The sequence below is a fragment of the Magnolia sinica genome, chromosome 1, assembly GCF_029962835.1.
Source record: "Magnolia sinica isolate HGM2019 chromosome 1, MsV1, whole genome shotgun sequence".
In the NCBI taxonomy this organism is placed as follows: domain Eukaryota; kingdom Viridiplantae; phylum Streptophyta; class Magnoliopsida; order Magnoliales; family Magnoliaceae; genus Magnolia; species Magnolia sinica.
In genome coordinates, this window is record NC_080573.1 from 118,243,188 (window position 1) to 118,315,276 (window position 72,089).

General features: G+C 40.0%; 1 protein-coding gene across 1 annotated transcript; it reads left to right on the top strand.

The window, feature by feature from the left end:
• Positions 1-827: 827 nt before the first annotated feature.
• On the top strand, positions 828-18,698 carry LOC131248667 (uncharacterized). Its single transcript, XM_058249053.1, has 6 exons — positions 828-868; positions 15,582-15,783; positions 17,294-17,338; positions 17,420-17,473; positions 18,503-18,569; positions 18,646-18,698. Exons 1-5 carry the CDS (start codon positions 828-830, stop codon positions 18,512-18,514), a joined length of 354 nt encoding a protein of 117 aa, XP_058105036.1. The 3' UTR covers positions 18,515-18,569; positions 18,646-18,698.
• The last annotated feature ends 53,391 nt before the right edge of the window (positions 18,699-72,089 follow it).

Genomic DNA, 72,089 nt, shown 5'->3' on the forward strand with positions numbered 1-72,089 from the left:
TGAGTGATCGTAAGGAGGTGAGTTGATGGCTTTCTCCTATGTTTCCCACTAATGAACTGAGCGATAAAAGAATTACTGAACTGAGCGAAGAATTGATAGACTTCGGCTTTAGTTGTCTATACCACTTTCGCGCCACTCCTGATAGAGTCAAGGAGAATGCTCGGCACATTACGGAGCCAGATATACTGTAAAGCTCCATCCAAGCCGTGAAAGATTCAAGGTGTTTAGCCGGGTCCCCCGAGTTGGAGTAAGGGGTGATCTAAGGTATTTGGAACCTGGACAAGAGCTGAGACTTCATAATGTTATCAATGAACGGGGTTTCAGCTTCCTCAAGCATGGCTTCTACAGAGGTCGATCCCCAGGCTCGACATGCTTGTTGAAAGTCGCTAAGCTGGCCCCGGATCTCTTTGAGTTCTGCCTCCCTTGGGACCTCTCTCTCCGTGACGTCTACGGGGGCCTTCCCACGCCTCATCTTTTCTAAGGTGTGGCGTAGGTCGAAGTCTGCCACATGGTAATTCCTGTTGTCCACGCGAAGGCCTGACGTATTGCCCTGGTCACTACTTTGCGTATGAGTCGTAAGGTGCATGGAGAGGTCGAGATAATTCAGTTGTTGTAACTTCTTCCACTTCATTACTGCCTCTCCAGTATTGCATTATGCGGTCTACGTTACCGACTAGGGTCTCGACCTGGTTTTCCAAGGAGATGAGTCGACCAGCTCTGTTGCGAGGCCTACCTGAGGCCACCACTGGAACATGGTCGATATGATGTTCTAAAGGCTGTTCCTGGAGATTTTCAGGTTGTCCTTTGGTGCGGGGGTTGGTGTAGCAATGGCGGCCAAAGCCCTCTTCGTTCCTTTAGCCATTACAAGGTACATGGAGATACGATAAGTGATGACTTTACTGTCGTTCCCACAGATAGCGTCAAACCGTTGATACTGAAATCTGGTCGATCATGCCTCACCTCCTACTAGCCAAAGTACCTGCAATGTAATGGAGAACAAGGGAATACACTGGGGGCGTTGGTTAAGGTCAAGGACCCTCCGATGCCTAAGTCAGGCATATGGACTCACAGTAGGCGTAGTAGAATCGGAATATTTGTTGTACCTTGTTTCATGGTGGAGGTGTATTTATAGGCTTTCGAGGCTGTCTCGTATCCGAGTTGATTTGCTAGATATGTTGGAGGTGACGTATTGGAGTCGAACTCTAACTTTAAAAATATATCCGACTTTACCTCAATCGGCGTGATCTTCAGCGGAGATCTCGGTAGGTAATTCCACCCATATACGGAGATGATTCTTTTCTCTCTCCCGAGGTTGACCTCGAGGTTGATACCCGAGGTCAAGGTCAGTATTCGAGGCCGTCCTCCGAGGTCGATGTCTATGGTCAAGGCCGACCTCCGAGGTCAAGGTCGTCCCTTGATATTGAGGTCGATACCCGAGGACCAAAGTGACAACTGAGGCCGAGGTAGAAAGTAGCCGACAACAAAGGTCGGGATGATTTTTTTGGCCCACAAGCAATCCATAGTCATCGAATCTGGCTGCTCGGCTAATCTATCTCATATATTTTTTTAGCTTCATTTTACCCATAACAGACCATATATGACCGAGATCTAATAAGATTAGTTTTCTATTTAATTAGCCACTTGCATAGTGTTGTTTAAGATGATCAGGCAATTATTAAAGGGTATGTTTGTCCTCTAAAAATGGTCATACCTCTGCCTTCCCTACGAAAGGACTTTCTTCTCTTTAGTATTTTATATATATATATATATATATATTATAGTCAGTCACAAAAAACAATTGCAAAACACCACTCTAGATACAGAACTTGTTACTCAAATTGAATCTAACATATGAGCATACACTCGAATTATAACCACTTGATTATTGCTACGAATAACACTAAGCAATGTAAATGGTGGATAAAGATAAAGGTTACACTATGTAAATGACAGATAATTGTAAGATAAATTTGGTTTGGTTGGTATGAAACGCCTTCTTCTATTTAATTCATTTACTATATATTTATAGCCTTAAACTGATTATCTGAATATGTCTGATGTTATGATGGATGTTATAATCGTTTCAGACTGACATCCTTGGGCTTTTCCTTCTTAGCTTGCCACTTGTACAGATAATCGCTCCAAGCTTCCTTGCCTACTCAATATGTTATTCTCAGCCACTATTGCTTTATGAATGACGTGGCATCATTTGATAGATGCCAGCTATATCACTGTAAAATCCTCTTCGAATATCTCTGCAGATTTCAAATACACCATGTAACTCTCATAAAATTATGCATGTCCCTTTTTTATTGGCTCTCGTAGGAACGAAAAGAAATAGGGTAGAACAACAATAGTCGAAAAGCCTTTTTAGATTCTTCTCTTTTCTAGATCCTTCTTTTAGTACGTTTCTTCTTCTTAACTGTTCCTCTTCTCTCTACCAAGCTTTGGTTTTTTCTATAATCGATCATCAGTCACACATTGTGTAACATCCAATACTTTTCAATGCTTAGGTGTTATCATGAAGACTTAGTATAAATATAGATCTAGCGTATTTAGACGTTCACCTTCATTCTAGCCCAAAATTTTCCATTATGAGTAATCTTCATCTCAATATTTATGAAGTCTTTGAGTGCCACTTAAATCAAAATTTTAGGGTCACTAGATGGATTACCCTTAAACAAAGGAAAATCTAAATGATCTAAGACTGAATAGCCAGGTCAAGGGAATTTCGGTAGAATTGTCCATGGATTTGAAGAATGGACTATACATCTATATCATAACACCAAAGAACTCAAGAGTGGCTTGATTTACATCTACAGGAGATCTAAATGCTTAATTGAACTTATTATAAACATCCACCTCAAAACAGTAAATGCATAAATAAGTTCAAACTGTTTAAATACTCCTAAACTGTCGGATCAAGATCAACCTATTAAAATGAGTCTTCCAAACCATTCATCCACATGATGGGCCACTTAAAATCATAACCTGTACACATCGAATTCAAATCCAAGACGTCCATCAAATAGTGGATTCAGGGAGGTTATAATTGTAGCATTTTTCTCCATTGGTTCTTGATCCATGGCCGACCTGAGCTTTGGATATGCCTGATCTTTGGCTGGAAGCCCTAATTGGGTCATAAAATTCGATGATCGGAGTGGATTTCTCTAAATATCGTCGTAGAGCCTACTTTAGTCGATGCATGTGAATATCACATGCACAACTATGATGCACTGAACCCGGATTCAGGTCAAACCGGGTTTAACCCGAGACCACCCGAAAAAGAGAGGATTTCTCTCTCTCTCTCTCTCTCCCTTCTTTCCTACTCAAAGCTCAGTTTAAACGAACAATGTCTGTTCGCGTTGGCCGTGGTCCACCATCTGAGATCACGTGCATGATTTGAAATGTTCATCTTGTAAATTGGGAAGATCCGACCAAACCCCAGGTGGTTCCATGCATTGCTGCACACATGTGGTTGCATGAATTTCGACACAAATAGGGGTGGTGTGCAACATTTTTTAGATAATGGAAAATGCCCTTATTACCATGCTAGCGATCCGATTTAGGATTCTCTGCATCATCTCAACCCTCCATTCAAAAGATCTCAGCCCTTCATTCATTCCATTTTAGGGTTTTTGCGGCTACAAAAAGAGGCAAAAATAATCTTATCATTTTGATGCTAGCACAATTCCAGCCATTAATTAACTTCTAGAACATCTCCAGAGCATCCTGAACATAGGATATAGGGCTTCCTAATGCTATCATAGCTTCGATTAGCAGATCTCATACGAGATCTCACCAGTTCGAGAATATTGTGTGGAGCAAGAAAATCTCACACACAAATGAGATTCCGATGATGTTTCTTCAAAAGTTGGGCCCCACAATGATCATTGGATCTATCCATACCATCCATATGTTGTTGATCAAACGATCAACCATTCATTGATGATCCACCATTAATGGATGGATCATATTCTCCATTTTATTAGAAACCCACCATCTTTTAGTGGGCTCCATCTCCTGATAAGGGTCGTCTGTTTAATGGGCCATGATGTCATAAGTCCAGATGTAGTGTTAGTTTAGTGCCATGCAAGCAATCTTGGTCGGATTAGGTCCAAATTAAGGGAAAGATCATTTTGTTGTGCTCGGGTTTAACCTCACTTAGGCGTAACTAATCCCATGGATTAGTTGCTTTTCGAACCATCTAAAATGGGGGTAGAGATGCCTTTATAAGCTTGTCTTTTAGGACTTCTCTTTGTGAAAATAGAAAGCCTGAGAGAGAGAGAGAGAGAGAGAGAGAGAGAGAGACGTCGTTGTGCCGCACTAGGTGGACTTAGTTGAGTCGTGGGTTGAGTCAGTTATACATCTAGCCCAAGTCTAGACAATGCCAGATGATTCGAGTCGACAGAGAGTGATTTTGGGAGAGATTTTTGGGTTAGGTTGCTATGGGGCAACTGTTGCAAGCAATCGAGATCGGGGAGTGGCTCGTGGGTTCGGGCTGCTGCCAAGTCAAGTGGGTTCGGTTCACTAAGTCTGAGTCGAGTCGAGTTTTAGTCTAGATACCTTGATGGACCTGTTTAAGAGACGAAGAAGAAAGGAAAGGAGAAGAAGAAGAAGAAGAAGAAGAAGAAGAAGAAGAGAGAGAGAGAGAGAGAGAGAGAGAGAGAGAGAGAGGGGGGTGAGTTTGAGTTTAGGTCGAGTCAACTGGGTCGAATTGGGCTTGGGTCTGGTCCGAGAACTACTAGAATTCCAATAGAGGGAGAAAGAAAGAAAATAAAAGGAGAAAAGAGAATAAGACGGAGAGAGCTTGGGTCTGGTCTTGGAACTACTTGAAATGTGATCCATCCCGACCACACATCTCGTTTTGTCTAGTTAGGGCATGACCTCAAATTTGGGGTAGATTTTATGATTGGGTGGCCCACAAACGAAGCAGGAAGATGGGGTAAAACCTATCATTGCACTCGGCTCCCTCGCCTAACTGTACCACGTGCAGAAAAATGCTGCCTTAGTTAGTCATTCAAGATAAGTGGGGTCCACTTATGGTGACTTTTCAAGAAATTCATTTCCTTTATCAATTCCCTCATGTCATGTTGGCGCAAGAGCTAAAATATGAGCTCGATCTGAGTTCTAGATAGGCCACACGGTTAGTCGCCATAAGGACGATGCTCACCGTTGAAGCAAGTCCTCTCTCATGCTTATGTTGGTGTTCTAAATAGGTGGGGTCCACTTGTGATGTCCTCCCAAGAAATCCATGCTCATCACCGACTTCAGCATGTTGTGGTGGCTAATGGCCCCAAGTTTAAAATAGATCCAACCTCTGGGTGGGCCAAACGATTCACTGATGCATGGGATGGTGTACACCATAGAACCAAATTCTCGTTCATGTATACGTTATTTGCCATGCACTTGGCACTTGCTATTTACGGATTTGCCATCTGTTTTCTCATCCAAATGTCCCAAATTTTGGCGGGTATCCTTTATTTTTCATGGTCTTTCTATGGGTCAAGTTTGGGCCCCGATCTCCAAAGGATGTCGAAGATGTTCTTTTAAATGGCTAACACACTTCATGCTTCAGAACCGTAGTTGTAAACATCTAGTTAAAACATTACCCGGTGAAATTGTGGTTTAGACCGCTATAGTAGAAGTATGGAATAGGTCAAAGTGTCTTAGAGGGGGTGAATATGACTTTATAAAAAATTATGGCAATTTAAAATCCTACTTTTCTAATCTTGATCTGTCATGTAATTAATCAAGATACAATTATCTTAACTCTAAAGGCTTCTAAGCCAAGTAGAGGATCCAAACAATAGACTATTTAAGATTGAACAAGTTAAACAACTAGTCTATGATGGATCGTGTATATGAGTGTGAGGGATGTGATTCCTATCAGTTCTAATCATTCAAATAATCATGCATCATGTCAAGCATTCAAGATAAACATAATCAAAAGAATGTGCAAATAACAATCCTAAACACAATCATATATAGTGGTTTAACTATGTGCCTACTCCACTCCTAGCAGACGCACTCAACCCTTGAGTGTATCAGATTTCACTAACAGAGGTTTCAAATCAGGTTCACCTCAAACCATTACAACCTACACAAGGTTGACACTAGGACCTACACAAGGTTCCTAAGGATGCCTATACAAGGCAAATCGTCCTTCATAAGGACTTAATAGTTTATGCTCTACACAAGAGCAAAGGTCCTACACAAAGCACCTAGGTTTAGGCCACATAGGCCAAGGTCCTACATAAAGAACCTACGTTTAGGCCACACAGGCCAAGGTCCTACAAAGGGGCCTAGGTTTGGGCTACACCACATAAAGAACCTAGGTTTAGGCCACACAAGCTAAGGTCTTACACAAAGAACCTAAAAGTACTCTCCCGTCGGAGGCCTTCACTGAGGACTTGGTAAGTTTGAGATATAACCTGCGAGCCAATCCTACACAAGGAATGATCTACAGGATTTCTGGACTCTAATGACTTACTTGTAAGTAGATGAGCCCCATTCTGCACTTGATGAAGATGATCTCGCTTGATGGCTGAGATTCTTCAGCTCTCTTGAACCGCAACACTTGAAGATGTGCCAATATAAGTAACCGAGGTTGGGTCAAGGTATATTTTAGAATCTACTCTATCGAATGTCGATCATTTAAGACACACAGAGAGATTCCAGAGTTTCACTACCAAAAAAATGATCAAAGGCTACGGACTATGCTGGCTTTTGGCTACGGATATAAACTGTAGCTACTTTGCTACGGTTTAAAACTGTAGCTAAAAGCTAACTCCGCCAGACGTTCATACAACCTTTGATAGCCCCATAAGAGACTCTATGAGGCTCATTAAAATGTGTGTACTCCATCTAATATGTTTATCCATTTTTAAAGAGCATGTTAGGGCAAGAGCTTAAAAAAGGAAGTAGATCAAAAGCTCAAGTGGACCACACGGTAGGAAAGAGTGGAGATTAATACCTACCATTGATCGATGGTGTGGTTCAATTAGACCTTCGATTTTCCTAGATGTTGGGGTCATTCCTTATAAAAAGAATTACAAAATTAATGGACGGAGTGGATATGTCGATTACATCACGATGGACCCCACAAAGCCCTTGAAAAGGTCATCCGTCTAGAACCCGTGAGATGTGCCAACGTGGAGGGCCTGTTGTGGATGGTGCAATGGCTACGGTCAGGTGGACTTTTAGCTACGGTTTAAAATCGTAGCAGGACCGTAGTAGGCGAAAAACCACACTGCCTTTTTCTTTTCCCCCTATCACGGAACATTTCATTTCCCTCCACTCAACCCCTATTCCCTCTCACATTCGTCCCTTTCTTTCTCTCTCTCTCTCAATCTCCCGTGCCCCTTGTCTCTATCTCTCTCAATCTCTCGTGCCCCTTGTCTCTATCTTTCTCAATCTCCCACGCCCCTTTTATCTCTCTCTGTCTCTCGATCTCCTGCGCCCCTTTTCTCTCTCGCTCCAGAAGACATCTCGGTAGCGAATTCAAAACTTGTTAAGCTTCGAATATGAGCTTTTTTTTACCTTTCAGATTTGTCTATATAGAATGCATCCTTTTACTTCCCCTGCAAACTTAGAATGCAGGGGAAGCCGAAATGTGGAGTTCCGATTGTCGGTGGTCTAGCACTTCACATTGAAAGAATTGCATTCTGACTCACATGAAAGAACGACATTATTGTCTAGGTCATCGGTCTTTGAATATTGTCACGAGTTCATTCCTTTGCTATCTTTTGTGCCGGTCATCAACCAGTTCCTTCAAGAATGATCTAAAGGTGCTCGATGATATTACTTACAGTAAGGAGAATGGTAGACTGGGCACTGATATATGATTACTTCAGCATGATCCTCATGCTGACGGTTGTTGTTTTACAAGCATCCGCATATTTTATTTTTTTTGCTGCCCATTCAGAATCTGATCTGCTGAAGGCATCTGAAGCATTAAAAAGAGTTGTCTGTGCTCTCAGATTAGAGTGACAGGTTCTTGTATGATCTTTCCTAACAACGATTCTTCTATTATTGCAATCCAGGCTATAAACACACACACACACACACACGCACACACACATACATACATATTAACAGCACCTTATTGCCTGCACATTGCCAATGTAGCAAACATGAAACAAGTGAAAGATCTGGAATACTCATCTGGTAGGACCTACTCTTAGGATCCCCTGTCACAGGAATCAGATTGGTGCACTCGTTAAATTTTAGGTACGAAAAAGGACTAATTTTGGGTTTTCTTATCGGTTACAACTCTTTTATAGCAACTAGAGTAGACGAGGTTACTTTAAGTGGACCAATGGATTAGTTTTGGATGGATTTTCGTTATTAAATGGTGATTAATGTACAAGGAAATAAATCCATAGCCATGTATATGAACCATAGACATGTATTATTGATTGAAAATCATGCAGCAAGTACAGCCAGTAATGGGCAGACTATGTTTTTCCCCTCATTTTGCAGGTTTTTGCCTAGTTTGAAGGTCACTAGAGAGTTTTTTAGCTTATTCATCTCAGAGATGTTCTGTGACTTCTGTCTTAGTTAACAAAATCATCTCCTCTGATAAGAAAATGAAAAATAATGCATCAAGTTAACGATTTTACATTTAATCCATAAACATGTTAACAACTTCCATTTAAATTTAAGATATTAACTAGCCATGTTAGCAAAATCATGCAATTTGCGATATGAATTGCACACCACACAATATGAATCGTAGGTTCAAATTGCAAATCCCAAAAAATTGTAACTGAATTATATCAAATCACACGATTATGTATTGACTGCTATGAATCATAAGATAAATGTTGAGTGCATAAATGGGGCCCAAATTTACATAAAATCATTTTCCTTTTCTTTTTTATACATTTTTTCTTCTTGTTTTTTACCCTTTTGCTTTTATAACATGTAAAAAGCCCTCCCTATTAAAAGTCCTCATTTCATTTGAGAGGAGATTTGGGGATTTTAATATTCCAAGACCCAAAACAAAGATCTTACAATATCATTTTATTTGGTCAATAGAATTGAATGCCACTTTTTCCAACATGATTTTACACTTCGAAAGGTAGAATTACTAAAGGACTCTTATATGTTTTTAAGGTAAAGTCTTTTAACACAAAACATAAAGGAAAGACAATAATCCTTTAACATTATCACAAAACTTATAAAAGTTCTCAATTGCCAAAATCATGACACGTATTACTTCTCTTTTTGCACATTGATGGGAAATGGATGATTGATGAGTTCTTTTTTTTTCGATTTATTTAGGGCCTGTTTGGTTTTCCAATTACCACGATAGTTGGGTGTAAAGACAGCATAATTACGTATTTACATGTATTAGCAATGATTGTTTCAATACTTGTATTTTGCTTTCCCACGCATGTTTTTTGGTATTTTTTGGGTGTAATAGACGGAAAATTGGTAGGAATGTGTTTGGATAGACAGTGTAGTAGTCACATCATTCCTTTTTTACTCTTATGGTGTCCACCATTTTAGCACTACAACAACTGTAATCAGTTGTTTGATTTTTACAGTAGTGCTGAATATACAACTTCCCCTTTCAGCAATTTGGTCAACGTCTAGACAAGAGATCGTGGGATCCAATCTTTGCATATGCTTAAATTTTTTATACAGCACTATGTGGTGGACCACATGATGATCTTTGTGATAGATTGTCTAGTCCACAACATATATCGAAATGCACCAAAACGTTGATCAGCACTATGTGGTGGACCTATTTCAAACGGACGTGTCTCAAGGTTGACATTGCAACAACTGAATCTAGATGGCCAGTATATTGGCGGAATAAAAGCGGGTAAATGGGTCCCTTCAAATTTGAATTTTGAAGGATAATGGATGATCGTATACATAATTCAACTGTAACATGGATAAATAGACATAGGATTCAGAAGTAGGCATATAGGGGTCAAGGTGTATATATTACACTTCAAAATTTTAAATTGAAGTATATCAGCGTACTCACATCACTGAAAATCTGGATGCATGTGGGATCAGTAACCCATTGTCAGTAGTAAGCACTTGCTACTAATCCTTACTACGTGAGGAAATATGGGCCCTATTGAAGTATAACTAATCTACTCCTGTAAATGTGACATGTTAGTAATGAATTATGAAAATCACCTAGAAGTTAAACCCATAAATTCCTAAACATCCACACGAGCTATTCAAAGCAAACCACAATCCTCCAAAAATTGTATAATAGTCATATTAAAAAAAACCAACGGCACATCGAAACCTACAAACTAGTGCCACACCATGAGCTGAATGGTGAGGATTAAAAGTAAGCAACCGAAGATAATCCTAAGGAGGGCCTCAATTGACCCTGGCGTTTCTTCAATGACATCTCCTGGTGTGCCGTTGCCAGCACACTTTTCACAGTAGTAGGATGGTCACGGGGAGCGCCTTATATAAAGGTTATTGTAACTGGTAATGCAAGGTCGTTCAGTGTTTAATGTCCTCGTTTGATGGTCGCCCTCGATGTCGGCCACTGGTTCATTATGCTGCGCCGCATACTCGTAGAAAGCAGTCCATTAAGTATATGCCTCCGACGTGGACTTGTATTCTTTGAAGCGGGCCATGGAAAATCCATCCACCTATTGGCGGCACTCCTCCCAGGTATATTACAGTCTGGGTCAACGTCCATTGAAGACGACATACATTTTCCATCTGCAGACTATTGAAATACGAATAAGTACAATTGATATTGATATTAATAATCAAACATGCAACAATTTTTATATACTTTACCTGGACCGATAGATAATTGATAATATAACAAATCTGAGAATTTGAGAGCATACCTGAAGTGATGACTTGTCCAGTAAAAAATTGGATTTTATCCTATCCAAAGCACTACGTGAAAAATGGAAAAAAAGGACGGATGTAGAGACGGTTCTGAACCGTCTCTAAAATTGCTTGGTTTAAAGACGCTTTAGAGACGGCCGTAAACTGTCTCTAAAATTTTAGACGGCCCCTGACTGTCCTTAATATTGTCTTAAAAATTTGAACGTCTACAAATCATTTAAGACGGTCATTGACTGTCTTATATGAGTCATTTGAGACGGTCATTGGCCGTCTACATTAAAGACGGTCCTTGATCGTCTTATATGAGGTCATCTGAGACGGTCATTGGCCGTCTGCATTAGAGACGGTCATTGGCCGTCTTTTACTTGCAATTTGAGACTGTCAAAGACTGTTTCTAATAGAGACGGTCCTTAGCCGTCTTACAACCCTGTAAAAGATCGTCTTTATTAGAGACCATCAAAGACCGTCTTTATTAGAGACCGTCAAGGACTGTCTCTATTAGAGATTGTCAAGGACCGTCTCTATTAGAAATGGTCCTAAACCGTCTTGTAGCCCTGTCAAAGACCGTCTCTATTACAGACTGTCAATGACCGTCTCGACTGTATCTAATGCTCAGGTAAAAAATTAAAAGCCTCAAAAAAATTATGAATTTCGAAAAAAAAATAGTTGAGAAGCTTAGAAAAATAATTAATAATGTTTAAGAAAAATTTAAATTTTCAAAAAAAAAGCTGTAATTTTATAAAAATCTAGATTTTGAAAAAACATTAAGAACTTTGAATAATGTTGATAATTTTGAAAAAAAAAAATCGATAAAAATATGATATTTTGAAGAAGAAAATTTAAAAAATTAAATAAAATTGTAAAAAAAATTGATAAAATGTAAAAAAAAATATTTTTAAAAAAAGAAAACTAGGTTTTGTATTTTGACAACAAAAATTGAAAAGTTATATAACAAAAGTGAGATTAAAAAAATGATATTTTTAAAAAGAAAATTTAAGAAATTAAAAAAAATTGTGAAAAATTTGACAAAACTTGATTTTGATGATGTAAAAAATATATATTTTAAAAAAGAAAAGTAGATTTTGTATTTTGACAAGAAAAATTGAAAAGTTAGATAACAAAAGTGAGATTTTGATGATGTGTTGTATATCCTTGCCGCCCATATGTTTCTCCAACCCATTTTTGGGCCGGGTATAAAAAATTGTGTAGATTTAAATCTGGACAACACCATTGGAGAGAATGATAATATAGTACCTCGCCATTAAAAATTATAAAGAGCCCATCGTAAGGTTTTAGTAATGTTTATTTGCAATTCAACTTGTTGATAATGTAAAGGAGATCTAGATGAAGGTAAACTACAAAGATCAAATTGATCCAAAACTTTTGTGGCCTTTAAAAGGTTTTTAATGGTTATTCATCATTGTTTTGATTGGTATGGCCCACCCGAGATTATTTAGTTCTTGTGATTTGAAATTACATCCTAAAATCTGATGAAAAAATATATGGACCAAGTCCATATACATAAAACATATCAAGGTGGGCCCTACACGGTTAGAGTAACACCCATGGAATTACCTAAATAGTGAAATAGTACTATAAGGTCACCTCATGGGAACTTCCCATGAGGTTAATCTGTGTGGGCCCCATCATGATGTGTGCAGAACATCAACACCATGCATTTGATGTGTCCCCTTTAAGTCCAAAAATCAGTCATATATGAGACTTAGGTGGGCCATGACATCTAAAACTATGTGAAAACATCCCTAAAACATATAAAAGCATTTGGTGGGGCCCACATGAGTTTTGGATGTGTATGAAACTTGGTCTGACTCCTCATCCAAGTGGGACACACATAATGAATGGGCTGGATCTATGAACCACATCTAGGTGGGCCCAATAAATGATTATGAATGTTTTAATGGGAGGGTAACCCTCTCAACTATAGTATGTGGTACTGTGTGGGCCCAACTATGATGTATGTGTTTAATCCATGCCGTCCATCTATTTTTAAAGATCATCGTATGGCATGAGACAAAAAATGAGGCATATCCCAATTTGAAATGGACCACATTACAAGAAATAGTATTGAATGACTATCAACCATTTAAAACATTCTGGGGCCCATAAAAGTTTTGAATTGAGATGATTTTTGTTTTTTCCCTTCATCTAAGCCTGTATGACCTAATAAACAGATTGGATGCCAAATAAAGAGTACAGTGGGCCTTACATAGGATTTTAATGATGGATATCCAATCACTATTGTTTTCATGTGGTGTGGCCCACCTAATATTTATATACCTCTCAATTTTGGGCCCCACCATGATGTATGTTTTATAACCACACCTTCCATCCATTTGGAGAGATCATTTTAGGGTAATATCCAAAGATAAATCTAAAGCTCCACTGGACCCCAGCACAGAAAACAGTGGGGATAGTGACACCCACCATTAAAAACTGTTTAAGGACCACGGAAGTTTTAGATCAAGCTAATATTTATGTTTTACCTTATTTCATGTTTTTTTAAAACTTCTGAACAGGTTGGATTTCAAATAAAATTTATGGTGGGCCTTAGGATAGTTTCAACGGTGGGAATCACTCTCCCCACTACTTTCTGTGGTGAGGTCCACTACATCCTTTTATCTGCCTCATTCTTTAGCTACTATCTAGGATCAAACCTAAAATAAATCTTAGAAATGGATGGACGGAGTGGATCAACAAAATACATTAAGGTGGGCTCCACAATCCCTGAATTTACAGTCAGTCTATGGCTCTGCCCAAACCCGATTTCCTGATAAAGCCTTCCCCATATGTTCAAGCGGTCAAAACCTTTCCAGGTGGGGCCCACCGTGATGTTTGTGAGAAATCCACCCCGTCTATATATTTTGTGAGATAATTTCATCACTTGAAACCAAAAGTGAGAAAGATACAATATTCCAGTGGGCCGCACTAAAGGAAAAGGTGGGTAGGGATATTACTACTGTTAAAATCTTCTTGGGGTTGAAAGTGATGTTTAAATGCCATATATACCATTAATAATGTCATTCCTACTGGGATGAGCCGAAAAAACAAATATTAGCCTGATTCAAAACTCATGTGATCCCATGAATATTTAAATTGTGTACATTTAATCGTCACGTTTTTGGCCCACTCGAGTATTGGATACGGTTCTTTTTTTTTTTTTTTAATTATTACTATCTTAGTACTAAAATGAGCTTACAAAATAGATGGACGGGTGGATTGCTGACAAACACATAGGTGTTCCCCACCTAACTTTCTGCCAAAGGCTATCGCTGGAAATCCGCATCCGCTCCACCCCGCCCGGTTCGTAGGCGGATTGGCTGGTGTACAACGCACCCGGCAACATATTTGCTGTGCTAACGTCACTAGTTCTATGGCTCCCATCATAAGGCATGAGTTATATCTAAACCATTCGTCCACTAGATGAGTTCGTCGTAAGTCTTGAACCAAAAAATAAGACAAATCCAAAAATCAAGTGGACCACACTGTAAAAATCAGCGGGGATTGAACGCCTGCCATTGAAACCTATGTGGGCTCAAAATAATTTTGGATCAATATGATATTTGTTTTTTATCTTCATCTAGGTTTGTGTGACCTTACGAAAAAATTGGATGGAAAGTAAACGTTATGGTGGGCCCTATGAATGTATTTAATGGTGAGAATCATTGTCCCACTGCTATTTGTGGTGTGGTCCACTTTAGATTTGAAAATTACTCATTTTTTGGAACAAGTCCTAGAATGATCTCTCAAAATATATGAACGGTGTAGATATGATAAATAAATCATTATGGGCCATGTAACTTTGATCTCCTTTGAACTGTTCATACAACTCGGATCTCGAAGAGCGTCAGCGCTCGTCTTCCCACGATGGAATAGATGGGCTACTGGGTCCCACCATGATGTATGTGTTTCATCCATGCCGTCTACATATTTTTCTACATAGTTTTATAACATGAGCCCAAAAATAAGATATATCCTAATCTCAAGTGGACCACATTACAGGAAACAATGTTGATTGAATGTAGACCATTAAAAACTGTTTTGGGGCCATAAAAGTTTTGGATCAAAATGATCTTTATTTTTTTTCTGATCCTATGTCTATGTGACATAATCAACAGATTGGATGTCAAATAAACAGTACACTCGGCTTTAGGAGGATTTTAACGGTGGATATCCAATCACTACTATTTTTCTAATGGATTTTAGCCTTAGATAAAGCTACGGATTTTAGCCGTAGCTATAATCCAATAAGCCGTCGGTGAACTCAAGTTTTTAACGGTGGACGTCCAATCACTATTGTTTTTGAATTTTGTGATCTACCCAAGCTTTATTTCAAGCTTAATTTTTTGGATCCGTGTTAAAATTATGTTGAGAAATGGATGGACGGAATGGATGAAACAAATAGATCATGATGGGACCCACAGAGCCATAATAGAACCAAAGCTCTATTTACCGCTTTCATTTTTCTTATTTTTCGCTGTGAGTTTCGTATTTAATGTAAAATAGTGGTGACTTGATCATAATAATAGTGGCTAAGATATAGAGTTATCCAGACCATCCAAATAATCGATCTATTGTAAATGGTAAATATTTATATATTTTTATTATATAATACCATATTAACCATCTAGAAATTGGTCTCATGCATGTACGCCCATAATAGAGTTTAGTGGAAAACTCACAACATACGGATTTCAAAGCCTTATCTTATTTGAAAGAGGATTCCAAAATCCATCGAGCGCCCCTCTTTTCCCACTTTTCCTCTTTTCCCTCTTTCCATCTTCCATCGAGAAATCCTCCATCGAGCGCAAAAATCCGGCCTCTATCACAAAAATCCGGCAGTTAGTCCTACAAGACTCTTTCAGAAATCCAAGAGGGAGGAAAAGATACATTCAGCCCGATACGCGTCCCATCCGACAAGTTCCTCTCTCTCTCTCTCTCTCTCTCTCTCTCCCCCTCTCTCTCAATTGAAGTTTTCATCTACTTTTTTAGAGCGATTATATGGCTATTGAGAGAGTGTAAATATTTAAATTAGATGTTGGTGATGATCGTTCGTGGGTTTTAGTGTTTGATCTTGTATTTTCACCTTATTTTGTGTTATTGGGGGGTTATGAGTCTTCCTCTCTGAGGCTGACGTATTTGAGTTTATCTCTGCAATATATGGCTATGTTGTCACATTAATCTAATACAAACAAATATACAGGTGTGGAAACGAATACGGCTGCTTGTCATTGCATATTATGAATATGTATGGTACTGATACGAAGTGTGTCATTTCAATAGAATTATTTGTACCTTGTTATATATTGAATTCCAATGTCGGCCCAGCATATGATCAGAGCGGGCTGTTAGATAGGTGGATTCACCATAGATTGCTCATGATTCTAAGGATGGAGACTGCCATTTCAGTAAGGAATGCAAAATAGGTGGCCTGACCATTTTACTTCTGCCCTTCATTTTGCAGGTTGGACTGATTATCCAGTCAATCTCTGTAATTTTTGTCCATGTGCGATTACGGTGGGACCCCCGCTGCGATCGTAGGTGAACCATCTTGGGCCCTATGTAGGAATTCATGTGAAGGTACAGGAATTTGAGATGGATCATATAAATATTGGTATGGAAATGAAGAATTTATGGAAGTCTTTGTTCAGTTTGTGGAAGTATGTCGCATCTTTCATAGATCCAGACCGTTGGTCTATTGTTTGCTTTTGAACTACAATTTTTTTTAAATATAATTGACACATTTTATATCGAAATATGATCTATGAAGTAGCATATGCATGCAATACGAAAATGGAAAATGAGGAATGGATGTTAAGGGTTAGGATTGAAGTATTGATGCTAATACGATGAATGATGTAGTTACGGAAGCATGGGTTGCACATGTACAGCAACATGCATGTCAGCAAACTCTCTCTCTCTCTCTCTCTCTCTCTCTCTCTCTCTTTCACCTCTTAAGCATGTTCTACAACACATTTTTTAGGATTTGTGTGTGTGTGTGTGTGTGTGTGTGTGTGTGTGTGTGTGTGTAAGGTATAGGATCTTGTTTATGACAGGAATACCCATATGGTGGTGATAGGATTCAAGGCTAGTTTGGTTTATTAGGGCTTCTTTAGGCCTATACTATGTACACGTAATAGTTATGAGCATTATGATGATTTGGAATAAAATTTCTTAGTTTTGCTATTAATTTGGTTTGTAAGAATATTTGAAAGGTGGTTTGATGGTCTCTAGCATTAAACTAGAGGATTGTTAGGTCCTTTCTACTCTTGGGAATGTTATAGCACAAGTGATGCCATGGTCAAAATATTGGTTCAATTGTTAGTGAGGCAAACAGTAGGGATTTTCATTAGCTTTTCTCGATTGCCTTGCTGGATGGTTGTATTGCCTTTGACATTCAGCTCGTTGATGCTTTATTAATATTTTGTAGGATTCTCCTAAGAACAGGGAATTGTTGGGCGCATTTTGGGATAAGGTATATGTTTTGTTTTGTTCCTTTTACAATTCTCCATAACAAGTTTTACTGGTATTAAGCTTTTCATTTGTGTATTTTCAGCTATCTTTGGATGAGGCAATGGAGATTGCATCATTGAAGAATGCGACACTAGAGGTGATGAGTTTGAGCAACATTTCTCATCTATATGTTATTCTCTTTCATCTTATTTCCTTGCCTTTCAAGCTATAGGGATTTATGGTTTATGATAAATTCTGCCAGTTACACCAACTTCAACCATTTGTTAATAGATATGCATGTGAAAACAGGGTAATCGAATTTTAGGATTTATGGAGTTTTATGACTTCTCATTAGTTGTGTTATTAAAAAAAAATAAATCCCTAGGAGTACGTTATTAAATTCCGCCAGTTACACCAACTTCAACCATTTATTTTTGAATTGGTTATGAACGAGTTCTTTACAAAAAGAGGTCCCCGGGAGTATGTTGTTTGTAGATGACAGTTTTGATTGATGAGACATGTGAGAGGGTAAACTCAAAGACATGTGAAGCTATCTTGAAAACCGACCTTTAAACTGAAAGAAAAGCATGAATAGAGGCAACATTGACAAGTTTATCCCCTTCTCTAGTTCATTGGAAATTTAATTTGAGACTCTTAAGCATGTATTGTTTTTCTAGTTAGATTATCCATCTATTAGTAATAATGTGTAGGTCACTTTTCCTACCTCCAAGTATGGAACCAGATCATAGTTAGCAATTTGTTCATACGTAAAACAAAATTTGGTATGGCAAATGTTTGGGTAATGTCTGAACCACACCTAATTTGACCTTATATATAAACAATCATTAAGGCTTGACCCATTACCTGGCTTACAAAGGAACTATACAATCCTAGACCTGAAGATATTGAATTACACATGGTATCCTCGTGTCCTTAGCTTGTACAGGTGGGCCATGGTCCCTTATCCTTGACCATTGATCTGATGAGCCCCACCTTTGTGGCCTTAAAGTTGTCTGGATTCAAAGATCCCAGCCATCCAAGCCTTTTTAATGTAATTCTATATCGTCCAGCACATTTTGCTTATTGTTTTAGCTAGTGACTTCTTTTTCTTTTCTTTTTTATTTTTTTGATGTATTCTATTTGTATCACTTGTATTCTTACATAATCGTTTGCGATGTATTTTCAGGTGATAGAGTAAGATATGTGGGTCCACTACATTCATCTGGATTTCCTCCTCTTCATGCTTCTCAAAGGTACCTTCTCTTCTTGCATGCGCCTGTGTTGTAAGCTACACAATTTCCTATCACCTGTTCCACTTTGTTTTTGAAGGTTTTGGAAGACTGCCCTGGTGATCTTAGTTTTTGGTATTGTCACATTTCTAAATGTATTCTCAAATCCCTAAACCTAAACCTACACCTAATCCTAATCTCAACTCCCTAACCTAAACCTAAACTTGAAAACCCAAACTTAAACCTGATCTCGAACCCAAACCCGATTTCCTAAACCTAAACCTTAACCTATTCTCAATTCCCTAAACCTATAGCTTATAACCTAAACTTAAACCTAAACCTAAACCTATAACCTATAACCTAAACGTAAACCTAAAACCTAATGTATTTTCAAATCCCTAAACCTAAACCTACACCTAATCCTAATCTCAACTCCCTAACCTAAACCTAAACATAGACTTGAAAACCCAAACCTAAACCCGATCCCGAACCCGAACCCGATTTCCTAAACCTAAACCTTAACCTACTCTCAATTCCCTAAACCTTAACCTATAACCTAACCTAAACCTATAACCTGCACTTGTAACCTAAACCTAAGCCTAAAACTAAAACCGAAATGTATTCTCAAATCCTTAAACCTAAACCTACACCTAATCCTAATCTCAACTCCCTAACCTAAACTTAAACCTAAACTTGAAAACCTAAACCTAAACCCGATCCCAAACCCGGACCCAATTTCCTAAACCTAAACCTTAACCTATTCTCAATTCCCTAAACCTTAACCTATAACCTAACCTAAACGTAAACCTATAACCTGCACTTATAACCTAAACCTAAACCTAAACCTATAACCTATAACCTAAACCTAAAACCTAATGTATTCTCAAATCCCTAAACCTAAACCTACACCTAACCCTAATCTCAACTCCCTAACCTAAACCTAAACTTGAAAACCCAAACCTAAACCTGTTCCTGAACTCGAACTCGATTTCCTAAACCTAAACCTTAACCAATTCTTAATTCCCTAAACCTATAGCTTATAACCTTATCCTAAACCTAAACCTATAACCTATAACCTAAACCTAAACCTAAAACCTAAATGTATTCTCAAATCCCTAAACCTAAACCTAAACCTACACCTAATCCTAATCTTAACTCCCCAACCTAAACTTAAACTTAAACTTGAAAACCCAAACCTAAACCCGATCCTGAACTCGAACCTGATTTCCTAAACCTAAACATTAACCTATTCTCAATTCCTTAAACCTATAGCTTATAACCTAAACCTAAACCTATAAGCTAAACCTTAACCTAAACCTAAACCTATAAGCTAAACCTAAACCTAAACCTAAACCTAAAACTTAAATGTATTCTCAAATCCCTAAACCTAAACTTACACCTAATCCTAATCTCAATTCCCTAACCTAAACCTAAACCTAAACTTGAAAACCCAACCTAAACCCGATCCCGAACCCGAACCCGATTTCCTAAACCTAAACCTTAACCTATTCTCAATTCCCTAAACCTATAGCTTATAACCTAAACCTAAACCTTGACCTAAACCTAAACCTATAACCTATAACCTAAACCAAACCTATAACCTAAACTCGAACCTATTCTCAAATCCCAAGACCTATAACCTAAACCAAAACCTTAACCTAAACCAAAACCTATAACCAAAACCAAAACCAAAACCTATAACCTAAACCCGAACCCGAACCCGAACCCGAATTCCTAAACCTTAACCTAAACATATAACCTATACCTAAACCTAAAACCTTACTTATAACCTAAAACTATTCTCAAATCCTTAAACTTTAACCTATAACCTAACCTAAACCTATACTTATAACATAAAACTATTCCCAAATGCCAAAACCTATAACCTTAACCTAACCTTTCCCTAAACTTATAACCTAAACTCAATTCCCTAAACCTAAACCTATAACTTTAACTCAAATCCCTAAACCTTAACCTATAAACCAACCTAAACCTATACTTAAAACCTAAAACTATTCTCAAATCCCAAAACCTGTAACCTAAACCCGAATCCAAACCCGAATCCGAACCTGAATTCCTAAGCCTTAACCTAAACACATAACCTATAACCTATAACCTAAACCTATAACCTAATCCTACCTATAACCTAAACTCAAATCCCTAAACCTTAACTCAAATCCGTAAACCTTAACCTATAACCCAACCTAAACCTATACTTATAACCTAAAACTATTCTCAAATCCCAAAACCTATAACCTAAACCCGAATCCAAACCCGAACCCGAACCCGAATTCCTAAACCTTAACCTAAACATATAACCTATAACCTAAGCCTATACCTAAACCTAAAACCTAAAGCTAAACCTAAACATATAACTTAAACCTAAACTCAAATCCCTAAACCTTAACCTAAACCTAAACTTATAACCTTAACCTAAACCTATTCTCAAATCCCAAAACCTATAACCTTAACCTAAACTCAATTCCCTAAACCTAAACCTATACATAAAACCTAAACCTACACCTAAACTTGTACTTATAACCTAAACCTATTTTCAAATCCCAAAACCTATAACCAAAACCTAAACCTAAACCTTAACCTAAACTTATAGCCTAAACTCAATTCCCTAAACTTAAACCTATAACCTTAACCTAAACATAAAACCTAAACCTAAACTTATACTTATAACCTAAACCTATTCTTATAACCTAAACCTATTTTCAAATTCCAAAACCTATAACCTAAACCTAAACCTAAACCTTAACCTCTAACTTAAACCTTAACCTAAACTTATAACCTAAACTCAATTCCCTAAACCTAAACCTAAACCTAAACCTATAACCTTAACCTAAACATAAAACCTAAACCTAAACCTAAACCTAAACCTATACTTATAACCTAAACCTATTCTTATAACCTAAACCTGTTTTCAAATCCCAAAACCTATAACCTAAACCTAAACCTAAACCTAAACCTAAACTTATAACTTAAACCTAAACCCAAACTTATAACCTAAACCTAAATCTACACTTACAACCTATAACCTAAACCTAAACCTAAAACCCAAACATAAACCCGATCTTGAACCCGAACCCGATTTCCTAAACCTAAACCTTAACGTATTCTCAAATCCCTAAACCTAAACCTACACCTAATCCTAATCTCAACTCCCTAACCTAAACCTAAACCTAAACTTGAAAACCCAAACCTAAACCCGATCCCGAACCCGAACCCGATTTCCTAAACCTAAACCTTAACCTATAACCTAACCTAACCTAAACCTAAACCTATAACCTACACTTGTAACAGGTGTATATCAAGAAGAATACGATATTGTAACAAGTGTATATTGTTTGTGTTTGGATGAATGTAGTTTATGTTTGGATGGATTTATATAGTTTATGTTTGGATGGATTTATGTAGTTTGGGTTTAGATGGATGGGAATGTGAATATGATGAAATATATTATATAATAGGTGTATATCAGGAAGAATATGATGTTGTAACTGGTGTATATCAGGAAGAATACGATGTTGTAACATGTGTATATCAGGAAGAATATGATGTTGTAACAGGTGTAAATTCAAATATGAGACGGTCGAAAATCGTCCTTTTCAGGGTCATAAGAGAGTTGATAACATCGTTTTTAAGGACGGTCCATGACCGTCCTTTTAAAGGACTGTCCATGACCGTCTTTTAAAGCTTATAAGAGACGGTCCATAGCAGTCCTTTTTAAGGACGGTCCATGACCGTCCTTTAAAGGCTCATACGAGACGATCCATAGCAGTCCTTTTTAAGGACGGTCCATGACCGTCCTTTTAAATAATGGTCCATGGCCGTCCTTTAAAGTCACATAAGAGACGGTCCATAACCGTCCTTTTTAAGGACGGTCCATGACCGTCCTTTTTTCGTCAATAAGAATGACGGTTTTGAACCGTCCTTTAAATAATACGACACGTCAAATTTTGGTGGCCCATGCGACGGTCCATGACCGTCCTTTTTGGTCATTTGAGACGGTTTTGGACCGTCCTTTTTTCGCTGTTTTGGCGTAGTGAAGTGCATATATGAACAAGATAGTCATATAGAAAACAATATATCAAGGAGATTAACATCAGATAATGCAAGATGGGCATCAACAGGTAATGCAAGTTAATACGCATCAACGGTGGGATCATCAAAAACACAAATCAAGATCCAAAAAAAATATATATATCATCCAAAATAAGCAACATTTTTTCAGCTAGTCAACAAAACTAGCCCTGTACCAAAAAAATAAGTTTTGTCTAAAAACCACTTGGCTGACAAGCCAAAGAAAACAGAAACCCATCAACGGTCAGGTGGATGGCAGTGCAATCAGTTAGAAGACTGATCTGCTGCAAGCAGCATCGGCATAAAGTCCAACCTCCTATGCTCAGAGAGTGAAAGGAACGAGGCAGATTGTTGTTCATCTTTAGATAGTATTTTTATGGTGCGCACAATCTTGTGACCCGTGAGGCCTTCAATCTGCTCCAGAGCAAGAACAATTTAGGACATACATACCAAATCCTTCCCTTGGTTAATGGTTATAGCTAGTGACTTGACAGCTTCTATAACATCACTCATTCCTTTGCCATTGATGTCGCAAGGGTGATCCTGTCTGGCTTTCTTCCTAGAATTGGATGTGCTGCCCGTGTTCACTGAGTTTTTCCCATTGACATTCAGACTATGGGTTGTGACATGAGCATCGTCACCACTGTGAAATGACCACTAGATGTTTTGTCCACTGTCCCTTATATCGTCACTCGACAATACGAGTGTATTGTCGTTCAAATCAACCAATGTTGTCGGCGTAATGTCGAAATCACGAGACCTTCCCTTTCGCACAGTACTATGTATACTTCTTGTGGAAGCACACGATCTGGTAGCGTGGTCATTTTCAAATAGAAAGGTGAGGTTATCGTACCTTCGCACTGCCTTCCCTCGAATGTGTTATGCATAGGGATGTGACTATTGACAACAACCAAGAAAACTCTATATTACTAAACAAAAATCGATGAGATATTCTTTAAATAAACATTGTGCTAAAGTAACAGACTGATTCAATATAAAAAAAATAAATCTCACCCGTATATAATCCTCCCAAACATCATCTGGGGCCGTAACTAGCTTATTGTCCTCATCCCAACCAAACCCACTAGCATTGAAGGTGTCCCGAAACTAAAAATACAACTGTTTCAATGTCTAGAGGCGATTACCAACATGCTTTTCCTGTACTAATATCTCTAGGGCACTCCTGACAGTTTTCACGACCGTTTTATAGATCTCCTTCTTAAAACCGTTTGCACTCTTACGGCCATTCGCCACAACATCCATTAAGGTATCAATGAGGCAGTCATCCATTTCATCCGTCCACCACATTACACCACCAGACAACATTTTTATTAAGTGATTTTGATTTATACTTTCGCGGTTTCCTTCATGATGTGACACACTGCTCTTGCCCAGGTTGTTTGGTGGGGGTTAACTGGTTGTTCCGCCCATTTGGAGATATTTTCTCATCACTATTAACTTCAATTATCTACAAATAGTACAATGGACATATTTAGTCTTACAGTACAACATTGCATATAAGTCATGGGAAGGCAATAAATGAAGAAAGCTAAAATTTAATACACAAATACAGAATATAGTATACAAAATAGACGGTGAGGATCATCTTCTTTCAAACTTCCAAAATGATGCTAAGACATGCTTGTAGGTATCGTCGTACAATTATGTGATGTTATAACATACTACAAAATGACAAAATATAATTTGAATATCAAACACCACGACTCATAAGATGAGATTCATTCCACATCCTCAAAGCAATATTGTCTCAATATGTGGCCCATTCATCCTTCTCAAGTTGTGTTACATTAATTGAGCATGGTGATAAGTCTATACTCTCCGTTACATCTGTATATGAGACTTCATCTTCTACCAAACCATCTCCTTCAGATAGATGGATGAAGTTGTGTAACACATAACATGCAATGACCATCTTCACCTGTATTAGAAGGTTGTATGGTGGAGCTGATTTTAGAATTGAAAAGCGAGCTTTCAATACTCTAAATATTCTTTCTATAATGTTTCGTAATTGAGCATACCGGTAGTTGAATAGTTCTTTCATGCTGGTTAGAACGCGGCCCATAAGGTATTCATTGAGGTGGTACCATACACCGCGATAAGTAGCCATAAATCCAGGAGAATGAGTGTAACCAGCATCAACTACGTAATACTTACCTACAAATAATTACGAGTAATTATCAATCTATTTACTCAGAAGTTATGTTATCAAGATGTTCAATCATATAAATATACATGAAATACTCTCGGGGATAGTAAAGCTATCGGTGGAATGTGTCAATGCACTGAGTAAGACACGTGCGTTAGAGGCTGATCCCTCCCATCCAGCGAGCACATATATGAACTTCATGTCAAATGTACATGCACCCATTTCTGAGAGAGGGCCCCTTTCCTGTTACGATAGGTTACACTTTCCAATGCCGGCACATAAGCGGGTACATGGGTCCCATCAATTGCACCAATGCAGTCCTAATTTCACCTTCAATTATTAGGATTAAAAAAATATACTATAAATTTTGGACAGGAGTGAACGTTGCATAATGTGATTACAATTGAGCGTACTTGAAAGTACGTGCTCCATTTAGGATCAGAAAGGATCTCGTTTGGTGTATCTGCACTTGGGAGTGTCGAAAACTCTGGATATATTTCGACAATTACATCCACCGCTTTACTAAAATATCGGCTCACGGTTTCTCTAGACTTATAAACCGATGTCCAATGACAGTTTCTAACATTATGCCCTACTGTGTGAAGGAACATGACAAGTTGTTCCTCCATACTTAAATGTTTTTCATCGAAAAGGAGATTTCTTTTCTTGAGAACCGAGCATGGGTTGAAGAATGTGGCCTTGTTCATTCTGAGTTGTGTTATGCACTCGTTATCACCTGCTCTTATTATCGCATTTATTATCTTATTTCTTTCAACGTCTCCAAATCTTGAGGGTGTCTTAAATAAAATATTTCTGCAATAATCCCCCTACTCCAATAGTAATAGTTGTTGCAGCAAGTGTAGCTGCAAAGGCAGCCATTTCCTCTTTCATCCATCCTTGACCCTCCATATTTTAATTTTCTCTTGTATAACAAACCCAATGAAATGGAGTCAGCACTAACGAGTCTTTATAAAAAACCAGTTTTCATAAGCAAATGTAACAGTAAATACCCTTCGATATATACATTTGTTGGTATTATGTATTGATATATACATTTGCTGGCGATACATATATAGAGAGAGACAAAGGTTGGTGATCATTACTAGGTTCTCCAGAGGTAAAAGGATATCTTAAATGCTGTACTCTGAAATAGTGAAATACTTGGTGATTTTCCGATGGATGTAGTCAGATATTGTCACAAACTACATACATCTTAGGTATTGTTTGGTTATGGCTGCACTTTTTATCTTTTTCATGACTCACCTTTTTTCATTTATTTGGCCATAATAAAATTGAATTATCCTGTTTTCAGATTTTCTTGAGTACCAATTTTTATAACAGATGAGGATGAATTTTCACAACAGATGAAAACTACCATACTAAACAATAATATGAGAGATGAAATGTCATGGCAACTAAGAAATGGAAAATCTCTCAATGGTGCCTTTATTCCATTGAAATCAAACAGAAATAATTCAACCCATTGAAAAAATCAACCAAACAAGAATGAGATTGAAAATTTCCAAGAATTAAAGACATAATCGTTATGTGCTTTTTCATCTAAACCATGAGTGGTGAAAAGCATGTTACTTTACATCTAGCACCCCTTTACCGCAAACAAACCATAAAAATATGGATCCCATTGTAGACGGATCGTACCACCAAAATTCGATTGATTGGAAAGCTCTAACCCCCTATTCATGGATATTCGTTTGTTGAATTTTGAACAGCTGAATTATTTCATTTTAACTATACATTTTATGGCCACCATTTAGAAAAAGACCATTATTTGAACAGATAGGATTGGGGTACAATATGCAATGTATACAACAATGTGTTGTGGCCACATGCCACCAAAGTATTGAAGTTTGCATGTATTTGATATGCTCATGCCATTGATAAACATGCATGACATGACAAGTATGTGCCTTAATCTTAGCCACCTAAATCGTGGGATCTGCTATAATAGCATGACCTCGTATTGATGAAATCAGATGAATTTTAAACAGTTGATTGTTTTGTATTAACCACCTAGTTGATAGACACTTATCGTACAGTTAAAATAATCCTTTCAGTGTTAACTAGTTTTTTTACAAAACTGAATAAGTTATCAGTCTTGTGCATGATAGGCATGCTCAAATAGGAAATTTAATTTTACCAAGCGAGAATTACATATAACAATGTTAATCATTACTACTGTTTATCTGCACAAAGAATTTCTGCATCTAGACCAGTCATCGAATGGGACTGACCAGAGGTGGCCATATACCAATGGACAAACTGATAAATAATAAATTAATATCTACAACTCACAACAGAGAAATAAGATCACAACAGAGATATATGAAAACAATGGCAGTCAAAATTTATTTTCTTTATCTGTAGAGTAATATGCAGATGAGGATAAAAAAAATGATTGAACAATGTGGATTTCATTATAGGACTCATTTGGATTAAAATCGTTGAGTATAATACAAAGCGTCATGCAATACTCATTGATAGCACCACAAAGCTGATTGACACCGTTCTGTCGTGGGTAGGGATTTCTTGTCGTAGACCTGTTTGGACAACAAATTGGGGGGAAAAAAAAGGGGGCCTTGCTTTGAAATCAATTACTGTAACTGTACATTTTTTATTCTTACAAAATAACTGCTTAACAAGTAAAAAATCTAAGATTGCATTCAAATAAAAGGATTGAAAGTTTTGAAGTTGTCATCTGATATTCATGGAAAACACATGCACAAATGTCAGGCCATCTAGCTGCCAACCGATGTAGCAATGTGGTACATCTGTATGAGATGCAAGCCGTTCATCAGATGGGCCCCATCGTTTATATGTATCTACCCAAAAAGCTTATCGACCCCCCCAAAAAATATTCATCTCTCTTCCATGTTTCTGTTTATGTATGAAAATCCGACAGAAGGTAAACAGAGGATTTATAGTAATAACTGTCATAAACATCATGCAAGAAAGAAGTTAAACAGAGGATTTGTAGTAATAACTGTCATATACATCATGCAAGAAAGAAGTTAAACAGAGGATAGACAGAAGGTAAATAGAGGACTTATAATAATAATTGTCATAAACATCATGCAAGAAAGAAGTTAAATAGAGGGTAGACAGAAGGTAAACAGAGGATTTATAGTAATAATTGTCATAAACATCATGCAAGAAAGAAGTTAAATAAAGGGTAGACAAAAGGTAAACAAAGGACTCAACGTTCACTCAGACATTCCACTATACGACTGGTAATGAGTAAACAGAGCACGTAGGACCACCCCATTCTGACATCATATGCCTTTTGCTGTTTATCCAAATGGTCCGCAAAAGGCAAAGTATTTTTAAAAACTTCTTGCCATGCAACCGATCAAAAGCCTCTCCTACTCAAAATTCTAGAGAGGCTTCGACGCAGCTCTAACATTTTATTATACAAAAACATATACAGTAATAACCCAAAATTTTGAAATTCATCAAAAAATCTCAAAAATAATTTTAAAAAACCCTCTCAAGGCTGTAAAATACCAGTAATCGGAGCATACCTGTTTCGATATCGGATGGCTGTTGTGGAAAATCTGATGGTGCATGTATAGACGACTTAATATTTAATGGTCATAGAGGGATGAAGGTAATATAAAAGAAATTTGTGTTCCTAACAGATCATGCAGCGATGAAGGTAGATTAAACGTCATCTACCACCAAGATCTTTCCTTTTCAGACTGTCGAGAAGAGGGAGAGAGAGAGAGAGACGGTTAGCATATACAAACAAGTTTGAAGAAGATACCATGCATGGTAAGCTTCCAACAGGATCCAAGAATGATTTCTAAAAACGTCATCGAATGGAGTGGGATCTTACCACACTGTTGAAATCTTCTTCAGGTGTCGCTGGGAATGAGATGAAGTAAGAAAAGGCGAAGATGAAAATATAAGAACGAGGCAAATGAGACTTCGTAGTTTGGATAGCAGTGGTGTCCCGCGGACCACCATACTGTTTTCAGTCTTACAGACGGGCATCAGAAGCAATCTCATCGAGTACCTGTAATGTGCAGGATTTGGCGACTGAAATACTGCTGAATCCAACCTTCTGCGGATTCGCTTATAAATGCAGCCAATTACTTTAATTTTCAAATGGGTGTGAAAAGTCATTATTACCCTTTTCACTCGAATTGCTGGTATTTGGTAAAACCAAACAAGGCCTTACATTTTTTCCATTTGACTATGAGAAAATCAGGAAAAAAATCTTGGTTTGAAGAAAACAAGCTACAAGTTAGATGAAAAGGTTCCACAAAACTCATTGCAAGCATGATGGGCACAATTTGCCCAGTCCAAGTTTATTGCTCGACAGTCATCATGCGCATGGATTAGCTCATAGATAACAACTTGGTTTACCTCATCTTGGATGTTCATGTGATTGTTGTATACCAATATCTGATACAAAAGTTAAACAATTAAATACCAATTCATTATCCTGGAAATTGATGACTGTCAATTCCCATAGCTACTTTTACAGTACAAACAGCAAAAAACACCATATATACGGAAACCAATTTCATTTCCAACCATATCCAGTTTTCCAAGACATTTAGAACCCTTTTATGTTAACAGATGGAGAAAGGTAGTGGATAACTTGTTTATTCACAATAAGAGAATATGAGATGTAGGAATTTATGGTGTCAACTACCAGTGCATGTGCATGATGACCCTAATTAGGTGTTTGAATGTCATAGATCTAATGATCCATGTTGATAAATTACATTTTAGGTATGAAAAGGGCTTTATGGCTGCTAGTAGTTTTCCAGGACATGTAGAACCTTTTACTTTAACAGATGGTGAAAGGTGATAGATAACTTGTTTGTTTATGGTAGGAACTAAGCATAGTTATCAGTGTCAACATCTTATCCCATTGACAAACTGGCATATTTGTTACCTATCAAAAAATGTATATCTAGTTGCTTTTAATATCTTGTACTATTGAAATAACGTTTTAGGTGCATCATCTAGGTTTTAAGTCTTCAAAGATCTCTTTTCATGGCAACGAAGGAACTTTTGCCTGGGGTAACTTGTTGTGCTCGTATGGATGCTAATAAATGATCTTTTTCATTATTCATTGATATCAACAATGAACCATTTCTGACTAGCATTTTAGCTGAGTATTTCAAAACTCTTTGGTGTTTTAGTTGGTTTCAAATCAAGATCATAGATGCATGTGTTTAGAATTAGATTCGTGAATGGGTGAAAAATACTTATTAATTATTTTTTTGGTAAGGTGCAGGTTCAAAAAGGACCCTTTAGTTAATTGAGTTTCACCTGTAATGGATAGGGAGTGGATAACACTAAGTTTTCCGGACCCACATTTTATTTCTAAAATGAGAAGCTTTTTAAAGTTTGCACGAGATCACCTTCCTGGTAGAGAAACCATTTTTTGTCCATGCACCACTTGCAGATGTGCACGTTTACCAATTTCTTATGATGATTTGGAAATACATCTAATGAAAAATGGATTCGATCCAAGATATAGGGTTTGGAACATGCATGATGAGCATGTATCACCTGAGTGTACTGAATGTGCATCAAGCTCCCAACAGTGCCATAATGTCCCAAACTTAAATGACGTTCACAACACGATTGTTCAAGAGCTCGGTGGTAATAACCTAAATAAAGTTGTCCAGGATAAGCCGAATGTGACCCCTGTAGTCGAAGGCGTATTTGGGGAAAATGAAACTGGTGATTTTGAAGCAAATCTACAAGACGCAATGACTGAGCTATACCCTAGGGCAGAAGATTTCACCGTGCTGACTTTCATTGTACAACTTTTTAAATTAAAGGTGAACCATGGATGGAGTGAAAAAAGCTTTACAGAGCTCCTTCAACTACTAAAGAAGGTGTTGCCTTCTAGTAATAAGGCCCCAACTAATACCTACCAAGTGAAGAAGATCATTACAAAGTTGGGTCTTGATTATGTGAAGATCCATACTTATCTAAATGACTGCATCTTGTACTGGAGAGAGCACGAGACGAAAACTAGTTGTCCAACTTGTAAAGCTTCTAGGTTCAAGACAGAAATGGATGATGAGAAAAAACAATCTCAAGTACCTGTCAAGGTGTTAAGGTATTTTCCATTAACACCAAGGCTAGCTACAAAGAATGTTCTATGTGCCATGGTTGGCGAAAGAAATGTCATGACACTCAACTAGGAAATTACAACATGAAAAGATGGAGCATCCAGCTGATTTTATTGCATGGAGGAATCTCGATGACAAGTATACGGATTTTTCAGTTGAGCCTTGCAATGTTCGATTGGGTTTGGCTATAGATGGGTTTAACCCATTTGGCACTTTTAGCACTTCATATAGTTCATGGCCCGTTATATGTGTGAAGTACAACCTTCCACCAAAGCATTGTATGAAACCTTAATTTACTATATTGATTTTGCTCATTGAGGGACCGCAACAACCGGGAAAAGATATCAACGTTTATTTACAACCATTGATTGATGAACTTCAAGACTTATGGCGGAAAGGGGTTATAACGTTCGACGCATACCATGAAAACAAATTCAATATGCATTCAGTTCTGCTCTGGACATTCCATGACTTTCCAGCATATAGTAACGTTTCCAGTTGTAGAACCAAGGGTAAATATGGTTGTCCTGTATGTAGTCCCAACACAGATTCCTTGCGACTCCAGTATGAAAAGAAACATGTTTATATGGGCCATAGAAGGTGGTTGCCAATGTTAGACCAGGCTAGAAAGGACACAAGTGATGGCACTTACAATAAGAAAGTGGAGATACGACAACAATTGATCCATCTGGATGGGATTGAGGTTGAAAGACAAACTGTGAACCTTAATATGCAGTGGGGGAAGTCTAGGAAGAAGAATATAAGGGGTATTGATGGAGGCCGACAAGAGCTAGCCGATGATGATGAATCACCGTGGTTCTTCAAATGGTCTATTGTAACGCCCTGACTTTTCAGGACCCGAGTACACGACCCGTTTCTCAAAAACCCGAGTGTTAACCTTAAAGGATGGTCAAATTCGAGTATATATTTTTTTTCTTTAATCAGAGTAAGCAAATGAGCGTAGTGTGGACAAATCAACATAAAGAAAAATTTAATTATCATTCAAATATGCCCATAATGACTTATACAAATCAATGTCTCCAAAATTTACAAATACAAGAATTACATGATCTAATACATGAGAAATAATAGAAAGCATATAAATATAAGCCGCAAGATCACATAACTCCTCTAAGCATACAGTCATGCATTCCTGGTAATCGTACCCCGCTCCTTATCAAGTCTGAACATGCAAATCACTTAAGCCACCTGTACTACCTGTACGGTTTTATATTTGATGAATGAGTGGCCAACTCAGTGTGAATTCTCCTCAAGATTACACACCGCCGCATTAGGTAAGAAATAGTATAAAACATACAGACAACTAAAATAGAGTAAATGCAGTCTTGTTAGATGCATGGATGCATGAATGTAATGATCGACCTGGGTAAAACATCCAGACGGGCAATGTCCCAGGAAAAACATCCGGACGGACATTGGGGTCGTCACCCAGGGATAAGACTGGTCATCAGCACAACATTCAGCGTAATCGCAGGGCATGATAATCCGAGTCAATATCATCATCGAATGACTGGTCATAAGCGCAACATTCAGCGTAATCGCAGGGCAGAGTGATCCAAGTCATCGAAATATGCCATGTATGCATGATTAGCCAAGTCATTATTAGTCCATTTACAACCAGTCAATTTAGGTAAGCTCAAAGGTCACTATGGGGAGCACATGGCCCAGCGTAGGCCGATGGCTCGGGCATAGAGTCTCATTGCCACCATCCCCGGCTCATGAGATTGCCACCTTAGGATGTTTAATGGAACCCCATCGACTAGTGGCCAATCACATTACAATATATGGGGCTTACCATCGCATGGTTGCATAGAATAAAACATCGAACCCATATAGGAAAAATACTAGAACAAAGCCACATAGGGCGATATCAAAGTAGGCCACATAGGGCGAGTATCAGAACTGTGCGATAAAAGACCATCCTTGAAAGCCATTGGACACAACAACCCTGGATGGTAGGCCCACATCAATGATCCACCTAGACCATCACTCAATAACCACCAAGTCGAAGGTCCATTACGATCACAACTAGTCAAGTTACATCCCAAGTATGGGTGTACATTCATATGTGAAAATTTCTCACTAATGTACCAGTTTAAGTTCCATAAGCAATCCACAAAAAGAAATCCACAAGCATGAACAATTATACAGGATAATCATAAAGCATGTAATACATCAATTCAATTTCCACCAGCTAACACATGTGATTATAAAGGGAGATATCAATTATGAATTTAAATAAAAACTATAACTTAAGCTAATGAGAAGACGGAAAGCTCAAGGGGAAGAATCATCACCAGACAAGTTGTAGGGCATCCTTTGGTGTGAGCCCTCTTGAGAAGCTAGCGTCTCTACGTCACTTGAACAAATTCCTAGAGAAATCCCTTGTATTAGCTAATAAGTTCTAAGATTCTAGGACGCCATGGTTGGTCGAATGACCCAAATGATGATGGTTTGGTGTTTATTTGAGAAGGTACAAGCCTATTAATACTTGTCCCAATAAGTCGGCGTAATATACTGTTATTTAGTTGGTGGGGTCCATTGCACGGACTGTGCAGACAAGCATTTATATCATGGTGGGGCCCACATACATGGCCCACCATCATATGGGTGAGCTAGCACACTACTTCTATCTCATGTACATCACACAGTGTTTCCCTGTATACGTCATGTATATGATATTTGTAACCTAGGGTACGTATGTACATATATATGTATATTATACATGTATCACACGAGTTCTGTGTGAACGGTGTGCATGTGTGTCCAGGCGCACTGCATCCCGACCTTAGACGGTTTATATTAAGTGTGCACAATGTGGGTTTCACACGTTCAGGACTCACCATGCATAAATATATGAGGCAGGCCCACCTAGGCACCCAGGCACCTGCGCACTTTCATATTTGTGACATGGGTGTCAAATCCGAACGGTCCATAAGATGTGGAATCCCAAGAAACCCTAGGAGGTAAATTTTCATCCTGATCTAAGATTCTGGTGGGCCATAACAAAGATAAATGCACCTTCAAGGGAAGAAACTATTTGCATTAATCATGGCCCACCCGAGTTTTGGTTCAAGGTAAAAATGGGAACCAGGGGAGGTTCTGCTCCAAGTGGACCATTCAGATTTTTCAAATTCATCAGCCATGGGGAGATCTCGAAATTTTGCAGTGGCTTACGTGAACTGACATATTATGTCTTCACTCCCTGGTGCATGCATGCACCGCCAATTTACTTCACGTGTGGGTCCCGCGTAAACATGGGTGTCAAATCCGAACGGTCCATAAGATGTAGAATACCAAGAAACCTCAGGGCGTGAGTTTTCACCATGATCCAAGATTCTGGTGGGCCATAGCAAGAATAATTTCAATTTTAAAAAAAGAAACTGTTTGCATTCCTTGTGGCCCACCGAAGTTTCAGTTTAAAGTAAAATTTGAAACCAAGGAGTTTTATGAGGTGCTGCTTCATGTGGACCATTCGAATTTCCCAGACTCATCATAGTTGATGAGATCTCAACTTTTTGCAATCAGTTTACGTGAACTGATTGGCAAGTGAATAGTATGTACTGTTTACACGTCCTGGTGTGTACGTACACTACTCTTTCTTTTTCCCAGGTAGGTTCTACGTCGACCTTCCACGTATACAATTCAAGGTGGGCCCTAAGTCTGAAGCCAGAATGGATGGACGGCCTGGATGTACCCCACCTACGTCCCACTGTGTGGACAGACGGTGCATGCGCACATGCTACACAAGTAGACATGTGTTCTTAAAAAGGGGCGTCCAGCGCTGGACGTCATTGAAGGATGTCCAGCCCATGGTCCGCTGCTGGGCCATCGTCCCTGATGGATGGTCCAAATCATGCTGCTCGGGGTGGCCTACCATGGTGCAACCCACTATTAGTTAGTGGGGCCCACGGTCAATGTAGGACCTGCGGTCAGGACAGCCCACAACTGAGGCCCACCTGCATTTGTGCATGCCTAAGCCAGCAGTCAGCCCATCAGCCTACGTGAACAGTCTTCCCCCCACAAGCAGCATCTTCTTCTCCTTCCCTCAGCCTGGTTGCTGCGGTTTAAGGTCCGGTTTGGGACCCACTCACGGCCCATCTTCTGATCAGCCCTGAGGCCGGATTGAAGACGATCCAAGGCCGGTCTGAGAGCTCGAATCAGGGCCCGTACCCAGCCTAAATAGAACCCGAAACAGGGATGTTTGATGGCCTGATGGATGGCATGTGTTCAGCTCCAAACAAGGACTAAACTCGCTGTTTTCTCGGGCTGACTCTCAGCCATTGATTGGCTGGTCTCCCGTCGAAGCTGAGCTGATTTCGAGCTTCTATAAAGAGCTCAAAACGGAGCTTCCGTTCCACCCTGTCCATGGCCTGACGCACGGCCATAATTTGGCCAGGTTTTTGCCCGAAACAGATGCTGCAGATGAGGTGGTTCTCAACCCAGAACAGAGCCATGGATTGGCTCTGTTTCGGTTTCAAACAGGGACCCAATGGTTGGCTCCGTTCTAGCCTAAAAACAGGGATCTACTTAAATGCTTTGCTTTAGGTGTGAACACAGCCATTACTTGGCTGGCTTTCAACCCATCTATGGCCACATTCAGGCCTGGTGTTTGCCTGAGACCCGATCATCATTTGGTCAGTCCCAGCTCTAAACAGAGGCTTGAAATGGACCGCTTAATCAACACAAGGGTATTTGTCGATCTGCTTTCTATCCGAAAGCTTGGCCATTGATTGGCCATCCTTCATCCTAATACAACCATCACTGTGGCCTCAACCTAACTAAAACAGAAAGAAAGAAATGGAAGGAGAAATGGTCACCTGTGGAGGAGAGAACAACTCTCTATTTTTCTTTCTCTTACACTCTCTCTTTCTTGCTCTCTTGATACGAATTTCCTAGGGCTACAGGGCCCATCTTATAGAGGGAGTGAGAGAGAGGGAACGGTTGGGATTGTTTCCCCAATGGATGGCTAAGATTCATCCTTCTTAAAGGGGAAGGGCAGTTCTTTTTCTCCCTTCTACCACAGGCTCGGGTCGGGTGGTTTTTGGCACGGATTGGACGGTGGCATTCAATCTCCTTCGTCCATTTACAAGTGATCAAACGGCTATATCGTTTTGATCGTGTGGGTCCCATGAAGGATTTGAACGGTTTAGAATGCTCGGAAAACAATCGTGGTGGCCCACTTATAGGTTTGAAGTGGGTCGGTTTGAAACAGAGAGAGGAAGGGCGGGAAGATATTTGAGAAATGCTCGGTCAGCGCTAGTTTGACCGAGCCATTGGGTTTAGTACACCTCGTGCCCGAGCACTCTTTGTGTACATGCATTGCGTAGGGGCCCACTGAAATGTGATTACCATGATCTACTCTGTTCATTTGTATTGGGGGACATTACCCAAGGATCTTAGTTCACCTTGGGTTGATGGTGAGTCCTGGGTGGCCCATTACATACATCCTTGGGCCATCATTGGCCCGTAGGTCGTGATCCACCAATCAGGTGGGCCTGACAAACTTCCTGATTATCGTAGGGTGTATTCTGGCTCCTTGAGACCCTGATGGATGGCTCTAATGTCGACGGGAATCCCCATCCTACGTATGTCGAGTTCACGTTTTGGTTAACCCAAGTAATTTTTAGTTTAGTGTGGGTTTAAAAGGTAACACCTGAGTACTGAAAGTACGGGGTGTTACAATCTACCCCCTTAACAGAAATCTCATCCCGAGATTTGTTATGTATATCCCTAAATGTTAACATTACAAGTAGTAATTTCATTTTAATAGTGCATTCTATTTCTCACTTGTGCAATCACGTCCTGCACTGTCAACAAGACATATTCCAACGTACTATACCCCTAAGCATCTAGTCTTAGCATATCAATTCCTACTAAACATTTGGAACCATCCTAGCATTAACCAATACTAAGGATTTGTTTAAAGGTTTACCTATATCAAATGTCCCATCGCCTCCACTAAGAGTTAGGCGACCACTAATGATAACATCCTGCCTTTCTCTTTTTTTTTTTTCTTTTTTTTTCTTTTTCTTCTAATGATTGTCCTTAGCTGCCCAAAGTGTATTACTAATTTCTATTTTTGTAGTGTTCCGAGTGACACGAATAGATTGTCATAATAGGTTTGAGCCCGATACATCGACCATCTGTCTGCGCAAAACAGAGGGCCCACCGTATCATCTCCAAGTCCTGATAAATCCCAATCTTCTGCCTGATCAGGGCATTGAGACCATTAGAATCTACTAGGATATGAAATTCAGATCAAACCGTGTACACATCGCATATGCATTATTGCATCAGTCCATGATCCTGATTATTCCGGACTCACGGGAAATACTATGAAATCTTCTATCCTGAAAATGAGAGCACTCAAGATCTACGTGAATAGATGCGAATGACCATCATGCTTCTGACGCGCACTCTGAGTACCCAAGTACTCACACAAATTTCAAGACCAGAGTTTCAACATAAAAAATTTTATTTGAACGCCATTAAACTTATCCCATTTCTCGAATCTAAGCTCAATATGTCCAATCTAGGCTTAACTACTTACCAAAAACCCCATAACTTAACCTCTAATTAATTTAATGTGTTAGAATTTGTAGGGAATAGTAATTCTAAGTAAAGAGATGTGTTTAAGGAATTTAAACTACATTTCTCGTTGCAATTCTTAAGCTTAGAGGGCCCCTGTGTCCAATCGAGTGTACAAGCTAGTGACCACGGAAATTCCTGCAAGGCGTAAGTTCTTTTCATTCATTAAGTGTTATGTCCATGTCATCTTTGACTAAGGGAAATCACAGAAAGGGTTTGGATCCTAAATTCCTAAAGCGTTCTTTGAGTGTTCGTTTTTCCACAGTGCATGAGTTTAATTTCTAAGTTCAAACAACAATATGGTAGTTTACAAGGGAACCAAGTTTTTTTTTTTTTTTTTTTTGTTCTAAGTTCAAATGACTAAACCTGAAATCTTCAAGGGAAACTAGGATCATTTATAAGTTCTATAGCTATCCAAACAATCCTTTTTGGGAGCATAATCTTTGAGTTTCTATATTCTCATGTCCCCTAAATTCTAAGGGATTTCTTCATAAGTGAAAGTCCAAAGGTTTACTTAGAAATTTCATGGGGACTAAATTTTGAAGTGTCTAGGTTTTCAAATTTTTTTTGAAGGGAACTTTTCATAACTCCAAGTGACTAAATGTTTAAAAAGGGACCTAATTTTGGATCTTTATATTCTCATTCATTCTTCTAGGTCTAAGGGAAATTCACCTAAGTTCAAATTTCTAGTTTCAAATATTCTACCTTGAGACATTTCAAAGCTTGTATAAGATCATTTCCCAAGGCCAAGTTTATCCAAACTATGCTCTGATACCAACTTGTAACACCCTGACTTTTGAGGACTTGAGTACATGACCTGTTTTCCAAAAATCCGAGTGCTAACCTTAAAGGATGGTCAAATTCGAGTATATATTTTTTTTCTTTCATCAGAGAAAGCAAATGAGCATAGTGTGGACAAATCGACATAAAGAAAAATTTTATTATCATTCAAATATGCCCATAATGACTTATACAAATCAATGTCTCCAAAATTTACAAATACAAGAATTACATGATCTAATACATGAGAAATAATAGAAAGCATATAAATATAAGCCGCAAGATCACATAATTCCTCCAAGCATACAGTCATGCATTCCTGGTAATCGTACCCTGATCCTTATTAAGTCTGAACATGCAAATCACTTAAGCCACCTCTACTACCTATACGGTTTTATATTTGATGGATGAGTGGCCAACTCAGTGTGAATTCTCCTCAAGATTACACACCACCGGATTAGGTAAGAAATAGTATAAAACATACATACAACCAAAACAGAGTAAATGCAGTCTTGTTAGATGCATGGATGCATAAATGTAATGATCGACCCGGGTAAAACATCCAGACGGTCTGTGCCCCAGGTAAAACATCCAGACGGGCAATGTCCCGGGAAAAACATCCGGACGGACATTGGGGTCATCACCCAGGGATAAGACTGGTCATCAGTGCAATATTCAACACAATCGCAGGGCATGATAATCCGAGTCAATATCATCATCGAATGACTAGTCATAAGCTCAACATTCAGCGTAATCACAGGGCAGAGTGATCCAAGTCATCGAAATATGCCATGTATGCATGATTAGCCAAGTCATTATTAGTCCATTTATAACCAATCAATTTAGGTAAGCTCAAAGGTCACTACAGAGAGCACATGGCCCAGCGTAGGCCGATGGCTTAGGCATAGTGTCCCATTACCACCATCCCCGACCCATGAGACTACCACCTTAGGATGTTTAATGGAACCCCATCGACTAGTGGCCAATCACATTACAATATATGGGGCTTACCATCGCATGATTGCACAGAATAAAACATCGAACCCATATAGGGAAAATACTAGAACAAAGCCACATAGGGCGATATCAAAGTAGGCCACATAGGGCGAGTATCAGAACTGTGCGATAAAAGACCATCCTTGAAAGCCATTGGACACAACAACCCTGGATGGTAGGCCCACATCAATGATCCATCTAGACCATCACTCAATAACTACCAAGTCGAAGGTCCATTACGATCACAACTAGTCAAGTTACATCCCAAGTATGGGTGTACATTCATATGTGGAAATTTCCCACTAATGTACCAGTTTAAGTTCCATAAGCAATTCACAAAAAGAAATCCACAAGCATGAACAATTATACAGGATAATCATAAAGCATGTAATACATCAATTCAATTTCCACCAGCTAACACATGTGATTATAAAGGGAGATATCAATTATGAATTTAAATAAAAACTATAACTTAAGCTAATGAGAAGATAGAAAGCTCAAGGGGAAGAATCATCACCAGACAAGTTGTAGGGCATCCTTTGGTGTGAGCCCACTCAAGAAGCTAGTGTCTCTGCGTCACTTAAACAAATTCCTAGAGAAATCCCTTGCATTAGCTAATAAGTTCTAAGATTCTAGGACGCCATGGTTGGTTGAATGGCCCAAATCATGATGGTTTGGTGTTTATTTGAGAGGGTATAAGCCTACTAATACTTGTCCCAATAAGTCGGCGTAATATACTGTTATTTAGTTGGTGGGGTCCATTGCACGGACTGTGCAGACAAGCATTTATATCATGGTGGGGCCCACATACATGGCCCACCGTCATATGGGTGAGCTAGCACACTATTTCTATCTCATGTACATCACACAGTGTTTCCCTGTATATGTCATGTATATGATATTTGTAACCTAGGGTACGTATGTACATATTTATGTATATTATACATGTATCACACGAGTTCTGTGTGAACGGTGTGGATGTGTGTCCAGGCGCACTGCATCCCGACCTTAGACGGTTTATATTAAGTGTGCACAACGTGGGTTCCACACGTTCAGGACTCACCATGCATAAATATATGAGGCAGGCCCACCTAGGCACCCAAGCACCTGCGCACTTTCATATTTGTGACATAGGTGTCAAATCCGAATGGTCCATAAGATGTGGAATCCCAAGAAACCTTATTAGGTAAATTTTCATCCTGATCTAAGATTCTGGTGGGCCATAGCAAAGATAAATGCACTTTCAAGGGAAGAAACTGTTTGCATTAATCATGGCCCACCCAAGTTTTGGTTCAAGGTAAAAATGGGAACCAGGGGGTTTTATGAGGTTCTGCTCCAAGTGGACCATTCGGATTTTCCAGATTCATCAGCCATGGGGAGATCTCAAAATTTTGCAGTGGCTTACGTGAACTGACATATTATGTCTTCACTCCCTGGTGCATGCATGCACCGCCAATTTACTTCATGTGTGGGTCCCGCGTAAACATGGGTGTCAAATCCGAACGGTCCATAAGATGTAGAATACCAAGAAACCTCAGGGCGTGAGTTTTTACCATGATCCAAGATTCTGGTGGGCCATAGCAAGAATAATTTCAATTTTAAAGGAAGAAACTGTTTGCATTCCTTGTGGCCCACCGAAGTTTTAGTTTAAAGTAAAATTTGAAACCAAGGGGTTTTATGAGGTGCTGCTTCATGTGGACCAATCGAATTTCCCAGACTCAACATAGTTGATGAGGTCTCAACTTTTTGCAATCAGTTTACGTGAACTGATTGGCAGGTGAACAGTATGTATGTTTACATGTCTCGGTGTGTACGTACACCACTCTTTCTTTTTCCCAGGTGGGTTCTACGTGGACCTTCCACGTATACAATTCAAGGTGGGCCCTAAGTCCGAAGCCAGAATGGATGGACGGCCTGGATGTACCCCACCTACGTCCCACTGTGTGGACGGACGGTGCATGTGCACATGCTACACACATAGACATGTGTTCTTAAAAAGGGGCGTCCAGCGCTGGACGTCATTGAAGGACGTCCAGCCCATGGTCCGCTGCTGGGCCATCATCCCTGATGGACGGTCCAAATCATGCTGCTCGGGGTGGCCTACCATGGTGCAACCCACTATTAGTTGGTGGGGCCCACGGTCAATGTAGGACCTGTAGTCAGGGCAGCCTATAAGTGCTATAGTTTATATCTCTGTCTGTTGTCAAATTTGTGGTGCCAAAATCACTGTTATATATAACTTACATAAGTGAAGCTCTCTCAAGGATCAACATTCATGAACAAGCTAAGCTCACAACAAGCAAAGCTCACAAGTACAAGGATCAATCTTGAATGCAAGAACTGCTCACAAGACAGGACTCAAGCTGCAAGACTTCAAGAAGAGTACAAGGTAGTTTGTAAAGAACTCAAGACACTTTCAAGATTGAGCTACATCAAGACTTCAAGGCTCATACTTCAAGGTCACTAGTTCCTAATGTTTCAATGTCCTTACTTCATGGTTGAGGTTTGACTGACCTTAGGTTGACCTTAGAAGTAGGTCATTTCGGATACATAAATCGAATGTTTACTTTATATGAGTTTGGTCTGTTCTTCGACTAGTCCTAGGCCTTCTTCGACTAGTCTTAGAGTTGCTTCGACCAGTCTAAGAAATTCCTCGATCAGTCGTGAGTTTGTTACAAATTTCGGATAAAATCTGTTAGGCTTCGACTAGTCCAGGAATCTGTTCGACGAATCATCAAATTAAACAATCCATTCAAGTCAATCTTCGTCGAACTTCTGGGAGATAATTCTGTGCTCCATCTAAGCTAAGTGTGCTTATTTAATATTCTCTTTCCTTAGCTTCATTTAATTGATTTTGTTTCTGTTATTCCAATCTAATTTGATAAGAGGAATTGTTATTCCCTTTCTTTGAAATCAAAATCAATTAAGGCAAGCCCTATTTGGTTTAATTTAAAATCTATTAGAATTAGAACCATTGTAATTGAGTACTGGACATTGAACTTGGACATTCAATCATCTACTTTGATTTGGTTCTACTGGGCTGCTACAACGAAGGAGATAATTAGGTATTTTATATTTAATTGTAAATTCCTTTCTGTTTTGGTTTCTTTCAAGATTTGCCAGAAAAATCTTGTTGTATTGGTTATCTGAGGAGAGCCAGGAAAACTCAGAAGTGGGGTTTTTTAATTGTGTAAGCCCACAGACAAAGACACAATTGTAAAGGTTTTGGGTGAACCTGGGAAAACCTATTTTGTTAGTGAACGCTAATATCCCCTGTGTGAGGATATTAGGAGTGGAGTAGCATTCTGTGTGGCTGTTGTTTAACAGTTGGTGAACACACAGGCGAACCACTATAATCCCTTGTGTTGTGGTTGAATGATTTATTCTTCTGATCTTTAATTATTCTTTTGTGGGATGTATGTATGGTGGTGAATGTTGTAATCATTTAATTCAAGCATTGTGAGAATTTTGTAATAGTTTAGAATTTATTTTCTGCTATTCCTTTATCAGCTTGATATTCAATTTCCTTTAAAAGTTGTTCCAGCAAGGTTGCCCTGCCATTTTTATGGTGTATGGCTGTCCCTAGAACAATACATTTGTGATTACAATTTATTTCAATTCAATTTGTATTTATTTCTGTATTCCTTTTTGGTTTGAGATTTGATACAAAGATCTTTCTAGAAATAAGGTTGTCCTACCATAAACTCTGGTTTTTGGTGTAAGGTTGTCCTTAGAACAACATTTGTATCAACCTCTCAAGATCTGAATTTTGAGGTTATTTTACTTTCTTGCATTGTGATTTATTTTGGTTATCATATTCTTTTTAATTCCGCTGTTATAAGTTTTATTTGGCATTGTCCTATTCACCCCCCCTCTAGGACATATAGCTAGGCCTTTTCAAGTGGTATCAAAGCTTAATAACTCTTTTTTAATTTTTGGATTAAATTCCTGAGCTAACGATTTAAGCTATTTAAGATGTCAAATTTTAATAGCCTTTCAGTCACAAGGCCTCCACCCTTTAATGGCTCCAACTATGCCTATTGGAAAGCCAGAATGAGGATCTTCCTCAAATCAATGGATGAAAATGTGTGGCAAGCCACAGTGACTGAATGGAAACCTCCTATCATGGAAGTTACTGGGGTTGATGGTTCAAAATCTATGAAAGTCACACCATATTACCAATGGACCACTCTTCAGAAAAGTGAGAGTAGTGCAAATGCTAAAGCACTAAATGCAATTACTTGCGCACTATCACCGGATGAGTTCAAAAGAATCATTTCCTGTGATACTGCAAAGCAAGATTGGGATATATTAGAAATGACACACGAGGGTACTACAATTGTCAAAAAATCTAAAGTCCAACTCCTCACAACTAGATTTGAAGAAATTCATATGGAGGAAAATGAAATGTTTATGGACTTTTACACTAGATTGAATGACATTGTAAACTCAATGTGGGGTCTTGGCGATAAAATCCCAGAAAGTAAAGTGTGTGCAAAAATATTACGCTCACTTCCTGAACGGTTCAATTCTAAAGTAACCGCGATCTAAGAACTTCGTGATACGGATAATATGAGGGTAGAAGAACTAGTTCGTTCTCTAAAAACCTACGAGTTAAACTTTAAAGCTCCTAAAGGTAAATTTATCGCACTAAAATCTTCTAAATGTAATTCAGAAGAAAATTCTGATTCAGAAGATGATATGGCTCTTTTAGCTAAGAAATTTTACAAGATTTTCAAAAGCAAGAAAATGGTTGACTTTCAAAAATCAAATGATAAAAAGAAGTTTAGACCCAAATCTCGAAAATCTTTGAAAGATAGTCAATGTTATAACTGTCAAGAATATGGGCACTTAGCAAATAGATGTCCTAAAAGGGACAAACCCAAGAAGAAGGGTATGTTGGCTACATGGGATGAATCATCTGATTCTGAAGGTTCTTCTGAATCAGAAGATTCTGAAACTGAGTCGGGCAATGAGATTAAAGCTCTTATGACTCTAGCCAAATTCACATTTTCAGATAATGACTCAACAAGTGAAGAAAATCTGAGTAGTGAATGTGAAAATGAAGATGATCTTCAAGACGCTTACAATGCCCTATATAAGAAAAGTTGTAAAATTGCTGTCAAACTTAAACTTCAAAAAGAAAAGTTTTCTAAACTCAAAAAATGTTTTGAATCACTTGTCTTAGAAAAATCACAAATTTCAGATTGCTTTGAAAAATCAAAATGCGATTTGGAATTCAAAAACTCCCTAATTATTGATTTAAAATTTAAAATTGAGAAACTTAAAACTGAAGTATCTTCTCTTCTGAGTCTAAAGGACACATGGAAATATGCCCAAGGTGATCCAAAGTTAGAGAAACTTTTATCCGGATCAAGAAAATGTGGCGATCTATCCGGGTTGGGCTATGATAAAAATTTACCTCTTAAACAAAAGTATACTCCTCCTATGTTTGTTAAAGGAGAGTCCTCAAACTCAAAAGGGAAAAGTACTTATCAAGATTTTTCTAGAAATTAAAAAACTTTTCAAAAACCTAAAAGCAGCCATGTCAACTTTAATCAGAAACGAAATCCACTAGCTGAAAAGATAGTTGATTTACTCAAGGAGCTCTTAAAATCTAACTCTATAGGTCATTCCTACAAATATACACAAAAGAAGACCAACTATGTTCCTAAACCCAAAACAGTTATGAAATGGGTTCCTAAAGTTACCTGCTTGGTTGCTCACACTGCTTTTAAAGCAACAAGTCATTCAAAGTGGTACCTAGACAGTGGATGCTCCAGGCATATGACAGGTGACAAAGCTTTATTCACGGATCTGAAAGATATGACTGATGGTTCAGTCACATTTGGTGATGGTAGCAACTGCAAGATTATAGGCCAAGGTACGGTTCAACTTTTTAATCTTCCTGTGTTTAAAAATGTTTTATATGTTGAAGGCTTAAAACATAACTTGTTTAGTATATCTCAAATATGTGATAATAACCATAGTGTTCGGTTTTCTAATCAAAGCTGTGAGATAATAAACAATAAGGGTTCTGTAATATTAACTGGACGTAGAACATCTGAAAATTGCTATATTATTAGCAAATCCAGCTCATCTAATCAAACATGTTACATGGTCCATACAGACGAGACTGATTTATGGCACAAACGTCTTGGACATGTACATTATCGAAATTTATATAGATTGAGCAAACGAGAACTTATAAGAGGTTTACCCAAACTTTAGAAATTAGATAAAATATGTGGTGAGTGCCAGATAAGCAAACAAACAAAGAACTCACACAAAAAGGTGAATTCAAATACCACATCAAGACCACTCGAACTTCTCCACATGGATCTGATAGGACCTACCAGAACAGAAAGTCGTGGTGGGAAAAAGTATATCCTAGTAATAGTTGATGACTTTACCAGATTCACTTGGGTAGTCTTCTTAAGGGATAAATCTGAAACCCTTGAAGAAGTAAGAAAAGTTTTCAAAAGGATTCAAACTGAAAAATCTTCTCAAATCAGTAAAATTCGTAGTGATCATGGATCTGAATTTGAGAATAGCAATTTTGAGAAGTTCTGTACCGACCAAGGAATACTACATGAATTCTCTGCTCCCAAAACTCCACAACAAAATGAAATTGTAGAAAGAAAGAATAGGGTGCTTCAAGAAATGGCTAATGTCATGTTGAATAGCATGAAGCTCTCTAAAAATCTTTGGGCTGAAGCAGTCAACACAGCTTGCTATATTATTAACCGAGTCTACACTAGCAAAGATAATAATAAAACGGCTTATGAATTATGGTTCAATAAAAAGCCTACTGTTAAATACTTTCGAGTTTTTGGCAGTAAGTGCTATATTTTACGTGATCGTGAAAATTTAGGAAAATTCGATACGAAGAGTGATGAAGGTATTTTTCTAGGATATTCCTTAAACAGTCGAGCTTATAGGGTTCTGAACAAAAGGACTGGTGTGATTCAAGAATCCATTAATGTTGTCATTGATGATCACTTAAACACGCCAATTTCTAATTCAGATAATGATGAAGTACTAATCATTGATAAACCTGATACTTCATCGAATCAGACTGATTCTGAGTTGAGGACTGTTAAAGATCATCCAACCACACAAATTCTTGGAAACCCTCTCACCGGTGTTCGCACCCGTAGACAACTTGAGGATATATGTAATTATGTATGTTTGACATCCCAAATAGAACCATCTAACGTAAAAGAAGCTCTTGCTGATGAGAACTGGATTGTTGCGATGCAAGAAGAACTCAACCAATTCGTAAGAAATGATGTTTGGTATCTCGTACCAAGACCTAAAGATAAACACATCATTGGAACAAAATGAATTTTCAAAAATAAGTCTGATGAGTGTGGAAATATAATTAGAAACAAGGCTAGACTAGTGGTACAAAGTTATACTCAAATTGAAGGGATTGATTTCGATGAAACTTTTGCACCAGTAGCACGTCTTGAATCTATCAGACTATTTATATCCATTGCATGTTTTAGAAAGATAAAGATCTATCAGATGGATGTGAAAAGTACTTTTCTAAATAGCGATTTATATGAAGAAGTCTATGTTGAACAGCCAATGGGTTTTGAAGATTCCAAAAATACTGATTATGTGTATCGGCTTAAAAAGGCACTTTATGGATTAAAACAAGCACCTAGGGCATGGTATGAGAAACTAACGAAATTTCTTTTAAGTCATAATTTTCAAATGGGATCTGTTGATAAAACTCTGTTTGTTAAAAAACATAATGATCATATCTTAATGGTGTAGATTTATGTTGATGATATCATTTATGGATCAACTTGTACTGACTTGACTACTGAGTTTGCAGATTTGATGAAATCACAGTTCGAAATGAGCATGGTTGGGGAATTGACTTATTTCCTTGGATTGTAAGTAAAGCAACAACCTGAAGGAATGTTCATTTCTCAATCTAAGTATACTTTGAATCTAATCAAGAGATTTGGATTTGAGAATGGCAAGAATTTTGATACTCCTATGAGTACTACCCTGAAACTCTCAAAAGACTCTAATGGTAAAAATGTTGACTCAAAACTTTATCGGAGTATGATTGGTAGTTTGTTATATTTAACTACTAGTAGACTTGATATTTCTTTAAGTGTTGGTATTTGCGCAAGATATCAATCTGATCCAAAAGAATCTCACTTGATTGCTGTCAAGCGAATTATTAGATATGTCGCAAGTACTGTAAATCTCGGTCTCTGGTATCCTCATGAGACCAGTGTCCAATTAGCTGGGTACTCGGATGCTGACTGGGCTGGTAATCTAGATGATAGAAAATCAACCAGTGGTGGTTGTTTTTACATTGAAAATTGTCTAGTTTCCTGGTTTAGTAAGAAACAAAATTCTATATCACTTTCAACAGCTGAACCTGAGTATATCGCAGCTGGTAATGCTTGTACACAGCTTGTTTAGATGCAACGAATGCTAAGTGATTATGGAATTAAACAGGATTCTATGTTATTACATTGTGATAATTCCAGTGTGATAAATATTTTAAAAAATCCTATTCAGCATTCTCGTACTAAGCACATTGACATTAGATTTCATTATATAAGGGAATTAGTAGAAGAAAAAGTTATATCTCTAGAATATATTCCTACCGAAGATCAACGAGCTGACATTTTCACAAAACCTCTCGATAAAAGTAAGTTCAAAAAGATGAAATTTGATCTTGGCATGTGCATTTTAAAATGATCTTTGCTAGATTGAATTCTAATTTTTGTATAATTTGTAAGAAATATGAATTTTTGGACATTCTTCGACCAGTCGTGAGTATACTCGACCAGTCGACCTTCGACCGGTCGTTGTCACGAGTATACTCGACCGGTCATCTGAACAAAGGCATGCACCAACTTGATCCCACTATTCCTGCTCCATCATCTGGTTCTGGTTCTGACTAGTTTATATGAGACTTCTGGTCTGTAATAACTTTATAACTTAGCACTTGGTTGACTGATTTTGAGTTGGATACTATCTATGTTTTATGCTGGATATTTATTCTATGTGAAGCTATGCTGAGTATCTCTATCACTGTTTTGCTATACTCTCATAACTCCTCATGTTTACTCTTATATATCTCTTTATTTAGTTCTCCTTTATTATTGTTTCCTTTGTCATATTGTGATAAAAAGGGGGAGAATGGTTTGTTCTTAACGATGTGATTGTGAGAGGAGTAGCATTGGTTATGTTACTCAGGGGGAATATGTTTGAACTAGTTGAATGAAACTGGTTGAATGTTGAATGTTGAATATTGAATATTGATTTGCAGGTAAGCCAGTTTATATGACCTGGTTCATAAATCTTTAACCAGTTGTTTTACTTTATGTTTATCTTGGTTATGTGTTTTGTCACTAATTTGACAAAGGGGGAGATTGTAAGTGCTATAGTTTATATCCCTGTCTGTTGTCAAATTTATGGTGCCAAAATCACTATTATATATAACTTGCATAAGTGAAGCTCTCTCAAGGATCAACATTCATGAACAAGCTAAGCTCACAACAAGCAAAGCTCACAAGTACAAGGATCAATCTTGAATGCAAGAACTACTCACAAGACAAGACTCAAGCTGCAAGACTTCAAGAAGAGTACAAGGCAGTTTGTAAAGAACTCAAGACACTTTCAAGATTGAGCTACATCAAGACTTCAAGGCTCATACTTCAAGGTCACTAGTTCCTAATGTTTCAATGTCCTTACTTCATGGTTGAGGTTTGACTGACCTTAGGTTGACCTTAGAAGTAGGTCATTTCAGATACATAAATCGAATGTTTATTTTACATGAGTTTGGTCTGTTCTTCGACTCGTCCTAGGCCTTCTTTGACTAGTCCTAGAGTTGCTTCGACCAGTCTAAGAAATTCCTCGATCAGTCGCGAGTTTGTTACAAATTTCGGATAAAATCTATTAGGCTTCGACTAGTCTAGGAATCTGTTCGACCAGTCGAAAAACTTCGACTCGAAATCCAGCGATGTTTTTCAGGTTCTTTGACCAGTCAAAGGAGACCTTCGACCAGTCGTAGGTGACCTACGACCAGTCGAAGGAGACCTATGACCAGTCGTAGAACGGTCAAAGCTTATCGCGCCTGATTTTTTAAATATCTGTTATTGCTTCAACTAGTCGAAGAACTCTCTAGACCAGTCGAAGACGCGATCTGCTCACCTATAAATAGTGCACGAATCTCAGAAGAAATCATCGAATTAATTAATCCATTCAAGCCAATCTTCGTCGAACTTCTGAGAGATAATTCTGTGCTCCATCTAAGCTAAGTGTGCTTATTTAATATTCTCTTTCCTTAGCTTTATTTAATTGATTTTGTTTCTGCTATTCAAATCTAATTTGATAAGAGGAATTGTTATTCCCTTTCTTTGGAATCAAAATCAATTAAGGCAAGCCCTATTTGGTTTAATTTAAAATCTATTAAAATTAGAACCATTGTAATTGAGTACTGGACATTGAACTTGGACATTCAATCATCTATTCTGATTTGGTTCTACTGGGCTGCTACAATGAAGGAGATAATCAGGTATTTTACATTTAATTGTAAATTCCTTTCTGTTTTGGTTTCTTTCAAGATTTGCCAGAAAAATCTTGTTGTATTGGTTATCTGAGGAGAGCCAGGAAAACTCAGAAGTAGGGTTTTTTAATTGTGTAAGCCCACACACAAAAACACAATTGTAAAGGTTTTGGGTGAACCTGGGAAAACCTATTTTGTTAGTGAACGCTAATATCCCCTGTGTGAGGATATTAGGAGTGGAGTAGCATTCTGTGTGGCTGTTGTTTAACAGTTGGTGAACACACAGGCGAACCACTATAATCCCTTGTGTTGTGGTTGAATGATTTATTCTTCTGATCTTTAATTATTCTTTTGTGGGATGTATGTATGGTGGTGAATGTTGTAATCATTTAATTCAAGCATTGTGAGAATTTTGTAATAGTTTAGAATTTATTTTCTGCTATTCCTTTATCAGCTTGATATTCAATTTCCTTTAAAAGTTGTTCCAGCAAGGTTGCCCTGCCATTTTTATGGTGTATGGCTGTCCCTAGAACAATACATTTGTGATTACAATTTATTTCAATTCAATTTGTATTTATTTCTGTATTCCTTTTTGGTTTGAGATTTGATACAAAGATCTTTCTAGAAATAAGGTTGTCCTACCATAAACTCTGGTTTTTGGTGTAAGGATGTCCTTAGAACAACATTTGTATCAACCTCTCAATATCTGAATTTTGAGGTTATTTTACTTTCTTGCATTGTGATTTATTTTGGTTATCATATTCTTTTTAATTCCGCTGTTATAAGTTTTATTTGGCATTGTCCTATTCACCCCCCCTCTAGGACATATAGCTAGGCCTTTTCACAGCCCACAACTAAGACCCACCTGCATTTGTGCAGGCCCAAGATAGCAGTCAGCCCATCAGCCTACGTGAACAGTCCTCCCCCCACAAGCAGCGTCTTCTTCTCCTTCCCTCGGCCTGGTTGCTACGGTTTAAGGTCCGGTTTGGGACCCACTCACGGCCCATCTTCTGATCAGCCCTGAGGCCGGATTGAAGACGATCCAAGGCTGGTCTGAGAGCTCGAATCAGGGCCCGTACCTAGCCTAAACAGAACCCGAAACAGGGACGTTTGATGGCCTGATGGACGGCATGTGTTCAGCTCCAAACAGGGACTAAACTCGCTGTTTTCTCGGGCTGACTCTCAGCCATTGATTGGCTGGTCTCCCGTCGAAGCTGAGCTGATTTCGAGCTTCTATAAAGAGCTCAAAACGGAGCTTCTGTTCCACCCTATCCATGGCCTGACGCACGGCCATAATTTGGCCAGGTTTTTGTCCGAAACAGATGTTGCAGATGGGGTGGTTCTCAACCCGGAACAGAGCCATGGATTGGCACAGTTTCGGTTTCAAACAGGGACATAGCGGTTCGCTCCGTTCTAGCCTAAAAATAAGGACCTACTTAAATGCTTTGCTTTAGGTGTGAGCACAGCCATTACTTGGCTGGCTTTCAACCCATCTATGGCCACATTCAGGCCTGGTGTTTGCCTGAGACCCGATCATCATTTGGTCAGTCCCAGCTTTAAACAGAGGCTTGAAATGGACCGCTTAATCAACACAAGGGTATTTGTTGGTCTGCTTTCTATCCGAAAGCTTGGCCATTGATTGGCCATCCTTCATCCTAATACAACCATCACTGTGGCCTCAACCTAACTAAAACAGAAAGAAAGAAATGGAAGGAGAAATGGTCACCTGTGGAGTAGAGAACAACTCTCTGTTTTTCTTTCTCTTACACTCTCCCTTTCTTCCTCTCTTAATATGAATTTCCTAGGGCTACAGGGCCCATCTCATAGAGGGAGTGAGAGAGAGGGAACGGTTGGGATTGTTTCCCCAACGGATGGCTAAGATTCATCCTTCTTAAAGGGGAAGGGCGGTTCTTTTTCTCCCTTCTACCACAGGCTCGGGTCGGGTGGTTTTTGGCACGAATTGGACGGTGGCATTCAATCTCCTTCGTCCATTTACAAGTGATCAAACGGCTATACCGTTTTGATCATGTGGGTCCCATGAAGGATTTGAATGGTTTAGAATGCTCGAAAAATGATCGTGGTGGCCCACTTATAGGTTTGAAGTGGGTCGGTTTGAAACAGAGAGAGGAAGGGCAGGAAGATATTTGAGAAATGCTCGGTCAGCGCTAGTTTGACCGAGCCATTGGGTTTAGTACACCTCGTGCCCAAGTACTCTTTGTGTACATGCATTGCGTAGGGGCCCACTGAAATGTGATTACCATGATCTAGTCCGTTCATTTGTATTGGGGGACATTACCCAAGGATCTTGGTTCACCTTGGGTTGATGGTGAGTCCTGGGTGGCCCGTTACATACATCCTTAGGCCATCATTGGCCCGTAGGTCATGATCCACCGATCAGGTGGGCCTGACAAACTTTCTGATTGTCATAGGGAGTATTCTGGCTCCTTGAGACCCTGATGGATGGCTTTAATGTCGACGGGAATCCCCATCCTGCGTATGTCGAGTTCACGTTTTGGTTAACCCAAGTAATTTTTAGTTTAGTATGGGTTTAAAAGGTAACACCCGAGTACTGAAAGTACGGGGTGTTACATCTATATTATTTGATCTGGAGTATTGGAAAGATATTCCCGTGTGCCACAACCTTGATATTATCTATGTCGAGAAAAATATATATGAAATCCTTGTTGCTTTGATGTTAAACATGCTTGGCAAAACTAAGGATGATGTTAATGCGCGTAGGGACCTGAAATGGTTGGGAATTAAAAAGCGTTTATCGCTGAAAAAGTGGAATGACAAGACGATTCAGAAACAAGGTCCTTTCTGTCTAAGAAAAGAAGAAAAGGCTTTTCATCCAGACTTTGCATAATCTGCATGTTCTTATTGGTTTTAGTGTGAACTGGAATACCATTGTAACCAAAGATTGCATGGATTTAAAGGGAATGAAGTCTCATTCTTACCATGTGTTGATGCAACACCTACTCCCGGTTCTTATCCAGCATGCATTCAAGGATAGGAAGGTCATTCGTCTTATAATTATAAGCTTTTGCACATTCTTTAATGCCTTGTGCTCATCAACCATAGACCTTCAAACGCTCATTACTCTCGAGAGGGGCATGGCTAGGACGTTATGCCAGCTTTAGATTATATGCCCTCCATCGATATTTGTCATGATGATGCATCTTACCATCCACTTAGCCTACAAGGCTCGCAGATGTGGTCCTGTATACTATCGATGGATGTATCCATTCGAAAGATACGCTATGAGCTTTGTAAATAGAAATCGGTGAAACGTCTAAAGTTGAATGTATATGTAATGTATCATTATTTTTGTCACGTTCATGAAGATATTCAAGGCTTATATTCGTAATAAGATGCGACATGAGGATTGCATTGCAGAACAATACATCTAAGAGGAGACAGTTATATACTGCAACCAATATAGAGGAAAACATGAAACAAGCCTCTTGGAAAAGCTGGAAAAACGTTTTGACGGAGTCATTCCAGGACCACAAAAGTTGCAAGATATCATTGATGATGATTCTAATTATGACAATGTTGGTCCAGTAGGTTCGAGTCAAAGTGTCATCCTAATGGGTATCGAATATGAACAAGCTCGTACTTGGGTCATGAAGAGTCATCCCAGCTACGATGCGTGGAAAGGGTATGTACTTTTAGCTCATATGTATATATCTTCTTTACTTTATGCAATTTTAATATAACAATGGTATCAAATAACCCACAGGAAGTGTAAATATTTCTTACAACGATGCTACAGGAGGACCAACAAGGTACCTAGCGAGGATGAATTCATACCTTAGTTGAAGAGACAAACAGAGTTCAACGAATTTAACGAAGAAGAATTCAAAGATATAGTGAGAGGACCTCTAGCTATTTCTATGCAATACAATAAGTATCGTATTAATGGTTTTCTCTTCGTCACTAAGGAATATGAGGAGAATAAAATGAACCAAAATAGTGGGGTTATGACAGAGGGTGTGACCACCTTCCGATCTAATGCTAAGGATATAAATACAGTGGATGAAAATCTACCTTACTATAGAGTCCTTCATAGAATTATCCAATTGGAGTACTGTACAGGGTATAAGCTCGTCCTATTTAAGTGTGATTGGATAAATGTGACACATCATGGTGTTTCTGTTAATATCGAAGCGAATCTGAGATTAGTAAATTTCTCTAGTCTTTATAGTTCAGACAAAGTGGGTGACGAGCCGTTCATTCTCGCGGAGCATGCTGTAACGTCTTGAAAAAATCCGAACAAAGACTCGACTACCACCTCAGGCAGAAATCACTAAGGACTAAATCCTTTAGAAATTAGACAAAAATTAATTAAGTGTTAAACTAAATTAATCCGTAGATTAGCTTGAACCGCTTTCTATATGATCTGTAAGACCCAAAACTAGTAGAATCGCTAACGCTACATTACCTAGAAACTTAGGATCAATCTCAAAACTCAGTTGCTCTTGGGAGCACATTGAAACTCTATATCGGACCTGGACCACGTGTCGAAAGTCTGATTAATACAAAACTATACGATTATGACCTCCTTTATGGGCTTGACAACCATCTCAAAAATAAAGTCCCAATAGTATCCAGAAATGCACAACTTGAGCCCGGAGCGAAGTGTGTGAGAAACGCAAATATCTTTAGAAAATGAACTCAAACTTAAGTGAATTGGGCCATTCACTTGCAGGCTAAATTTAAGGTTTCAGACCGTCAGATTCTGACTCAACTATACCCTTGGATTAGGGAAAATTTTCAACACATGTCAGTGTACTTCCAGCCCTGATCGAGTAACGACGACCGTTAAACTGAAACTGGTCCTCCGCGGTTGATCCGCAAAATTGATCGGACTGAAAACTTAACTTGACATAGATCCATTGTCAGAGAACTTTCTCTGTACCGTATGAAGAAAATGGGCCTCCAGATGAACTCTGTTGGACCGAAATAGTCACTCTTTGACTATAATCTAAGTATACCATGGCCCTGGGGCCATTTACACCAGTTCTGGGCCTATATAAGGGCCTTTACCCACCCCTCTCTCATTTCATACAAAATTCCTAAACCTTAGGAGAGAGAAGAGAGAAAAGAGGAGAAAAAGGTGAGGAGAAGAGAGAGAGAGAGTGAGGGATAGTTGCTGGGATTCGATCCTACCGCTCTACGTGCTGAATCGCCTCTCCCGTGTTGTTACACTGGTGATTCTGACTCCGTTGTTAGGTAAGAAATCTTAAACCTAATCCGTTTTAGGTATCCAAGTAGAAGAATCGACGAAATAGCTAACCTATTTCGTGATTCAGGTTGTCGTTGTGCTGTAGACGAAGACTTAGTGTTCGAACTGAGTTCGATACGAGTTTACTGGCGAAAGGTGAGGACTATAAATGTTTAGGTTATGGTTTTCAAGGCTTTCAATGTCAGTTAATGATTTATGGCTGACTTGATTGCGATCACATGTGCTTAGATACAATGTTTTCTATATATTACATATATATGTGTACTATGTTGATTTTAATTCATTCTATGTGTTCGTTGAAATATTTGATTGAATATAGAATTATGATTTGTGCTTGTTATGATTGATGTTTGAGAATACATGATTGTTGTACATGTGGCAACTCCCTTGTGGAAGGATTTGCTATAATACTTGTTATAACTACTATATTACTATATGTTGATATGTGTAGTCTAAGTATTTGATAAAATGCCTGAATGAGAAAATACTTATTGTAATTTATTTAATGAGGGCGTTGAGATAGGATTCTCAATCCCCTTATCTATAGTTACAGTTTCCTTTATGTAACCTATGTTACTACTATGTGATTTATGGATGAAATGCCTAAGTATGCTAACATGTGTACAACTTGTTAGGAGATTTATATCTAGATTGGTTGTCACATGCTGTCTTTGACTATTACATGTGAATACTACTATTGAAAGTGTGATTGGGGCTACGATGTAGTCCAGGCAATCGGTAATGGTTTACGATCGGTGGCCGAACTGTTTTAGCCGCGACGGATACGTTCGATGAATCCGAGTTGTATGGTGATTATTGACAGTGGTTAGGCCATGAGGAGTGCTTATGCTCTCCATGTCGATTAATTCAACGTGCGCTCGTACCAGTCGAGCTTGTCAAGTAACCCGATTGGCCTAATGTATGTTCACCATGTATGGACACTACTGCTTGAATCTAAGGTACCAACTTACCAATGTAAAGCCCGTTTAACCTTGGTACCTCGATCCACTAAGACTCATGAGCCGGGTATGGTGGTATGGGACACCGTGGTCGAGCTGTCAGCCTACGCTGGGGCGATGAGCCTCCCCGTAGTATCCAGTGAGCAAACCAAATCGTGAGCTGAATATGGTGGTATGAGACACTGTATTCTAGCTGTTGCCCTACGATCAGGTGATGAACCTCTCGTAGTGACCTCGAGTATACGCTAGGACTACACTAAGGTGATGAGCCTTTCCGTAGTGACTTTGAGTATAAACTAGGCATGCGCTGAGGTGACGAGTCTCTCCGTATCGACCTAGAACTGCTATCGTATGAGATTAACTAGGATTGACGACCCTAGATGGATCATTGTTTGGGTAAATAATATAAAGGGAGGTGCCTTATCTTATTAACCTGTTGTATGAATAAGACTAATTAAAAACTTGGCTAATCACGCACATGCACCGCATTGCATGTGCCTTTGGAGTTGGAGTTAAGCACAGCGGAAGTGTTGCATGCCACGATCGTGAGATGATGTCACAAAGGGAGTGTAGGTGAGGGCATGCATCATTAATACATATCATCCTTACATTAATCAGAGTACTTAGGAATGTTGGTTGTATTGCTTCATCATTACTGCTTGACTGAATTGATAACATGTTAACCTTTGCCTTATAGCTCCATTGAGTTGATCACTCACTCTCACTCTGGGACGGTGTTTTAAAACACCAACCAGACTCTATTGTAGTTTCAGGTGATGTCGAGGCCTACGAGGTGGAGCTTGACTTCTATGACGACGAGGAGTTCTCCTATTTGCAACTCTCTGGCGAGTCTATGTAGACCTGGACTTGCGTTACCGGGGCTACAGGGATATGGATTAGATGACATTACACTTTATCATTTTGTATATTTTGGAACCAAACATGTAATTATTTAACCTGGTATCATGTTCATACTCTGGGGACTTACAACCACTTATACGTTTTATATACTTATCACAGTCTTCCGCTTACATAATTTAACTGTCTCTGGAGTATGATATGCTAATTTAGTGTAATCTCATTCATGTTTAATATGCTAATACAGACAACATTTAATCATCATTATATATGTTGCATAAGTGATGTGTTGGAACTCGGGAGTTGGGGTCCTGCTCGACCCCCGATTTTTAAGGGGTTACACATGTTGTGCAAGTTTTCTACTCCAAAGATAATAAAAATCCTAAATGGCACGTGGTCTTGGAGGTTCTAAAAAATATTTTTGTCAAAGAGGAGACATGCATTCTATCGGAATGATTGAAGGCTGTAACTGATGCCGATGAGGGACCTAATCTCACCTCATTAGCAAATGTCGATGAGTTGATATTTAATAAACCCTAAGAAGTCAGTGTTGTAGTTGAGAAAACAAAGAAAAGAAAGTGATCAAGGAGAATCTATTGAATTGTTTGTATTTTTAATCCATGTAATAAAATGATATATATTGAAGGAAATATAATGAAGGTATGGATAATGTTATGGGAATATTCGAGCCCCTAATATTTCCGAGGACCAGCATCTTCTTAGTTCGATCATATGTGAGAATACCCTAAATAACGAAAGAGAACGGTGTTCGAGCCGAACCTTGGGTCGGACATGATAAGCTTCAACCGATGAAGCGACGACCTAAAGCAGGGCTCCATCCTCATCCTCGTCAGAAGAGGGACACCCGAGCCGAGGCTCATCCTCGTCCTCATCTTCATTAGAAGAGGGATATCCGAGCCAAGGCTCGTCCTCGTCCTCATCCTCATCAGAAGAGGGATATCCGAGCCGAGGCTCGTCCTCGTCCTCATCCTCATCAGAAGAAGGACATCCAAGCCGAGGCTCTCCTCGTCCTCATCTTCATCTCCATCCGAAGAAGGATATCCTAAATCAAGGTTAGGGTGGAATGTGGGTGCAGCATGCACCAAACTAAACTAGGAAACTGCCTTAAGAGAATATAACCGACTGTCTCGCCCGCAGATACACTCGATGTGTCACACAATCTCCGGATTACAGGTCATATCTCCACGATTTTAGTATCCTGCTGATTGAGTAAATCATGCCGAGCTTGACAGACACAATCCTCCCAATCCACAGGTATAAATATTAGGGGACCCCATTGCTACAGATATGCAAGATCTCGCACCCTCCCTCTACCTCTCAACTTAGACCCAGATTTCCTTGACCTAACTTAGGCATTGGAGGGTCCCCCGGCTTAGTCAAGGTCTCCTTTGCTCACCCTTTATGCAGGGTCAGGGTTCGTCGAAGGTTCGCCACACGGAGCGGAGGGTGATCCAGATTTCAACCTCAACATTTTTTGGCGCCGTCTGTGGGAATCTGATATGAAAGGTCAGGTTCCTATTCTCGAACATAATGGCTAGAGGAAAGAAGAAAGTAGTAGCTGCAGAACTAGAGTCAAATGAGCAGACTCGCTCCTCCTCACTACTTCATGTCGAATCAGCCTCGGGGCCTTCCCAGCGTTCTTGTAATCGGGCGAGTAAGTACCGAGCCATGCAGAATGAGATACAGGCCCTGCGCAACAAAGTAAACCAGATGAAGCAACAACAGGAGTCTCAGCCGTGCCCGACTCAGGAAAATCCTGTTCCTGAGCCAATCAGTCTTATCATGGAAGCGCACTCCGTGCCGAGAAGCATGAGGCCCAAGGCGCCTCAACACCCCCAGATGACGATTTTGGGTCAGAATCCTCCTCCGACCCAAATTCGAGTCTCGGGTTGGAACACAGCCACTCGAGCTCCTACTAATACTTCAGTCACTTCAGGCCTGCCACCGACGGATCTTTGTCATCGGCTAGAATGGAGGAGGGGAAGGAGGACCCCAAAAATAGAAAACGCCCAAGAAATTGTAGCAGAGAACAAGGACCCTTGGGAGAAATGGTTCGCGGAGCTCAACTACAAATTCTTAGCTCTGGAAAAGAAACAACAGCCGACGTCAATTCCCTCCGTTGTTCAAGCGATGATGGAAGAGACTGAGCCTCCCTTCACCTCGAAAATCATGAACGAGGTAATGCCTCAGAGGTTCCAGATACCTCTCGTCATTCAATACTCTGGGTCCGGAGACCCATTCGAGCACATGGAAGCCTATCACTCATGGATGTAGATCCAGACGGGGACGGATGTCATGATGTGTCGAGGGTTCTCGATCACGCTCACAGGCTCTGCTTGGAGTTAGTACCGGCAACTCAAGCTAAATTCCATTAGCTCCTTCGCAGAGATGAGTCGACTATTCCTTACCCAATTCATAAGTGGTAAGAGAAGTCGGAAGCCTAACACTCACATATTTGCTATCAAACAAGAGCCGAAGGAGTTGTTGAAAGATTACATTGCTCGCTTCAATGAGGAAGCACTGTTAATAGAAGATTATGACGACAAGATGGCACTTGCAGCCGTGTTCAGCGGCCTAAAGGAAGGGAAATTCACCTTCTACATTGGAAAGAACCCACCAAAGACGTTAGCAGAACTCATTGCCAGAGCTCAGAAATACATTAACGCCGAAGAATTCTCCAATGCCCACAAAAATGTCTAAGTGGCAGAGCCGAATAGTAAAGGGAAGAGGCCTAAGAAAGAGGAATCCCAGTCTTCCAACAAAGGGCCTGATGACCACGCCCCTCGCGATCGTCGCCCGAGCAGAAGGCCGGAGGGGAAGTTCCGCTCCTACACCCCTCTTAACACATCCACCAAACAGATTCTATTGGACATCCGAGGAGAAAAGCTGCTAAATTGACTCGTTTGTATGAGGGCCGACCCGGATCATTGAGACAAGCGTAAGTACTGCCGCTTTTATCAAGATCACGGCCATAACACGGCCGACTGTGTGGATCTCAAAGATGAGATCGAGGCTCTTATGCGGAAGGGACATCTACGCTGATATACCAAGGAAGGAAAAATCGCTCGGAAAGAAGAGCGAGAACAGGAGCAGCCGAATAATACTACCGAAGAGCCCGCCGAAATCCATACCATCTTTGGGGCTCGGGACTCGAACAGGGTGCGGAAAGCCCACTCTCAGAAATTCGACCTGGAGCATTACGTCCACTTGAATGAGCGGCCCAACAAGGAACTCTGGGTCAGCCCATGCACTCTGACCTTCAAGGAAGAAGATGCACACGAAATCTAGCATCTGCATGACGATGCCCTGGTAGTTATTATGACCATAGCGAACCGCAAGGTATACTGCATCCTGCTCGACATCGGGAGCTCGGCCGACGTGATCTATTCCGAAGCCTTTGAAAGAATGGGGATACCAATGTCCCACCTCAGACCTGTGAAGACCCCCCTGCACGGCTTTGTCGAAGAAAAAGTAATCTCCAAAGGAGCCATTTCCCTCCTTATGACTACGGGAGAAGGGTAACACCAAGTCACCCTTATGGTGGACTTCTTAGTTGTCAACGTACCATCGGTGCATAATGTCATTTTGGGCCGACCTTCCATTAACGTAATGAGAGCAGTTATCTCCACCTATCATCTGATGATGAAATTCCCTGCTGAGGGTGGGATAGGATATCTCCAAGGTGATCAACGCGAGGCTCGGAGATGTTATGCTATAGCAATCAAGAAGGGGTCGGTCAAGCAAACACTTACCATCAACATGCTAGACCCCAGAGGACCAGTGGAAGAATCGTCCATGGAAGATCTGGAGAAAGTACTGCTTGGCAAGGCAGATTCGAGAAGGACTGTTCAGCTCAGAACTTCACTGAAACTTGAGCAGTGGTCTGAAATGCTAACCTTCCTACGGCAACATAGGGACGTCTTTGCATGGTCACATGCAGACATGTCGAGGATCTCTCCTGACATCTTAGTCCATAGGCTAAACATTGACCCAGACTAAAAATCGGTAAAACAAAAGAAAAGACTATTCGATGCCGAGCGGTACGAGGTCATTGCCGACGAGGTCTCCATCTTGCTCGATGCTGGTTTCATAGAGGAGGTATACTACCCCGACTGGATTGCGAATGTGGTCCTCGTCAAGAAGGCCAATGAGAAATGGCGGGTCTGTGTAGACAACTCGGATCTAAACAAGGCATGCCCGAAAGATAGTTTTCCGTTGCCTCAGATCAATCAGCTGGTGGACAACACAACAGGACATGAACTACTCTCTTTCTTGGACGCATACTCCGGGTATAACCAGATTGCAATGCATCCCCCTGACAGGCAGAAGACCACCTTTATCACGAACAAGGGGCTCTACTGTTATCAGGTCATGCCATTTGGCTTAAAGAATGCTGGGGCCACGTACCAAAGACTAGTGAATCAGATGTTCGCCAAGCAGATCGGACATACCATGGAAGTATACATCGACGACATGCTGGTGAAAAGTATTAAGGCATCCGATCACCTGATAGATCTCGAAGAAACGTTCATCATCCTCCGAGAATACTAGATGAAGCTGAATCCCGTAAAGTGGGCTTTTAGAGTCGGCTTAGGAAAATTCGTCGGGTTTCAGGTCAGACAGAGAGGCATTGAAGTAAATCCTGACAAAATCAAAGCACTCCTTAACATGAGTCCGCCCTGGACTGTCAAAGAAATACAATGTCTCACAGGGTGAGTCGCAGCACTCGGGTGTTTCATATCCAGAGCAACAGATAAATGCCTCCCCTTCTTTCAACAGTTGAAGGGTCATAAGAAGGCAGAATGAACATCAGAATGCGAATAAGCCTTCCAGCAATTAAAGCAGTTTTTGGGCTCACCCCCTGCTGTCCAAGCCTGAAGAAGGCGAGCCTCTGTTCTTATACCTTGTAGTCTCAGCCTCGGCCATCAATTCGACCCTGATCAGAGAGGTTGGAGGTAAGCAACACCCCGTATATTACGTGAGTAAAGCTATGGTACTGGCGGAGATGAGGTATCCACCCCTGGAGAAGCTAGCGCTCAGTCTTGTCTTTTCAGCTTAAAGGTTACGTTTGTACTTCCAAGCCCATTCGGTCATTGTATTAACCGACTCCCCTCTCAAATAAGTCCTCCAGAGATCTGAAGTTTCAGACTGGCTAACCAAGTGGGCCATCGAGCTCGAAGAGTTTGACGTTTAGTTTCATCCAAAGATGGCGATTAAAGGCCAAGCCGTGGCCGACTTCATTGCCGAATTCACCACTCCGAGTGCAGGAGAAGTTCGCGCTGAAGGCGAGACCATTCCACCGAGCCTCCGCCCAACCCAGGGAAGGTATCGAAATCTAGATGGATCCTCTACGTAGACGAATCATCCAATGCTAAGCGAGCCAGAGCCGGGATCGTCCTGATCGTACCTGATTCTACGTTCATCCAATATGCGATCAGACTTGGCTTCAAAGCTTCAAACAATGAGGCAGAGTACGAGGCTTTACTGGATGGACTCAGATTGGCAGTGAGTCTGGGGGTCCTGACTCTCGAGGTCTGATGTAACTCTCAGTTGGTAGTAAATCATATCTCCACAGAGTACGAAGCTAAGGAGACGAGGATGATCGCTTATCTAGACGAGGCAGGAAAGTTAATTGAAAGATTCTGGAACTGTACGATTTACCAAATCCCCAGAGCAGAAAATTCATGGGCCGACGCCTTGGCAAAACTAGCCTCATCCTCAGAAGGGAGGATCTCACGGATCGTTTCTGCCAATTTCATAGAACATCCGAGCATCGATCAGACAGAGAAGAAAGTAGTTAACCCAGTGCAAGCTACTCCGAGCTGGATGGACCCATTTTTTAACTACCTCACATCCGGCAACATCCCTTCGGATAAACTGGAAGCCAGGCGCTTGAGAGTCCAAGCTACGCAGTACGTCATCCTCGATGGCATCCTATATAAGAAACGACATTCTTGACCCTACCTCAGGTGCCTTCGACCAGACGAGGCCGATTACGTAATTCAGAAAATTCATGAAGGAATCTGCAGAAACTACTTTGGCAGCCGATCCTTAGCCCTGAAGATACTCCGACAAGGATATTTCTGGCCGACTATTAAGGAAGATTCAAAGAACTACGTTTAAAAGTGCGACAAATGCCAATGTTATGCGGCTATGCCGAGTCAACCTGCGGAGGAAATGACTCCCATGAGCTGTCCGTGGCCATTCGCTCAGTGAGGAATTGACATCAGCAGGAAAGGGGCAAGTCAAGTTCGTCATTGTCGCAGTCGACTATTTCACTAAGTGGGCCGAGGCCGAGCCCATTGTAAAAATCACAGAATAGAAGGTGATTGGTTTCGTCTGGAAAAACATCATCTGTCGGTTCAGGATCCCACACACCATTGTGTCCGATAACGACAGACAGTTCGACAATAATAAGTTTCGGGGCATGTGCCGGGAGATCGGCGTCATAAACGCGTACTCGTCCCCTCGGCACCCATTGTCCAACGGGCAGGTAGAAGCTGTCAACAAGGTGATCAAGCATCATCTCAAAATGAAGTTGGAGAAAGCAAAGGGCAACTGGGCTGAGGAGCTCCCGTTCGTCTTCTGGGCCTACAGGACCACAGCTCAGTCATCTATAGGGGAGACCCCTTTCTCACTTTCCTACGGCTCAGAAGCAATGGTGTCATTTGAAATTGGTCTTCCTACTGCTCGGGTTAGGAATTATCGAGAAAATCAGAACTCCGAGCAGATTACAGCAAACCTAGATTTGCTTGAAGAAGTCAGAGATATCTCGAGGCTCCGAGTCGCAACTCGGCACCAGCATGTGGCAAAGTTCTACAATTCTAAAGTCAAAACCAGGCGGTTCTGACCAAGGGACTTAGTCCTTCGCCGAGTCTTCCAGAACACTACAGAGTTAGGGGCTGGGGCGCTCGGACCTAACTAGGAAGGGCCTTACCATGTGGTCCAATCAACCATACCGGGCTCCTACCACTTAGAAAACCTCGAGGGCCATTAGCTCCCCCACCTATGGAATGTCGAGCACGCGAAAGTTTACTATCAGTGACGAATTAGCCTTTAAGGCTCTCAATAAATGTATGTTTCCGAGCGACAAGCCTTTAAAGCTCTCAACAAGTGTACGCCTCCTAGCAACAAGCCTTTAAGGCTCTCAAAAAGTGTATGTCTCCTAGCGACAAGCCTTTAAGGCTCTTAATAAAATTCGCCTCTTCTTATCTAAATGAACGAATTATCTATTAAAAGAAAAGTTGCCTCTCATATGAAGAGGCGGAGTAAACAAACTGATCCCTTGAAGAAGGGGTTAGAGAGTTACACAATGAAAACTCGACAGGGCATCCCCTCTCAGTCAGGGGAAAAGCCAAAAGATGACCCGACTCCCCAACATAAGAGTCAGCTCATCGCCCGACTAATGGATGAAGCGGAGGTTTCTCGCCAATCGTGGGACGAGTCGACCCCAGTGGGTTCGGACAACAAGGATCAGGCCATAAAGGCTTCAAGATTCTATGAGATGGCATTAGAAGGGGCTAACCCGCCCAAGGAGTCGGCTCGACCATGCCCTAAAGTAAACCGACCTGTCAGCGAATCAATTCGTCAATCAACAAACAACAAAACATCTGAAAATTAAATATAGAATAACATGTATAAAAGCAATCATCATCCGGACGCCTTTCCAAAGGGTCAAAAATCATCATAATCTAGAGAGTCAAAAAATAGAATCCATACACAAAAAAGGGGGGCTTCAAGTCAACTATGGGAGAAATATTAAAGACTATGTTGTCGGAGGAGCTTGGGAGTCGGGGGCTTAATCTAGTTGGACATCTTCAGCTGGTACCTCTCCAGTGTCTTCAGGCAACAAAGGTTCGAGGTCGAGGTCTGGGTACAAATCCTGGACCACCTCAATACAAGCATCGAAGCCACAGTTGTAAAACTTAATGGTTTTAGCATCCCTTTCCTTTGAAGTCTTGAAGGCGTCTACTGCAACGGCCACTGCTCTAGCCAAGGAGGCCTCATCTTCGTTCCACTGAGCTTCCATTGCTTGGGAGACAGCTTAGCTCTATTCTTTTGCCGCCTCGGCTCTAGTCCAATCTAGGACTTCACCTAATCAGGTAATCTCCTTAGCCAATAAATCCGCATGAGCCCTAGCTCGTGTCAGTTCAGCCGCCGCTGCACCACAACGGGCCTTGAGATCACTTACGACCCCTTGCAGCTGGAGCTCTCTAGCCCCCCCATCCTGCTCTTTAGGCTTCCCTTCCTTAAGCTGCTGGCATAGCTCGACCTGCTCCAATCGGAGAAAAGTGGCTTCATCCCACAAGATCCCGACTTCGGTCTTAAGGACCTCCACCTCTGAATCTCTCTTTTCTTGCTCCTGCAGCCTCTCCCGAGTCAAAAGAATCTTCGGGACGGACTGAATAAGAAGAAAACATGAAAAGTTTAAACACACGGATGGAAAAATGGGAATAGAAGGAGAGACAGTAGAAGAAGAAGATACCCTGTAAAATACGGAAGTCATGTCGTTCAGAAAAGAGTCGTCCGATTTAATAAGGAGGTCGGCTATCTCCTCCTCTGGAACATGCTTGGTGGCCCAGGGAACTAAGTAAGATATATGATAGCCCGGCTCAAACCTCCCGCTGCTCATCCCCACCTCGGCCGAGCCCACTGCTTCCCCAGCCTCGGTCCGGTTGCCTATCGAGCCTTGAGTTTCAGCTCTGAAATCATTCCCGTCGTCGGGAGGAGAAAGCATATCATTAACCATCTAGACGGCCTCATCCCGTTCGGAAGAAGAGGGTACGACGATGAAAGGCTTGGGGGCTGGAGGAGTGGCCTCCATGGTAGAGGGAACAGCGGTAGGCGGAAGGGAAGGAGTTATGGTTGCTGGAGTTGGAACAATGATTGTCGAGACTCGGGTCTTGGCAAGCACCACAATAGGAGATTAACACCCTCCAAGCATTGGGGGTGAATTGTCCGGGAGCCAGTCCCAGATGGGCACTTAAGGCCCAGACGAAAGGGTGTAGAGGGAGTTAGAGCCTGCATTGGAGAGAACAAAGAAAAATGACGACTTCTCCCTCAGTAGGCATGCCAGCAGTATCAAGGGGTTCGGGAGCCCTTATCTGAACGAAGTTTGGTATATCAAACTCCAAACGGATCCATTCCATTTGAGACTCCGTTAGCACGGAGCCTCCGAGGATGGCCTCTGAGGCACGCCCACTCACAGGCATCTCAACAGCCTCAGCAATTGTAGCATGGAAGGTTCGGGTAGGTTTCCTCTTGTCGACCCTCTGAGTCTGAGCCCCAACACCCTTCTGTCTATGGGGCTGAGAATATAAGGGCACGGCTTCAAAGGGCCCTTCAGAGGTCCCTCTCCCACCATCGGAACTTCCCGACTCGGAGGAGTCATCGTAGTCCCAGGCAGTTTTCAGGTCGGATGACATCTTGAAAGGAAGGGATGTAAAGAGGCCCAAGGAAGAAGACTCACCGGACGATCATAGAAAATCGCTTTCACCGTAAAAGCTCCTAATCGGTCAGAATCGCCTCACCAGAAACTTCAAATCGATCGGAATCGCCTTCACCGAAAATCGCCTCCTCAAGGAACACAAACTCAAAATGCTAAAGTAAGGAGTGTTTCTGAAAACGCTGGGGATTATATAGCCCAAGGAGAATCTCTGCATTAATGACAGGTGTAATGGCCGCCGCCGAACCATCGCTTTCGACTTCACGAGCACACATGGCTGCAGGTCACTGGTTTAACCTCTGCCCGGCCGCATGCGTCTGACATTGAACAACGGACTGCAGTTAGCAGAAGCGATGCTTGAACAGAGGAAGCATCACTCAAATGCCTCCCAGGGCATACGTGGCGGTTAGCCATAGGCCAAATGATGATTCGAAATCCCAACCGTCGCCACGCATCTACTAAATGTTAACCTGTAGATGGGAAACCCCGAGGGCGTGACACTGCAAAACTCTAAAATCATGATAATATCGGTGTGTGTGGAGTGTTCAGCAGATGAGGCAGTTGATCTTCCATATGGTTACTCTCCGAGTCCCTGGCCAACCTCGAAGAGTAGGGGGCTTCTGTTATGGGAAGATTCGAGCCCCTTATATTTCTGATGACCAGCATCTTCTTAATCCGATCAGACGTGAGAATACCCTAAATAATGAAAGAGAACGGCGTTCTAGCCGAACCCTGGGTCAGACATGATAAGCTTCGACCGATGAAGCGACGACCTAAACCAGGGCTCCGTCCTCATCCTCGTCAGAAGAGGGACACCTGAGTCGAGGCTCATCCTCGTCCTCATCTTCATCAGAAGAGGGATATCCGAGCTGAGGCTCGTCCTCGTCGTCATCCTCATCAGAAGAGGGATATTCGAGTTGAGGCTCATCTCGTCCTCATCCTCATTAGAAGAAGGACATCCAAGCCGAGGCTCTCCTCATCCTCATCTTCATCTCCATCCGAAGAAGGATGTCCCGAATCGAGGCTAGGGTAGAATGTGGGTGCAGCATGCGCCAAACTAAACTAGGAAATTGCCTTAAGAGAATATAACCGACTGCCTCACCTGCAAATACGCTCGATGTGTCGCACGATCTCCGGATTATGGGTCATGTCTCCATGATTTTAGTATCCCGCTGATTGAGTAAATCATGCCGAGATTGACAGACATGATCCGCCCAATCCACATGTATAAATATCGGGGGACCCCATTGCTACAGGTACGCAAGATCTCGCACCCTCCCTCTGCCTCTCAACTTAGACCCAGATTCCCTTGACTTAACTTAGGCATCGGAGGGTCCCTCGGCTTAGCTAGGGTCTCCTTTGCTCACCCTTTGTGCAGGGTCAGGGTTCGTCGAAGGTTCGCCACACGGAGCAGAGGGTGATCTAGATTTTGACCTCAACAGATAATATAGTGAATTATTTGTACTTTATCTGTTATCTAAATTATTTCCTAACCATTAGTTTTTTTCCTATTAGCATATAAATAAGCACATGGATTCACAACCAGAGGCATTGGGTGCGCACTTGCTTGGGAGTACAAATGCGAGCAACACCAAAGGTAATAAGATAGTTCTCATTAATTAGATATATAGATTTCATTTTTCTTATATATTGGCGGTAATCAATGATGTTTATATATAACTATTATTCTTTTTTATGTAGATGTGTTAGCTTCTTCTCCATCTAGAAAGAGAGGCCCTACTAAGGGTGCTTCTTTACATGTGCAACCTGATAGGAAAAAAGTCCTTAGGACAAATGAATTCGGGCAACCAAATGAGGACAGTCCCAATCACAAAGATTTTACATTGCATATCGGTGTCCCAACCCGTGCTTATATCCCGATCATATACCAGGACTTTCGCCAGGTGCCTTATACACACATTCAAAAGGTCATAGAGACATTGTCATTGTTTTATGAGTTTGATGGTCAAAGTTGGGATGCAGGTGTTTGGTACATAACACAACGCATCAATGAACATGGAGAAATTATAAGAAAAGGTTGACTAAAAAATATTTAAAAAAACAACGATCCTATAGTTGTGAGAGATAGTCCCCCCCGGTGTCCCTATGGAGGATTGGAGGGTCTTTGTGGATCAACACAATACCGAGCAATTCAAGAGAGCAAGTGCAAGGAATAAAGTCAATCGAGCAAAGTTAAAAGGACTTGCGTGTCTTGGGAGGCACAGCGTGGCTGTTACTCGCCATCAGATGGTATGTATTTAAAAATAGGTATTATAGTTTAAAATTAAATTTAATTTTAAATTATCAGACATCTAATTAACTCTATTAATGATGTGTATTTGAACGATATGTTATGTGCCAAAGGTGATGGAGGGGAATCCTACCTTTGATGCCGAGATAGGTAGAGGTGATGTCTACTTAAGAGCCCATACGAGCAAGGACAAAGTCGTCCAGTATCCTGACCTTGTTGTAAGTGCACCCCTCCTACCACTAACTAGTACCATTATGAAATGTCATTATATAACTTTGAATTTTTTACATTCATTTGTATTAATTTTGTCACAGCAAAAACTAGATGAGCTTTATAGTAGCAATCCTGCTTCTAAGATGACCGGCGTTGACGATGCCCTTACACAGGTACTAATAAAGTTTAAAAATTACTTGAGTTTCATAGTAATTATGAATTTCCTAATAACTTGTTTTGCAATGTTTTACAATTGGTTGGTTCTGACAATAGAGGGTGATGCGTGGTCTAGGTTGCTCGATAAGCAAAACAAGACTGAAGAAGTCAACCCCTGCCTGTTTAAAGCTAGATAATATGATAAAAGAAAAGGAAGGCCTAACGCAGGAGATATTAGAGATAAAGAAATCATTGGTCGATATAAAGGCCTAGGCGGGTATGCATCAAGAGGCACAGTCTGGTCAAAACCTCTCATTACCACTAGCGGCTAAATCAACTCAGGCATCGTCGGTATGCAATTATAATTTTGCTAATGTGATAAGCTTACAATTATATTATAAATGCTAACAATACCAATGTCATTTTATATGTGTATATGTAGCCAAATACGATATATATCGGTAAGAGATGCGAGTTGCTTGGTTGGGGCTTACGTGATGTTGTTGCTCCTGGTCAAGTACACGAAGTTAGTCCAAATGCAGTTATCCATTGTGCGCCAGTAACGGAGGGAGCTTTTGTTGTTATCCTGATTGAGATTATACACCCTGGTGCTCCTTTGTGGAAAGAAGATGGATTTGTGTCTACACTTGGAGAGGCCGGTCTAATTACTGTATATGATGTTTGGCTTGTTCCTTTTCTAATCCTAAACTAATTCGGTACTCTATGGTTGAACATATTTCTAGTTTGCATGTTTTTTCTAGTTACTCTATATGATGTTTGGCTTGTTTTTTTTTTGTACTCTGTAGTTCATCGATATTATAATCTGCATGAATTTTGCATGATATATTTGAATATATTTATAGTCTTAGGCTCCATTTGGTCATCACATTGGTGTTTGTGAATGTAAATTTATCTCAAACCAAATGGAGCTTAAGCCCTTTTTTAACTCCGCCAATGCAACTCCTTGCATTGCCGGTCCCAAGCCCGGGTAAGGGAGGAAGGAGAAGGGCTTCAAGGTGAGTTTTTTCAATTTTTTTTTTCATTTTTTGAAGCTGTTATAATTTTTGAGTTTATTTTTACTTGCAAGCTGGCAAATTTGCTCGCATATGTTGGCATACGGCCTCACAATTCTCGGAGGTACTCATGGAACTTAACAGGATCATTGGCCTTCTTTTGTACCATTTGCTATCAATTTTCTCATGTTTGTGAAGATTCTCAATTTGAATCAGTTATAGCCTATTATAGGATGTGGGTGGCAAAAGACCAGTGCTCTCATTAACCTCAGAGCTTTCTACATTGTGGGAATTCCAACTGTTGTTCTCTTGGCTCTCGTCTTCCATTTTGGAGGAAAGGAGAGCTTTCATCTTTCATGGCTACACCCTTCTTGTAAAGGTTTACTAATTCAATAGATAAATAGACATCCCAACACATGAGAATGTGGCATACATCTCATAGGTCGTCAAAATAGGCCGATTCAATTAGCAAGTTGCTAGCATGTGCTTTGAATATCACACAATGGAGACCAACCATGGGCCCCACATCTACAGCCATGGGCACAACATCTACAAACTTTGATCATCAATGTGGGCCATAGTGGTGATGTATGCCATCGAATCGATTCATCTACGGATTAATAAAAAATAAAATAAAAATACAAACACATATGAATTTGCATTTGGCCCTTTTTTTTTCCTTTTATACTAAACCTCCTAATAAAGTAGTAAACCACACTGTGTGACTGTGTGATTCTAATCCTTATGAATATTATTTGGCAGTGATAGTTGCCAACTTCTGTTAGGCGTTTCTAACTTTTCCCATTTCCACTTGTTATGAAGGACACTGATTATGTGGAGGAACTGAAGGAAGCTTTCAAGGTCTTTGACAAGGATCAAAATGGTTACATTTTTGCTGTAAAGGTAAGTTGTTTTCTTCCTCCTATGTAATATGACTAGATGTTAATGTGTAGTAGTTATGTTTGTCAGACAACTATCTAATGAATGGGATGCTACTAGAATTGAGGCCTTGCATTGGATTGCAACACTTTTGGCAAGACCTCGGGCTGAGGCAATCATTGATGATTTCTTGTTCATTTATAACATCAGTTCGTGCATATGTACTTACTGTACACCGATCACTCGTATAGATTTCCTGAAGTAATATCAAATGCTGTGTTCACTGCCTCTGTTCTTGTGAGTAAATATCATTTACTGGATTTTAAATATTTTAAAACAGAATAATGTTTTTATGGTTTTTCTTTTTCTTTTTATTTTTCTGCTGGTGACAATTGTAAAAATTTTGGTGACCAAGGAAAATATTGCTGCTGATGGCTTGCTATAAGAGGCATGTGCATGTTAGCTTTTCTTTTTAGGTGGTTGTCTTTTCTGAGGTGGAGTGTGTTTGTTTTATTTTTTGAGTTGATGAATTTCTTTTTCACTTATAGGAAACTGTTGCATCTCATTTGGATAGCATTGATCAAGAAGAATGAATCCTTTGCAATCTATCATCTATTGGGTTATACACATCACTATAGGAAAGGCTAAGATGATGATGGTGATAATATACTCGTGAGCTTTTGCATGTCCATCGTTTAGATTCTCTATATAAAATGGAAAACAATCTCTATATACAAAGCTATGTATCATTCCTTCCCATTAAGCTATAGGACCTATGGGTTTGGATTTTATAGTACCTCAAATAGTAATATTAATGGATACATTTCTGAAAATGTCTAGTGATGTCTAAGGGGCATCATTGTCTGCAGTTACTTAATCATGGCAACATATGGAAGCTTAATTGAAGATATCGACTGATATTGACTTTCTCATGGCTCAATGGTACATGAATGGTTTTCTTCTTGCATGTGGATAATAACTAGTTTTAGAGGAAAAAAATACTCCAAGTTACTGTCATGTTGCAGAGATGCCACATACTTGGTGGAATTTTCAAATGCAGGTCGAACCTCAAACTCCAATTCCCCATTGACAAACAGGATACAATTTTGCTCCTTCCAACAAACACCGTTCTATGAGCAGATCTAACCAAACTTCCATTCATTACAATAGCTTGGATTAGAGAAGTAAGACC

Coding starts and splice junctions, on each gene's coding strand:
- LOC131248667 (XM_058249053.1), top strand. CDS start 828: ATGGCGGCCAAAGCCCTCTTCGTTCCTTTAGCCATTACAAG. Junction 869..15,581: donor GTTCCTTTAGCCATTACAAG/GTACATGGAGAT, acceptor CTTATTTGAAAG/AGGATTCCAAAATCCATCGA. Junction 15,784..17,293: donor ATACGCGTCCCATCCGACAA/GTTCCTCTCTCT, acceptor AATATTTTGTAG/GATTCTCCTAAGAACAGGGA.